The 71,142-nt window shown below is 54.2% G+C and overlaps 2 long non-coding RNA genes across 2 annotated transcripts; both read right to left on the bottom strand.

Annotated features, from left to right (window-relative positions):
* Nucleotides 1–29,297: 29,297 nt before the first annotated feature.
* LOC142299393 (uncharacterized) lies at nucleotides 29,298–56,932 on the bottom strand. The gene is made up of 3 exons (XR_012752654.1): nucleotides 56,881–56,932; nucleotides 30,464–30,588; nucleotides 29,298–29,373 (listed from the first exon to the last, which is right to left on the bottom strand). It is a non-coding gene; the product is annotated as an uncharacterized LOC142299393 (long non-coding RNA).
* A 1,124-nt stretch (nucleotides 56,933–58,056) lies between these two features.
* LOC142299404 (uncharacterized) lies at nucleotides 58,057–70,886 on the bottom strand. Its single transcript, XR_012752655.1, has 3 exons — nucleotides 70,795–70,886; nucleotides 70,278–70,369; nucleotides 58,057–58,138 (listed from the first exon to the last, which is right to left on the bottom strand). It is a non-coding gene; the product is annotated as an uncharacterized LOC142299404 (long non-coding RNA).
* Nucleotides 70,887–71,142: the final 256 nt, after the last annotated feature.

Genomic DNA, 71,142 nt, shown 5'->3' with positions numbered 1-71,142 from the left:
ATAGATTCGGAGCGCCCGCACCAAATCCAAAGTATGCAACGCTTTCTGAAAGCGATGAACAGGAGCCGGACAAAAGGAAGGCAATGAAATGTCTTGGTTAAGGTGGAAAGGAGACACCACCTTAGGGAGAAAGTCCGGAGACGGACGAAGAACCACCTTGTCTTGGTGAAAAACCAGAAAAGGTGACTCCGAAGAGAGCGCAGCCAAATCAGAGACTCTCCTGAGAGAAGTTATGGCCACCAGAAAGACCACTTTCTGTGAAAGTCGAGACAAAGGAACCTCCCGAAGAGGCTCAAAGGGGGGTTTTTGTAATGCCGTGAGGACCAGATTAAGGTCCCAGGGATCCAAAGGCCGCCGGTAAGGCGGAATGATGTGAGATGCGCCCTGCATGAAGGTGCGCACCTGGGCCAGTCGGGCGATACGCCGCTGGAACAATACCGACAGAGCCGAGACCTGTCCCTTGAGGGAATTGAGGGATAGTCCTAGCTGCAGACCGGACTGTAGAAAGGGCAGGATGGTCGGCAAGGAAAACGGCCAAGGAGCATGGCCGGAAGAGCGACACCAGGACAGGAAAATCTTCCAAGTCCTGTGGTAAATCCTGGCCGAGGAAGACTTCCGAGCCTGAGTCATAGTGGAGATGACCTAAGAAGGAATGCCTGAAGCCGTCAGGATCCAGGACTCAAGACCCACGCCGTCAATCTGAGAGCCGCAGAATTCTGGCGGAAAAACGGACCTTGAGAGAGAAGGTCTGGGCGGTCCGGGAGATGCCACGGCATTTCTACGGACAGACGGAGCAGGTCTGGGTACCAAGCTCGCCTGGGCCAGTCTGGAGCAATGATTATAACCCGACGGCCCTCCATTCTGATCTTGCGCAGGACTCTGGGCAAGAGAGCTAGAGGGGGGAACACGTAGGCCAGACGGAACTGGGACCAATCTTGAACCAGCGCGTCCGCTGCGAAGGCCTGAGGATCGTGGGAGCGAGCCACGTAAACCGGAACCTTGTTGTTGTGCCGGGATGCCATTAGATCCACTACCGGAGTGCCCCACTTGCGGCAGATTGACCGGAACACTGCCGGATGCAGGGCCCACTCGCCGCTGTCCACGGTTTGACGGCTGAGATAATCTGCCTCCCAGTTTTCTACGCCTGGGATGTGGACTGCGGATATGGTGGACTTGGAGTCCTCCGTCCACTGAAGGATGCGTTGAACCTCTAACATCGCCAGGCGGCTGCGAGTCCCGCCCTGGTGATTGATGTAGGCAACAGCTGTCGCGTTGTCCGACTGGACTCGAATGTGCTTGCCCGCCAACAGGTGGTGAAAGGCTACGAGAGCTAGAAGTACAGCCCTTATTTCCAGCACATTGATCGAGAGGGCTGATTCGGACGGAGTCCAAGTGCCCTGTGCTCGGTGGTGGAGAAATACTGCTCCCCAGCCGGAGAGACTGGCGTCCGTGGTGAGGATCACCCAGGACGGAGTCAGGAAGGAGCGTCCCTGAGACAGAGAGAGGGGCCGAAGCCACCACTGAAGAGAGCTCCTGGTCTGTGGCGACAGAGCCACTAGCCTGTGCAAGGAAGAGGTCCGCTTGTCCCAAAAGCGGAGAATGTCCAGCTGTAGGGGACGCAGATGGAACTGGGCAAAGGGAACCGCTTCCATTGACGCCACCATCTGACCCAGCACCTGCATGAGGTGCCTGATGGAATGACGGCGGGGCTTCAACAGAGAACGCACCGCCAGATGAAGGGACTGCTGTTTGACTAAGGGCAGCTTCACAAGTGCCGGCAGAGTCTCGAATTGCATCCCTAGGTACGTAAGTTCCTGGGTCGGGGTCAGAGTGGACTTGGGCAGATTGACAAGCCACCCGAATTGGACAAGCGTGGCGAGAGTGAGCGAGACACTCCGCTGACAGTCTGCACTGGAAGAAGCCTTGACTAGAAGGTCGTCCAGGTAGGGGATTACTGCCAACCCCTGGAGATGCAGAACCGCAACCACTGCTGCCATGACCTTGGTGAAAACACGAGGGGCCGTGGCTAACCCGAAGGGGAGAGCCACGAATTGGAAATGTTCCTCTCCGATTGCAAAGCGTAGCCAACGCTGGTGTGAAACTGCAATTGGCACATGCAGATAAGCATCTCTGATGTCGATGGATGCTAGAAAATCTCCTTGGGTCATTGAGGCAATGACCGATCGCAGAGATTCCATGCGAAAGTGCCGCACCTGAACATGCTTGTTGAGAAGCTTGAGATCCAGGATGGGCCGGAAGGAACCGTCCTTCTTGGGGAAGAGGTTTGAGTAGAAACCTCTGAACCGCTCCCGTGCGGGAACCGGAACAATTACTCCGTTGGCCTGCAAGGATGCCACGGCCTGAGAGAAGGCGGCGGCTTTGGAGCAGGGGGGAGTGGACATAAAAAATCTGTTTGGCGGGCTGGAAGAAAATTCTATCCTGTAGCCGTGGGAGATGATATCCCGCACCCACTGATCGGAGACGTGTTGAAACCACACGTCGCCAAAGTGGGAGAGCCTGCCACCGACCAAGGACGTTGCTGGCGCAGCCAGATAGTCAAGAGGAGGCTGCCTTAGTGGCAGCGGCTCCTCCGTTCTTCTGAGGACGCGGCTTCGCGCGCCAGCTGGGTTTTCGATCCTTGGCTGAGTTAGTGGACGAAGCTGAGGGCTTAGAGGATGACCAGTTAGAGGAACGAAAGGAACGAAACCTCGACTGGTTCCTGCCCTGGACAGGTTTCCTGGTTCTAGTTTGTGGCAAGGAAGTACTCTTCCCGCCAGTAGCTTCCTTAATAATTTCATCCAGTTGATCACCGAACAGCCGGGACCCAGCAAAGGGGAGCCCAGCAAGGTACTTCTTAGATGAAGCGTCTGCTTTCCACTCTCGAAGCCACAAGATCCTGCGGATCGCGAGGGAACTAGCGGAAGCCACCGCTGTGCGGTGAAAAGCCTCCAGAATGGCAGACATGGCATAGGATGAAAAAGCCGAAGCCTTGGAAGTTAAGGCAACCATCTCGGGTATAGAGTCCCTGGCGAGGGAATGTATCTCCGCCAGAGAGGCAGAAACTGCCTTAAGAGCCCACACTGCTGCAAAGGACGGGGAGAACGAGGCTCCTGCCACCTCATATACAGATTTGGCCAGAAGGTCAACCTGGCGGTCAGTGGGATCCTTAAGAGAGGTGCCATCGGCCACAGATACGACTGTCCGGGCTGAGATTCTAGACACCGGAGGGTCCACCTTTGGTGAGAGAGCCCACTCCTTGACCACTTCTGGTGGAAAGGGAAAACGGTCATCAGAACTACGCTTTGGGAAGCGTTTGTCAGGACAGGCCCTGGGCTTGGTAACAGTGGCCTGAAAACTGGACTGGTTAAAAAACATACTCCTTGCTCTCTTGGGTGAGGTAAACTGGTGTTTTTCTACCAGAGAGGCTTGTTCCTCTGACACTGGTGGATTGAGGTTCAGTACGGAGTTGATGGATGCAATCAAGTCACTAACATCCGCATCACCCTCAGATAAATCAATGGGGTACATAGAGGTAGCGTCTGAGCCCACAGTAAAAGTATCCTCCTCGCCCTGTAATTCAGCCCGTGAATCAGAGCCGTGGGACGAGGAAGGAGAAGAGTCCCTGCATCTCCGTTTAGGAGGACGGGGCCCTAAAACATGCTCTGTTAGCTCTGCAGAGCGAGTCGGAGCAGCAGAGGCACCCTGAGAAGGGGGCTGATGCATGGTCAGCAGAGTCCGGGACAGCTGTCCCATGGAGTCGGCAAAAGACTGGGAGATAGCACTGGAAAAAGATGCTACCCAAGCCGGGGGTTCAGCCACCGGGGCCGGAGCAGCCGGAGGAACCCCTGAGGAGGCTCCAGGCTGAGGCACCACTATGTTCGAGCAGGCATCACAATGTGGATATGTGCTCGGTTCAGGCAGAATGAGCTTACATGCAGTGCATATAGAGTAAAGCCTGGCAGCCTTGCTCCTAGTGAGAGACATGCTGCTGAGGTGGAGGCTCTGCAGTAAAGAGTACACTCCTTTAGAATGACCCCCTGAGAGTGTATAATAAAGCCCACAACCAGAGGTTGTGGCTTACCAGACCGGTTTTTGTGTGCCCTCCGGATTCCACCGCTCGAACCCCCAGTGTTTGCAGAAGTTGCAGCAGCCGGCGCCGATCAGTGAGTGAACGCTGAGAAAATGGCGCCAGAGTGAGGAGGGGGGGCGGGGTTTAGCCCAAGAGCAGGAACCGGAGGGCCAAGGAGAGATACAGGGGAGGGAAACATCTCCTCAGAGAGGAGTGTCCTCCCCTCTGCTGAACGGCCGGTGGGCGGCGTCGCACTGTTCCCCTGCAAGACTGACATGCAGGGGAACGAAAACGAAACTAGGCCGCAACTGAAGCCGGGGCCTAGATTTTTACATGCGGCCGACGAGCAGGCACCCTCGGCGCGGTTCTCAGGAAAAACCCAGAGAACCGGCCGGAAAACACAGCAGAGTTACAAAACATACTCCCCCCTCAATAAATGTACTCGGGACCCCAGAATAACGTCTCAATACTTAGCTTTTGAGACGCAGGGCCAGGTCCCTGGGGGGGGTAAACGCTCCGTCCGGCAGGAACCTGACAGGGCTGCGGATGGAGACCGGTCTCCTGCAAAGCAGAGAGAACCGTCCGTGATGGCTCCCACTTCAAGCCAGAGCCTCAGAGGATGGTGAAGGAGCGCGGCATGAGAAGGCTCCAGCCTTGTAAAGTCAACCTTAACAGCACCGCCGACACAGTGGGGTGAGAAGGGACATGCCGGGAGTCCAGACTGGACCCGCTTTTCTTCCAAATCTTTGAAATCAAAAATCTTAAAAATCAAAAATCAGAGGATGCATGTGTGTGATGTGACCTCCTGAACACAAAGCATTGAACTGGTTAGATTTGTCATCCAGGGGGTGTATATGCTCGGAGGGAGGAGCTACACGTTTGAGTGTAGTACTTTGTGTGTCCTCCGGAGGCAGAAGCTATACACCCATGGTCTGGGTCTCCCATAAGGAACGATGAAGAAAAGGAATTTACGGTAAGTAAACAAAATTCCCTTCTTCTTTGTCGCTCCATTGGGAGACCCAGACAATTGGGACGTCCAAAAGCAGTCCCTGGGTGGGTAAAAGAATACCTCAATAAAAAGAGCCGAACGGCCCTCCTCTTACAGGTGGGCAACCGCCGCCTGAAGGACTCGCCTACCTAGACTGGCGTCTGCCGAAGCATAGGTATGCACTTGATAGTGTTTTGTGAAAGTGTGCAGACTAGACCACGTCGCTGCCTGACACACCTGCTGAGCCGTAGCCCTGTGCCGCAATGCCCAGGACGCACCCACGGCTCTGGTAGAATGGGCTTTCAGCCCTGAAGGAAGCGGAAGCCCAGAAGAACGGTAGGCTTCAAGAATCGGTTCCTTGATCCACCGAGCCAAGGTTGACTTGGAAGCCTGCGAACCCTTACGCTGGCCAGCGACAAGGACAAAGAGCGCATCTGAACGACGCAGGGGCGCCGTGCGAGACACGTAGAGCCGGAGTGCTCTCACCAGATCCAAAGAGTGCAAATCCTTTTCACATTGGTGAATTGGATTAGGGCAAAATGAAGGTAAGGAGATATCCTGATTGAGATGAAAAGTAGATACCACCTTAGGGAGAAATTCCGGAACCGGACGCAGAACCACCTTATCCTGGTGAAACACCAGGAAGGGGGCTTTGCATGATAGCGCTGCAAGCTCAGACACTCTCCGGAGCGATGTAATTGCCACTAGAAAGGCCACCTTTTGCGAAAGACGTGATAAAGAGACATCCCGCAGCGGCTCGAAAGGTGGTTTCTGAAGAGCCGTTAGCACCCTGTTAAGACCCCAGGGTTCCAGCGGACGCTTGTAAGGTGGGAATATGTGGCAAACTCCCTGCAGGAACGTGCGGACCTGCGGAAGCCTGGCTAGACGCTTTTGAAAAAATACGGAGAGCGCCGATACTTGGCCCTTGAGAGAGCAGAGTGACAAACCCTTGTCCATTCCGGATTGGAGGAATGAAAGAAAAGTGGGTAAGGCAAACGGCCATTGAGAGAAACCGTTATCAGAGCACCAGGATAAGAAGATTTGCCAAGACCTGTAATAGATCTTGGCGGACGTTGGCTTCCTGGCTTGTCTCATGGTGGCAATGACATCCTGAGATAACCCTGAAGACGCTAGGAGCCAGGACTCAATGGCCACACAGTCAGGTTGAGGGCCACAGAATTCAGATGGAAAAATGGCCCTTGTGACAGCAAGTCTGGGCGGTCTGGAAGCGCCCACGGCTGACCCACCGTGAGATGCCACAGATCCGGGTACCACGACCGCCTCGGCCAGTCTGGAGCGACGAGAATGGCGCGACGGCAGTCGGACCTGATCTTGCGTAACACTCTGGGCAGCATCGCCAGAGGAGGAAACACATAAGGCAGTCGGAACTGCGACCAGTCCTGAACTAACGCGTCCGCCGCCAGAGCTCTGAGATCCTGAGACCGTGCCATGAATGCCGGGACTTTGTTGTTGTGCCGTGACGCCATGAGATCGACGTCCGGCGTTCCCCAGCGGCGACAGATCTCTCAAAACACTTCTGGGTGCAGAGACCATTCCCCCGCATCCATGCCCTGACGACTGAGAAAATCTACTTCCCAGTTTTCTACGCCCGGGATGTGAACTGCGGAGATGGTGGAGGCTGTGGCTTCCACCCACTGCAGAATCCGCCGGACTTCCTGGAAGGCTTGACGGCTGCGAGTGCCGCCTTGGTGGTTGATGTATGCGATGACAGTGGCGTTGCCCGACTGGATACGGATCTGCCTGCCCTCCAGCCACCGCTGAAAAGCCAATAGGGCTAGATACACTGCCCTTATTTCCAGAACATTGATCTGAAGGGAAGACTCTATCGGAGTCCAGGTTCTGTCCCATTTGCGGAGAATGTCCCATTGGAGCTGCCGTAGATGGAATTGCGCGAACGGCACTGCCTCCATCGCTGCCACCATCTTCCCCAGGAAGTGCATGAGGCGCCTTAATGGGTGTGACTGACTCCGAAGAAGTGATTGCACCCCTGCCTGCAGAGAAAGCTGTCTGTCTCGCGGTAGCTTGACTACCGCTTACTGTGTATGAAACTCCATCCCGAGGTAAGTCAGTGATTGGGTCGGTGTCAACTTGGATTTTGGGAAGTTGATGATCCACCCGAACTGCTGGAGAGTCGTCAGAGCGACTGTAAGGCTGTGTTGACACGCCACCCGAGAAGGGGCCCTGACTAGGAGATCGTCTAGGTAGGGAATCACCGAGTGGCCCTGAGAGTGTAGGACCGCCACGACGGATGCCATGACTTTGGTGAAAACCCGTGGGGCTGTCGCCAGGCCGAAAGGCAATGCCACGAACTGAAGGTGTTCGTCCCTGATGGCGAAACGCAAGAAGCGTTGATGTTCGGGTGCGATCGGCACGTGGAGATAAGCATCTTTGATGTCGATCGATGCTAGGAAGTCTCCTTGTGACATCGAGACGATGACCGAGCGGAGATATTCCATCCGAAAACGTCTGGTTCTCACATGTCTGTTGAGCAGTTTGAGGTCCAGAACGGGACGGAATGATCCGTCCTTTTTTGGCACCACGAACAAGTTGGAGTAAAAGCCGCGACCACGTTCCTGAAGGGGAACGGGGGTCACAACTCCTTCTGTCTTCAGAGCGTCCACCGCCTGAAAAAGTGCGTCGGCCTGAGCGGGGGGCGGAGAGGTTCTGAAGAAACGAGCCGCAGGACGGGAGCTGAACTCTATCCTGTAACCGAGAGACAGAATGTCTCTCACCCATCGGTCTTGAACATGTGACCACCAGGCGTCGCCAAAGCGGGAGAGCCTGCCACCGACCGAGGATGCGGTTAAGGGATGCCGAGAGTCATGAGGAGGCCGCCTTGGAGGCAGTGCCTCCTGCGGCCTTTTGAGGGCGTGACTTGGACCGCCACGCATAGGAGTTCCTCTGGCCTTTCTCCTGCCTGCTGGACGAAGAGGATTGGGGCTTGGCGGAGGGACGAAAGGACCGAAACCTCGATTGTATTTTCCGTTGTTGAGGTCTCTTAGGACTGGACTGAGGTAAGGAGGAGTCCTTTCCCTTGGATTCCTTAATAATCTCATCCAATCGTTCGCCAAACAAGCGTTCGCCAGAAAACGGCAAACCGGTTAAGAACCTCTTGGAGGCCGAGTCTGCCTTCCATTCGCGCAGCCACATGGCCCTGCGGACTGCCACAGAGTTAGCGGATGCCACAGCTGTACGGCTAGCCGAGTCTAGGACTGCGTTCATGGCGTAGGAAGAAAAAGCTGACGCTTGAGAAGTCAAAGACGCAACTTGCGGAGCAGAATTACGTGTGACAGAATTAATCTCAGTCAGACAAGCCGAGATAGCTTGGAGTGCCCACACGGCTGCAAAGGCCGGCGCAAAAGACGCGCCCGTGGCCTCAAAGATGGACTTCACCAGGAGCTCTATCTGCCTGTCAGTGGCATCCTTTAGCGATGAGCCATCTGCCACCGATACCACAGATCTAGCCGCCAATCTAGAGACTGGAGGATCCACCTTGGGACATTGAGCCCACCCCTTAACGACTTCAGCGGGGAAGGGGTAACGCGTGTCAGTGAGGCGCTTAGTAAAGCGCTTGTCCGGAACCGCTCTGGGCTTCTGGACAGCGTCTCTGAAGTTAGAGTGATCGAAGAACGCACTACGTGTACGTTTGGGGAACCGAAACTGGTGTTTCTCCTGCTGAGACGCCGACTCCTCCACAGTAGGAGGCGGGGGAGAGAGATCCAACACCTGGTTGATGGACGAGATAAGATCATTCACTAATGCGTCCCCCTCAGGTGTATCAAGGTTAAGGGCGACGTCAGGGTCAGAACCCTGAGCTGCGACGTCCGCCTCGTCCTCCAGAGAGTCCTCAAGCTGGGAACCCGAGCAGCGTGAAGAAGTCGGGGAAGATTCCCAGCGAGCCCGCTTAGCCTGTCTAGGACTGTGGTCCTGGCAGGAGTCCTCCCCGTGGGACCTAGGGCCCAACCTGGGAGCGCGCTGCGGCTCAGACCGAGAGGGGCCTGGAGGTGACGATCCAACAGGGGCCGGGGCCTGTGTAAGGACCGGTCTGGACTGCAAAGCTTCTAGCAGCTTGGCAGACCATTTGTCCATAGACTGAGCCATGGATTGTGAAAGTGACTCAGAAAGTTTCTCAGCAAAAGAGGAGAACTCTGTCCCTGGCGCCTGGACAGGGGGAGCAGGGGGGTCTACATGAGCCGAGGGGTCCACTAGTGACCGAGGCTCCGGCTGAGCAAGTGAAACAGGGGTCGAGCATTGCTCACAGTGAGGGTAGGTGGAACCCGCAGGTAACATAGCCCCACAAGAGGTACAGGCCGCAAAAAACCCCTGTGCCTTAACAGCTTTGCTCCTTGTGGACGACATGCTGTTGTCTCCTAGGAGAATGATCACTGAGGGTATGTGGGCAAAAAAAGAGAATTTTGTTTACTTACCGTAAATTCTTTTTCTTATAGTTCCGACATGGGAGACCCAGACCATGGGTGTATAGCTACTGCCTCCGGAGGACACACAAAGTACTACACTCAAAACGTGTAGCTCCTCCCTCCGGGCTATATACACCCCCTGGATGACAATCTAACCAGTTCAGTGCAAAAGCTGAAGGAGGACATCCACCCATAAGTAGAGATAGAGTAAGACTCGGAAAAACCGGAACTCTGTCTACAACAACAGCCCGTGAAAACACACGGAACAAAAACTGCCAACAGGCAACAGGGAGGGTGCTGGGTCTCCCATGTCGGAACTATAAGAAAAAGAATTTACGGTAAGTAAACAAAATTCTCTTTTTCTTCATCGTTCCTTCCATGGGAGACCCAGACCATGGGACGTTCCAAAGCAGTCCATGGGTGGGAAATAAACCAAACTGAGAAGTAGGCAAAACCTAACTTCACAAATGGGCGACAGCCGCCTGAAGGATGCGTCTGCCCAAGCTCGCATCTGCCGAAGCATGAGCATGCACTTGGTAGTGCTTCGAAAAAGTGTGCAGACTGGACCAAGTGGCAGCCTGACAACCTGCTGAGCCGTAGCCTGGTGCCTGAAAGCCCAGGAGGCACCGACAGCTCTGGTCGAGTGCGCCTTAATCCCCGGCGGGGGAGGCACCTGAGAACACTGGTAGGTATCGGCGATAGCCGACCTAATCCAACGAGCTAGGGTCGGTTTAGAAGCAGAGAGACCCTTGCGCTGACCCGTGGTTAGCACAAAAAGTGAGGTGCACCGCCGAAAAACGGCGGTGCGTGACACATAGATTCGGAGCGCCCGCACCATCCAAGGTGTGCAACGCCTTCTCAAAGCGATGCACAGGGGCCGGACAAAGAGAGGGAAATGAAATGTCCTGGTTAAGGTGGAAAGAAGACACCACCTTAGGGAGAAAGTCCGGAGTCGGACGAAGAACCACCTTGTCTTGGTAAAACACCAAAAAGGGGGATTCCGAAGAGAGCGCAGCCAAATCAGAAACTCTCCTGAGAGAAGTTATGGCTACTAGAAAAATAACTTTCTGTGAAAGTCTAAACAAGGGAACCTCCCTAAGAGGCTCAAAGGGGGGTTTCTGTAAGGCCGTGAGGACCAGATTAAGGTCCCAGGGATCCAAAGGCCGCCGGTAAGGAGGAATGATGTGAGCTGCGCCCTGCATGAAGGTGCGCACCTGAGCCAGTCGGGCGATACGCCGCTGGAATAATACCGACAGAGCCGACACCTGTCCTTTGAGGGAATTGAGGGACAGTCCTAGCTGTAGACCAGACTGTAGAAAAGACAGGATGGTCGGCAAGGAGAACGGCCAAGGAGCATGGTCGGAAGAGCGACACCAGGACAGGAAGATCCTCCAAGTCCTGTGATAAATCTTGGCCGAAGAAGACTTCCGAGCCTGAGTCATAGTGGAGATGACCTCAGAGGGAATACCTGAAGCCGTCAGGATCCAGGACTCAAGAGCCACGCCGTCAATCTGAGAGCCGCAGAATTCTGGCGGAAAAACGGACCTTGAGAGAGAAGGTCTGGGAGATGCCACGGCACCTCTACAGACAGGCGGAGCAGGTCTGGGTACCAAGCTCGCCTGGGCCAGTCCGGAGCAATGATTATGACCCGACGGCCCTCCATTCTGATCTTGCGCAGAACCCTGGGCAAGAGAGCTAGCGGGGGAAACACGTAAGCCAGACGGAACTGGGACCAATCCTGAACCAGCGCATCCGCTGCGAAGGCCTGAGGATCGTGGGAGCGAGCCACGTAAACCGGAACCTTGTTGTTGTGCCGGGATGCCATTAGATCCACTTCCGGAGTACCCCACTTGCGGCAGATTGACCTGAAGACTGCCGGGTGTAGGGCTCACTCACCGCTGTCCACGGTTTGACGGCTGAGATAATCGGCCTCCCAGTTTTCTACGCCTGGGATGTGGACTGCTAATATGGTGGACTTGGAGTCTTCCGTCCACTGGAGGATTCGTTGAACCTCCAACATCGCCAGGCGGCTGCGAGTTCCGCCCTGGTGATTGATGTAGGCAACCGTTGTCGCGTTGTCCGACTGGACTCGAATGTGCCTGCCCGCCAACAGGTGGTGCAAGGCTAGGAGAGCTAGAAACACAGCTCTGATCTCCAGCACATTGATCGGGAGGGCTGATTCGGACGGAGTCCAAGTGCCCTGTGCTCGGTGATGGAGAAAAACTGCTCCCCAACCGGAGAGGCTGGCATCTGTGGTGAGAATCACCCAGGACGGAGTCAGGAAGGAGCGTCCCTGTGACAGAGAGAGGGGCCGAAGCCACCACTGAAGAGAGCTCCTGGTCTGTGGCGACAGAGCCACTAGCTTGTGCAGGGAAGAGGTCCGCTTGTTCCAACAACGGAGAATGTCCAACTGCAGGGGACGCAGATGGAAATGTGCAAATGGAACCGCTTCCATTGACGCCACCATCTGACCCAGCACCTGCATGAGGTGTCTGATGGAATGACGGCGGTGCCTCAGCAGAGAGCGCACCGCTAGCTGAAGGGACTGCTGTTTGACCAAGGGCAACTTCACAAGTGCCGGCAGAGTCTCGAATTGCATCCCTAGGTACAGAAGCCCCTGGGTCGGGGTCAGAGTGGACTTGGACAGGTTGACAAGCCACCCGAACTGAACAAGCGTGGCGAGAGTGAGCGAGACACTCCGCTGGCAGTCTGTCCTGGATGAGGCCTTGACTAGAAGGTCGTCCAGGTAGGGGATTACTGCCAACCCCTGAAGGTGCAGGACCGCAACCACTGCTGTCATAACCTTGGTGAAAACACGCGGGGCCGTGGCTAACCCGAAGGGGAGAGCCACGAATTGGAAATGTTCCTCTCCGATTGCAAAGCGGAGCCAACGCTGGTGTGAAACCGCGATAGGCACGTGCAGATAGGCATCCCTGATGTCGATAGATGCCAGAAAATCTCCCTGGGTCATTGATGCAATGACCGATCTGAGAGACTCCATGCGAAAACGCCGCACCTGAACATGCTTGTTGAGAAGCTTGAGATCCAGGATGGGCCGGAAGGAACCGTCCTTCTTGGGGACTAGAAAGAGGTTGGAGTAGAAACCTCTGAACCGTTCCCGAGCGGGAACCGGAACAATAACACCGTTGGCCTGCAGGGATGCCACGGCCTGAGAGAAGGCGGCGGCCTTGGAGCAGGGGGGAGTTGACAGAAAAAATCTGTTTGGCGGGCTGGAGGAAAATTCTATCCTGTAGCCGTGGGAGATGATATCCCGCACCCACTGATCGGAGACGTGTTGAAACCACACGTCGCCAAAGCGGGAGAGCCTGCCACCGACCAAGGACGTTGCTGGCGCAGCCAGATAGTCAAGAAGGGGCTGCCTTAGTGGCAGCGGCTCCTCCGGACTTCTGAGGACGCGGCTTTGCGCGCCAGATGGGTTTACGATCCTTGGCTGCGGTAGTGGACGAGGCTGAGGGCTTAGAGGCTGACCAGTTAGAGGAACGAAAGGAACGGAACCTCGATTGGTTCCTGCCCTGGACAGGTCTCTTGGCTTTAGCTTGTGGCAAGGAAGTACTCTTCCCTCCAGTAGCTTCCTTAATTATTTCATCCAGTTGTTCACCAAACAGCCGGGACCCAGCAAAGGGGAGGCCCGCAAGGTACTTCTTAGAAGAAGCGTCTGCCTTCCACTCTCGAAGCCACAAAATCCTGCGGATCGCGAGAGAGTTAGCGGAGGCCACCGCCGTGCGGTGAGAAGCCTCCAGAATGGCAGACATGGCGTAGGATGAAAAAGACGAAGCCTGAGAAGTTAAGGCCTCCATCTCAGGCATAGAGTCCCTAGTGAGGGAATGTATCTCCGCCAGAGAGGCAGAGACTGCCTTAAGAGCCCACACTGCCGCAAAAGACGGGGAGAAGGAGGCTCCTGCCGCCTCATATACAGACTTGGCCAGAAGGTCAACCTGGCGGTCAGTGGGATCCTTAAGAGAGGTGCCATCAGCCACCGCTACGACTGTGCGGGCTGAGATTCTAGACACCGGAGGGTCTACCTTTGGGGACTGAGCCCACTCCTTCACCACATCTGGCGGAAAGGGAAAACGGTCATCAGAACTACGCTTTGGAAAGCGTTTGTCAGGACAGGCCCTGGGTTTGGTGACAGTGGCCTGAAAACTGGAGTGGTTAAAAAACGTACTCCGAGCCTTCTTAGGTGAGGCAAACTGATGTATCTCCACCAGAGAGGCTGGTTCCTCTGACACTGGTGGCGTGAGGTTCAGGACGGAGTTAATGGACGCAATCAAGTCACTAACATCCGCATCATGCTCAGACAAGGCAATGGGGTACCTAGAGCTAGCGTCTGAACCCACAGTAAAAGTATCCTCCTCGCCCTGCACCTCGGCCCGTGATCAGAGCCGTGGGACGAGGAAGGAGAAGGGTCCCTGCGTCTCCGTTTAGGAGGACGGGGCCCTAAAACATGCTCTGAGGGCTCTGCAGAGCTCGGAGCAACAGAGGCGGCCTGAGAAGGGGGCTGATTCATGGTCAGCAGTGTCCGGGACAGTTGTCCCATAGAGTCGGCAAAAGACTGGGAAATAGCTCTGGAAAAAGATGCTACCCAGGCCGGGGGATCAGTCACCGGGGCTGGAGCGGCCGGAGGAACCCCTAAGGAGGCTCCAGGCTGAGGGACCACCATGTTAGAGCAGGCATCACAATGTGGGTATGTGCTTGGCTCTGGCAGAATGTGCTTACAAGCAGTGCATATAGCGTACAGCTTTGCAGCCTTGCTCCTAGTGACAGACATGCTGCTGAGATGGAGGCTCTGCAGCTAGAATACACTCCTGTAGAATGCCCTGAGAGTGTATAATAAAAAGCCCACAACCAGAGGTTGTGGCTTACCAGACCGCTCTCTGTGTGCCCTCCGGATTCCACAGCTCAGACCCCCAGTGAAGCGTCATCCTTCCCCAAAAGCAGCAGCTGCAGCATCCAGCGCCAATCAGTGTAAGAACGCTGAGAAAATGGCGCTGGAAGGAGGAGGGGGGCGGGGAGAAGCCCAAGAGCGGGAAACCGGAGGGCCAAGGAGAGATACAGGGGAGGGAACATCTCCACAGAAAGGAGTGTCCTCCCCTTTGCTGGCCGGCCGGTGGGCGGCGCCACGCTATGCATGTGCATGAATGACATGCAGGGACGCCGAAACCGAAACTAGGCCCAAACTGAAGCCGGGGCCTAGATTTTGAACGTGCGGCCGACGAGCAGGCACCCCCGGCGCGGTTCTCCGGAAAAACACCGAGAACAGGCCGGAATTACAGTAAAAGACAAACAACATACTCTCCCCTCAATAAAAGTACCCGGGACCCCTGAAAAACGTCTCAATACTTAGCTTTTGAGACGCAGGGCCATGTCCCTGAGGGAAGGTGAAATGCTCCGTCCAGCAGGAACCTGACAGGGCTGCGGATGGAGACCGGTCTTCTGCACAGCAGAGAGGACCGTGATGGCTCCCACTTCAAACCAGAGCCTGAAAAGGATGTTGAAGGAGCGCGGCATGTGAAGGCTCCAGCCTTGCAAGGTCAACCTTAACAGCACCGCCGACACAGAGGGGTGTGAAGGGACATGCCGGGAGTCCAGACTGGACCCGCTTTTCTTCCATATCTTTAAAAATAAAATCTTAAAAATGAAAAATCAGAGAATGCATGTGTGTGTGTGACCTCCTGAAACACAAAGCATTGAACTGGTTAGATTGTCATGCAGGGGGTGTATATAGCCCGGAGGGAGGAGCTACACGTTTTGAGTGTAGTACTTTGTGTGTCCTCCGGAGGCAGTAGCTATACACCCATGGTCTGGGTCTCCCATGGAAGGAACGATGAAGAAACAGGGTATACAGCCCGACCGAACAGAAATATATATATAAATACGTATCTATTCCGGCACCCTAGGGGGGACCAGCACCGGGTGACCGGTGTGGCTTACCGACCGCTAACAAGCGGAGTGTGTGCCTCCAGATTCCCAGCTTTAGGTCCCCTGGAGCTGCAGAGCTATTCCTGAGAATCCTCCACCGGCAGAATGCCCAAAAAATGGCTGCCGGAGATCTCAGGGGAGGAGTGGAGCCGTGGGCGGCGCCAGTAAAGTGCGGGACTCTGGGTTCCCCACAATGATCAGTGAGGGGGGAGGAAACATGCAGGATGCTCCAGCCCTCACATCCGACGTCAGGTCGGCAGTCCCGCCCTTACCCCTGACAGGCAGGCCCGGGGGCGGGATTTTTGTGACTAGGCCGCGATGAAGCCGGGGACTAAATTTGAGACCGCGCCCGACAAGCAGGCACGGTCGGCGCGGAAGTTCGCCGGTCTTCTCAATTCAGCAGCTGCCGCAGCGTCCGGGAGGAAGGTGCGCTCCTGCATATTCCCCAATGGGGACACAGAGTACCTTAGTAGTTGCAGGGCCCGGTCCCTGAGGTTGAATAGACTCCGGACCGGCAGATTCCCACAGGGGCTGCGGAGGGAGCACGGTCCCAGCAAATGGCTGACCGTTCAGGATCCCACTTCTCCCAGAGCCGCTAAGGGATGGTGAAGGAGACGGCATGAGGCTCCGGCCTTTGTACCCGCAATGGGTACCTCAACCTTAACAACACCGCCGACGTAGTGGGGTGAGAAGGGAACATGCCGGGGGCCCCGTGGGGGCCCTCTTTTCTTCCAACCGACATAACTAATATGAGAATGCATGAGTGGATGTGTGCCTCCTTCCACACAAAGCATAAAACTGAGGAGCCCGTGATCCACGGGAGGGTGTATAGGCAGAGGGGAGGGGTTACACTTTTTAAAGTGTAATACTTTGTGTGGCCTCCGGAGGCAGAAGCTATACACCCCAATTGTCTGGGTCTCCCAATGGAGCGACAAAGAAAAGTCAATTTCTGGAAACTACTGAACTGAAGCAGAAGACATTCAATATTCTAATTTTTTTTTTCTGCTCCCCTTTTTCCGAGAGCCGTAACATTTTTATTTTTCTGTCAATCTTGCCATACGAGGGCTTGTTTTTTGTGGGACGAGTTGTACTTTTAAATGAAACCATAAGTTTTACCATACAGTGTACTGGAAAAGAAGGGAATTTTGTTTACTTACCGTAAATTCCTTTTCTTCTAGCTCCTATTGGGAGACCCAGACAATTGGGTGTATAGCTTCTGCCTCCGGAGGCCACACAAAGTATTACACTTTAAAAAGTGTAACCCCTCCCCTCTGCCTATACACCCTCCCGTGCATCACGGGCTCCTCAGTTTTGGTGCAAAAGCAGGAAGGAGGAAACTTATAAATTGGTCTAAGGTAAATTCAATCCGAAGGATGTTCGGAGAACTGAAAACCATGAACCAAAAGAACAATTTAACATGAACAACATGTGTACAGAAAAGAACAACCAGCCCGAAGGGCACAGGGGCGGGTGCTGGGTCTTCCAATAGGAGCTAGAAGAAAAGGAATGTACGGTAAGTAAACAAAATTCCCTTCTTCTTTGTCGCTCCATTGGGAGACCCAGACAATTGGGACATCCAAAAGCAGTCCCTGGGTGGGTAAAAGAATACCTCGATAAAAAGAGCCGAAAACGACCCCCTCTTACAGGTGGGCAACCGCCGCCTGAAGGACTCGCCTACCTAGACTGGCGTCTGCCGAAGCATAGGTATGCACCTGATAGTGTTTCGTGAAAGTGTGCAGACTAGACCAGGTAGCTGCCTGACACACCTGCTGAGCCGTAGCCCGGTGTCGCAATGCCCAGGACGCACCCACGGCGCTGGTAGAATGGGCTTTCAGCCCCAAAGGAAGCGGAAGCCCAGAAGAACGGTAGGCTTCAAGAATCGGTTACTTGATCCACCGAGCCAAGGTTGACTTGGAAGCCTGCGAACCCTTACGCTGGCCAACGACAAGGACAAAGAGCGCATCTGAACGGCGCAGGGGCGCCGTGCGAGACACGTAGAGCCGGAGTGCTCTCACTAGATCTAACAAGTGCAAATCCTTTTCACATTGGTGAACTGGATGACGGCAGAATGATGGTAAGGAGATATCCTGATTGAGATGAAAAGGGGATACCACCTTAGGGAGAAATTCCGGGACCGGACGCAGAACCACCTTATCCTGGTGAAAAACCAGGAAGGGGGCTTTGCATGACAGCGCTGCCAGCTCCGACACTCTACGGAGCGATGTAACTGCCACTAGAAATTCCACCTTCTGCGAAAGACGTGATAAAGAGACATCCCGCAGCGGCTCGAAAGGTGGTTTCTGAAGAGCCGTTAGCACCCTGTTAAGATCCCAGGGTTCCAGCGGACGCTTGTAAGGTGGGACTATGTGGCAAACTCCCTGCAGGAACGTGCGGACCTGCGGAAGCCTGGCTACACGCTTTTGAAAAGAAGGGAATTTTGTTACTTACCGTAAATTCCTTTTCTTCTAGCTCCAATTGGGAGACCCAGACGATTGGGTGTATAGCTACTGCCTCCGGAGGCCACACAAAGCATTACACTAAAAAGTGTAAGGCCCCTCCCCTTCTGGCTATACACCCCCCGTGGGATCACGGCTGCTCAGTTTTAGTGCTAAAGCAAGAAGGAGGAAAGCCAATAACAGGTTTAAACAAATTCAATCCGAAGTAACATCGGAGAACTGAAACCGTTCAACATGAACAACATGTGTACCCGAAAAAACCAAAAATCCCGAAGGAAACAGGGCGGGTGCTGGGTCTCCCAATTGGAGCTAGAAGAAAAGGAATTTACGGTAAGTAACAAAATTCCCTTCTTCTTCGGCGCTCCATTGGGAGACCCAGACGATTGGGACGTCCAAAAGCAGTCCCTGGGTGGGTAAAGTAATACCTCAAGTTAGAGCTGCAAAACAGCCCTCTCCTACGAGGAGGCAACCGCCGCCTGCAGGACTCTTCTACCTAGGCTGGCGTCCGCCGAAGCGTAGGTATGCACCTGATAATGTTTGGTGAAAGTGTGCAGACTCGACCAGGTAGCTGCCTGGCACACCTGTTGAGCCGTAGCCTGGTGTCGTAATGCCCAGGACGCACCCACGGCTCTGGTAGAATGGGCCTTCAGCCCTGATGGAACCGGAAGCCCAGCAGAACGGTAGGCTTCAAGAATCGGTTCCTTGATCCATCGAGCAGGGGTGGATTTGGAAGCCTGCGATCCTTTGCGCTTACCAGCGACAAGGACAAAGAGTGCATCCGAGCGGCGCAGGGGCGCCGTGCGGGAAATGTAGATTCTGAGTGCTCTCACGAGATCCAACAAATGCAAATCCTTTTCATACCTATGAACTGGATGAGGACAAAAGGAAGGTAAGGAGATATCCTGATTGAGATGAAAAGAGGATACCACTTTAGGGAGAAACTCCTGAATCGGGCGCAGCACTACCTTGTCCTGGTGAAAAACCAGGAAGGGAGCTTTGGATGACAGCGCTGCCAGCTCGGATACCCTCCGAAGAGACGTGACCGCTACCAGAAAGGCCACTTTCTGTGAGAGCCGAGAAAGTGAAACATCCTTCAGAGGCTCGAAGGGCGGCTTCTGGAGAGTAACTAGTACCCTGTTCAGATCCCATGGATCTAACGGCCGTTTGTACGGAGGGACGATGTGACAAACCCCCTGCAGGAACGTGCGTACCTGAGGAAGTCGTGCTAGACGCTTTTGAAAAAATACCGATAGCGCTGAGACTTGCCCTTTAAGGGAGCCGAGCGATAAGCCTTTTTCCAAACCAGATTGCAGGAAGGAAAGAAAAGTAGGCAATGCAAATGGCCAGGGGGACACTCCCTGTGCCGACCACCAGGATAAGAAAATCTTCCACGTTCTGTGGTAGATCTTAGCAGACGTGGGCTTCCTAGCCTGTCTCATGGTGGCCACGACCCCTTGAGATAATCCTGAAGATGCTAGTATCCAGGACTCAATGGCCACACAGTCAGGTTCAGGGCCGCAGAATTCAGATGGAAAAACGGCCCTTGTGACAGTAAGTCTGGCCGGTCTGGTAGCGCCCACGGTTGGCCGACCGTGAGATGCCACAGATCCGGATACCATGACCTTCTCGGCCAGTCTGGGGCGACGAGCAGGACGCGGCGGCAATCGGACCTGATCTTGCAAGAGTGCCAGAGGGGGAAACACATAGGGCAGTTGGAACTGCGACCAATCTTGCACTAAGGCGTCTGCCGCCAGAGCTCTGTGATCGCGAGACCGTGCCATGAAAGTTGGGACCTTGTTGTTGTGCCGGGACGCCATTAGGTCGACGTCCGGCCTTCCCCAGCGGCGACAGATTTCCTGAAACACGTCCGGGTGAAGGGACCATTCCCCTGCGTCCATACCCTGGCGACTGAGGAAGTCCGCTTCCCAGTTTTCTACGCCGGGGATGTGAACTGCGGATATGGTGGAGGCCGTGGCTTCCACCCACATCAGAATCCGCCGGACTTCCTGGAAGGCTTGCCGACTGCGTGTCCCGCCTTGGTGGTTGATGTATGCCACCGCTGTGGAGTTGTCCGACTGAATTCGGATCTGCTTTCCTTCCAGCCACTGCTGAAAGGCTTGTAGGGCAAGATACACTGCCCTGATTTCCAGAACATTGATCTGAAGGGTGGACTCCTGCTGAGTCCACGTACCCTGAGCCCTGTGGTGGAGAAAAACTGCTCCCCACCCTGACAGACTCGCGTCTGTCGTGACCACCGCCCAGGATGGGGGTAGGAAGGACCTTCCTTGTGATAATGAGGTGGGAAGAAGCCACCATTGAAGAGAGTCCTTGGCCGTCTGGGAAAGGGAGACTTTCCTGTCCAAGGACGTCGACTTCCCGTCCCATTGGCGGAGAATGTCCCATTGAAGTGGGCGCAGATGAAACTGCGCAAACGGGACTGCCTCCATTGCTGCCACCATCTTCCCCAGGAAGTGCATGAGGCGTCTTAAGGGGTGCGACTGGCCTTGAAGGAGAGAGTGCACCCCTGTCTGTAGTGAACGCTGCTTGTCCATCGGAAGCTTCACTGTCGCTGAGAGAGTATGAAACTCCATGCCAAGATATGTTAGTGATTGGGTCGGTGACAGATTTGACTTTGAAAAGTTGATGATCCACCCGAAAGTCTGGAGAGTCTCCAGCGCAACGTTCAGGCTGTGTTGGCATGCCTCTTGAGAGGGTGCCTTGACAAGTAGATCGTCCAAGTAAGGGATCACCGAGTGTCCCTGAGAGTGCAAGACTGCTACCACTGCTGCCATGACCTTGGTGAAAACCCGTGGGGCTGTCGCCAGACCAAATGGCAGGGCTACGAACTGAAGGTGTTCGTCTCCTATAACGAAGCGTAGAAAACGCTGGTGCTCTGGAGCAATCGGCACGTGGAGATAAGCATCTTTGATGTCTATTGATGCTAGGAAATCTCCTTGAGACATCGAGGCAATGACGGAGCGGAGGGATTCCATCCGGAACCGCCTGGTTTTCACGTGCTTGTTGAGCAGTTTTAGGTCCAGAACAGGACGGAAAGAGCCGTCCTTTTTTGGCACCACAAATAGATTGGAGTAAAAACCCTGACCTCTTTCCTGAAGAGGAACAGGGATCACCACTCCCTCTGCCCTTAGAGAGCACACCGCTTGCAGAAGAGCATCGGCTCGGTCGGGATGTGGGGAAGTTCTGAAGAACCGAGGCGGAGGACGAGAACTGAACTCTATCCGGTACCCGTGAGACAAAATGTCTGCTACCCACCGGTCTTTGACCTGTGGCAGCCAAATGCCGCAAAAGCGGGAGAGCCTGCCACCGACCGAGGATGCGGAGAGAGGAGGCCGAAAGTCATGAGGCAGCCGGCTTGGAAGTGGTTCCTCCGGCTGCTTTTTTTGGACGTGAGTGAGTCCGCCAGGAATCTGAGCTCCTCTGCTCCTTCTGAGTCCTTTTGGACGAGGAGAATTGGGTCCTGCCCGAACCTCGAAAGGACCGAAACCTCGACTGTCCCTTCCACTGCTGAGGTTTGCTTGATCTGGGCTGGGGTAAGGAAGAGTCCTTACCCTTGGACTGTTTAATGATTTCCGCCAATTGCTCACCAAACAGCCTGTCTTGAGATAATGGCAAACTGGTTAAGCATTTTTTGGAAGCAGAATCTGCTTTCCATTCCCTTAACCATAAGGCTCTGCGTAAAACCACCGAGTTGGCGGACGCCATTGACGTACGGCTGGTAGAGTCCAAGACCGCATTGATAGCGTAAGTCGCAAACGCAGACATTTGTGAGGTCAAGGACGTCACTTGCGGCACTGATGGACGTATGATCGAGTCCACCTGCGCCAGACCAGCTGAAATAGCTTGGAGTGCCCACACGGCTGCGAATGCTGGAGCAAACGACGCGCCGATAGCTTCATAGACAGATTTCAACCAAAGGTCCATCTGTCTGTCATTGGCATCTTTAAGTGAAGCCCCATCTTCCACTGCAACTATGGATCTAGCCGCAAGCCTGGAGATTGGGGGGTCCACCTTTGGACACTGGGTCCAGCGTTTGACCACGTCAGGGGGAAAGGGATAACGTGTATCCTTAAGACGTTTGGAGAAACGCTTATCTGGATAAGCATGGTGTTTCTGGACTGCTTCTCTGAAGTCCGCGTGGTCCAGAAAAGAGCTCAATTTACGTTTGGGATACCTAAAATGGAATTTCTCCTGCTGTGCTGCTGCCTCCTCCGCTGGAGGAGAAATATCCAGCAGTCTATTGATGGCCGCTATAAGATCATTCACCATGGCGTCACCATCAGGGGTATCCAGGTTTAGAGCGGTCTCAGGATTAGACTCCTGATCACCTAGTTCTGTCTCATCATACAGAGAATCCTCTCGCTGAGACCCTGACCAGCGTGATGACGCCGAGTGTCTCTCCCAGCGAGCTCGCTTAGGCTGCCTGGGACTGTCGTCCGAGTCAGAGCCTTCAGCCTGTGATGCCTGGGACCCCCTTGGAGCACGGATTAGTTCCAACTGAGGGGGACCGGGGAACATTGAATCAGCAGTGCCCATGGTCTGAGTGACCGGCCTGGACTGCAAGGTTTCTAGAATTTTTGTCATAGTCACAGACATCTTATCAGCAAAAAACTGCAAACTCTGTCCCCGTCACCGGGACAGGGTTCACAGGCGTCTCTGCCTGGGCCACTACTAGCATAGACTCCGGCTGACGAAGTGGCACAGGGACCGAACATTGCACACAATGGGGGTCAGTGGAACCTGCCGGTAGATCAGCCCCACATACGGTACAGGCAGCATATGAAGCCCGTGCCTTGGCACCCTTGCTTTTTGCGGATGACATGCTGTTGTCTCCTCAGAGCAATATAGGGGTATAAGCCAAGAAGCGACCGTACAGTGCAATATATATATATGTACAAACAAAAGTACACAAAAACAACACTGTGGCACTAGTGGGGTCAGCACTTAGGTGCTGCTTACCGCCCGCTTAATAGCGGGTGTGTGGTCGCCAGAATCCCCTGTCTGGGTCTCCCAGGGCTATGTCCGTTCTCCAGCTCAGACTGCGTGCAGGAATGGCTGCCGGCGTCCTGTGAAGAGGGGCGGGCCGTGGGCGTGTGCAGACAACGAGCGGGAAACTGGCGTCCCACTGTGCCCAGTGAGAGGGCTGGAGTATGTAAATAAGACTCCAGCCCTCGGCGCTGACTATTGTACAGCGTCTCTCCCCTTCCCTGACTGACAGGGCTGGGGGCGGGAACGAACGTAACTAGGCCGCAGAAGCCGGGGACTAGATTTATCAGCGCTGCCGTCGTAAAAGCACGGTCAGCGCGAAGTCCCCGGCGCACCACAAGTCTCAGCCGCGCCGCAGGGCGGCCGGCGCGGTAGTTCCCCACACATAAACTCACTCAGCTAAGCTGCAGTGAGTAAAACCCAGGCGCGCAGCGCTACTGTCCCCGGCGCACTAGAACACCCAGCAACGCTGGAGTGTGTCTGTGCCTGTCTGTACGGGGACACAGAGTACCTGAATGTTGCAGGGCCTTGTCCCTGACGGTACCCAGCTCCGTATCCAGCAGGATCTCCGGGTCTGTGGACGGAGCCCGGCCTCAGAGTCTGGAGGCCGGTAAGATCCCACTTCACCAGAGCCCTCAGGGGGATGGAGAAGGAAAACAGCATGTGGGCTCCAGCCTCCGTACCCGCAATGGGTACCTCAACCTTAACAAACACCGCCAACAAGAGTGGGGTGAGAAGGGAGCATGCTGGGGGCCCTTTAGTATGGGCCCTCTTTTCTTCCATCCGATATAGTCAGCAGCTACTGCTGACTAAACAGTGGAGCTATGCGTGGATGTCTGACCTCCTTCGCACAAAGCTTGAAAACTGAGCAGCCGTGATCCCACGGGGGGTGTATAGCCAGAAGGGGAGGGGCCTTACACTTTTTAGTGTAATGCTTTGTGTGGCCTCCGGAGGCAGTAGCTATACACCCAATCGTCTGGGTCTCCCAATGGAGCGCCGAAGAAAATACGGATAGCGCCGATACTTGTCCCTTGAGAGAGCCGAGAGACAAACCCTTGTCCATTCCGGATTGAAGGAATGAAAGAAAAGTGGGTAAGGCAAAGGGGCAGGGAGAAAAACCCTTATCAGAGCACCAGGATAAGAAGATCCTCCAAGACCTGTGATAGATCTTGGCGGACGTTGGTTTCCTGGCCTGTCTCATAGTGGCAATGACATCTTGAGATAACCCTGAGGCGCTAGGAGCCAGGACTCAATGGCCACACAGTCAAGTTGAGGGCCGCAGAATTCAGATGGAAAAACGGCCCTTGAGACAGCAAGTCTGGGCGGTCTGGGAGCACCCATGGTTGACCCACCGTGAGATGCCACAGATCCGGGTACCACGACCGCCTCGGCCAATCTGGGGCGACGAGAATGGCGCGACGACAGTCGGACCTGATCTTGCGCAGCACTCTGGGCAGCATCGCCAGAGGAGGAAATACATAGGGCAGTCGAAACTGCGACCAATCCTGAACTAATGCGTCCGCCGCCAGAGCTGTGATCTTGAGACCGGGCCATGAATGCCGGGACTTTGTTGTTGTGCCGTGACGCCATGAGATCGACGTCCGGCGTTCCCCAGCGGCGACAGATCTCTCGAAACACGTCTGGGTGAAGAGACCATTCCCCCGCGTCCATGCCCTGTCGGCTGAGAAAATCTGCTTCCCAGTTTTCTGCGCCCGGGATGTGAACTGCGGAGATGGTGGAAGCTGTGGCTTCCACCCACTGCAGAATTCGTCGGACTTCCTGGAAGGCTTGACGACTGCGAGTGCCGCCTTGGTGGTTGATGTATGCGACGGCAGTGGCGTTGTCCGACTGGATACGGATCTGCCTGCCCTCCAGCCACCGATGAAAAGCCAATAGGGCTAGATACACTGCCCTTATCTCCAGAATATTGATCTGAAGGGATGACTCTATCGGAGTCCAGGTTCCCTGAGCCCTGTGGTGGAGAAAAACCGCCCCCCACCCTGACAGGCTCGCGTCCGTCGTGACCACAGCCCAGGTGGGGGGTAGGAAGGATTTTCCCTGCGATAGAGAGTTGGGAAGGAGCCACCACTGAAATGACGTCTTGGTTGCAAGGGAAAGAGAGACTTTCCTGTCGAGTGAAGTCGACCTCCTGTCCCATTTGCGGAGAATGTCCCACTGGAGTGGCCACAGATGGAATTGCGCGAAGGGCACTGCCTCCATCGCTGCCACCATCTTCCCCAGGAAGTGCATGAGGCGCCTCAAGGGGTGTGACTGACCCCGAAGAAGAGATTGTACCCCTGCCTGCAGCGAAAGCTGCTTGTCCAGCGGTAGCATGACTACTGCTGACTGAGTATGAAACTCCATCCCAAGGTACGTCAGTGATTGGGTCGGTGTCAACTTGGATTTTGGGAAGTTGATGATCCACCCGAACTGCTGGAGAGTCGCCAGAGCGACGGAAAGGCTGTTTTGACACGCCACCTGAGAGGGTGCCCTGACCAGAAGATCGTCTAAGTAGGGAATCACCGAGTGGCCCTGAGAGTGTAGGACCGCCACAACAGATGCCATGACCTTGGTGAACACCCGTGGGGCTGTCGCCAGGCCGAAAGGCAATGCCACGAACTGAAGGTGTTTGTCCCCGATGGCGAAACGCAAAAAGCGTTGATGTTCGGGTGCGATCGGCACATGGAGATAAGCATCCTTGATGTCGATCGATGCTAGGAAGTCTCCTTGTGACATCGAAGCGATGACAGAGCGGAGAGACTCCATCCGAAACCGTCTGGTGCTCACATGTCTGTTGAGCAGTTTGAGGTCCAGAACGGGACGGAACGAGCCGTCCTTCTTTGGCACCACAAACAAGTTGGAGTAAAAGCCGCGACCATGTTCCTGGAGGGAAACAGGGATCACAACTCCTTCTGTCTTCAGAGCGTTCACCGCCTAAAAAAGTGCATCGGCTCGCTCGGGGGGCGGAGATGTTCTGAAGAAACGAGTCGGGGGACGAGAGCTGAACTCTATCCTGTAACTGTGAGACAGAATGTCTCTCACCCATCGGTCTTGAACATGTGGCCACCAGGCGTCGCAAAAGCGCGAGAGCCTGCCACCGACCGAGGATGCGGTTCGGGGATGCCGAGAGTCATGAGGAGGCTGCCTTGGAAGCAGTGCCTCCTGCGGCCTTTTGGGGGCGTGACTTGGACCGCCACGCATAGGAGTTCCTCTGGCCTTTCTCCGGCCTGCTGGACGAAGAGGATTGGGGCTTGGCGGAGGGACGAAAGGACCGAAACCTCGATTGTATTTTCCGTTGCTGAGGTCTCTTTGGTTTGGACTGGGGTAAGGAGGAGTCCTTTCCCTTGGATTCCTTAATAATCTCATCCAATCGTTCACCAAACAAGCGGTCGCCAGCAAACGGCAAACCGGTTAAGAACCTCTTGGAAGCCGAGTCTGCCTTCCATTCGCGCAGCCACATGGCCCTGCGGACTGCCACAGAGTTAGCGGATGCCACCGCTGTACGGCTAGCAGAGTCTAAAACTGCGTTCATGGCGTAGGAAGAAAAAGCTGACGCCTGAGAAGTCAAAGACGCAACCTGCGGAGCAGAATTACGTGTGACCGCATTAATCTCAGCCAGACAAGCTGAGATAGCTTGTAGTGCCCACACGGCTGCAAAGGCAGGGGCAAAAGACGCGCCCGTGGCTTCATAGATGGATTTTACCAGGAGCTCTATCTGCCTGTCAGTGGCATCTTTTAGCGATGATCCATCTGCAACCGATACCACAGATCTAGCCGCCAATCTAGAGACTGGGGGATCCACCTTGGGACATTGAGCCCAACCCTTAACCACGTCAGAGGGGAAGGGGTAACGTGTGTCAGTAAGGCGCTTAGTAAAGCGCTTGTCCGGAACCGCTCTGGGCTTCTGGACAGCATCTCTGAAGTTAGAGTGATCGAAAAACACACTCCGTGTACGTTTAGGGAACCGAAACTGGTGTTTCTCCTGCTGAGAAGTCGACTCCTCTACCGGTGGCGGCGGGGGAGAGATATCTAACACCTGGTTGATGGACGAGATAAGTAACTTAGCCGCACAAGAGGTACAGGTCGCAAAATAACCCTGTGCCTTGGCACCCTTGCTCCTTGTGGATGACATGCTGTTGTCTCCTAGGAGAGTGATCACTGAGGGTATATGGGAAGGGTATACAGCCCGACCGAACAGAAATATATGAATATATATATAGCATCTATTCCGGCACCCTAAGGGGACCAGCACCGGGTGACCGGTGTGGCTTACAGACTGCTAAAAAGCGGAGTGTGTGTCCTCCAGATTCCCTGCCTTAGGTCTCCCAGAGCTGTAGAGCTCTTTCCAGGAAATCCTCCAAAGGCAGAATGCCAAAGAAATGGCTGCCGGAGCTCTCAGGGGAGGAGTGGAGCCGTGGGCGGCGTTAGAAAAAAGTGCGGGAATCTGGAGTCCCCACAGTGATCAGTGAGGGGGGAGGAAACATACAGGATGCTCCGGCCCTCACAGCCGACGTCAGGCCGGCCGTCCCGCCCTTACCCCTGATAGACAGGCCCGGGGGCGGGAGTTTTGCTACTAGGCCGCAATTGAAGCCGGGGACTAAATTTAAGACCTCGGCCGACAAACAGGCGCGGTCGGCGCGGAAGTCCGCCGGCCGTCACAAATAAGCAGCTGCTGCAGCGTCCGGGATGAAGGCGCTCCATGCACATCCCCCATGGGGATACAGAGTACCTTAGTGATGCAGGGCCCGGTCCCTGAGGATAAATAAACTCCTGTCCGACAGATTCCCACAGGGGCTGCGGAGGGAGCACGGTCCCAGTGGATGGATGACCGCTCAGGATCCCACTTCTCCCAGAGCCGCTAAGGGATGGTGAAGGAGACGGCATGAGGCTCCGGCCTTTGTACCCGCAATGGGTACCTCAACCTTAACAGCACCGCCGACTTAGTGGGGTGAGAAGGGAACATGCCGGGGGCCCCGTGGGGGCCCACTTTTCTTCCAACCGATATAACTAATCTGAGAATTCATGAGTGGATGTGTGCCTCCTTCCACACAAAGCATAAAACTGAGGAGCCCGTGATGCACGGGAAGGTGTATAGGCAGAGGGGAGGGGTTACACTTTTTAAAGTGTAATACTTTGTGTGGCCTCCGGAGGCAGAAGCTATACACCCAATTGTCTGGGACTCCCAATGGAGCGACAAAGAAATAGTAAAAAAATCCCAAGTGTGGAAAAACCGCAAAAAAAGTGTGATCGCACAATAGTTTTTGGGAGGTTTTATTCACCGTGTTCACTATATGGTAAAACCGATGTGTTATTGTGATGCCTGAGGTCGGTGCTAGTTTGTAGACACCAAACATGTATAGGTTTACTTGTATCTAAGGGGTTAAAAAAAATCACAAGTTTGTCCAATAAAAGTGGCGCACGTTTTGCGCCATTTTCCGAAACCTGTAGCGTTCTCATTTTTCTGGATCTATGGCTCAGTGACGGCTTATTTTTTGCGTCTCGAGCTGACGTTTCTAATGGTACAATCTTTGCGCAGATGCTACGTTTTGATCGCCTGTTATTGCATTCTGCGCAAAACTTGCGGCAAACAAAAAACGTAATTTTGGCGTTTGGATTTTTTTGCCGCTACGCCGTTTACTGATCAGATTAATTGATTTTATATTTTGATAGATCGGGCATTTCTGAATGCGGCAATACCAAATATGTGTATATTTTTTATTTTTTTAACCCTTTTAACCCTAATGGGGCGAAAGGGGGGTGATTTGAACTTTTAGGTTTTTTTGTTTTTTATTTCTTTTTGAAAACTTTTTTTGTATTATTTTACTAGTCCCCCTAGGGGGCTATAGCGATCAGCAATCCGATCGCTCTGCCCTATCTGTAGATCTCAGCTACAGAGCTGAGAACTACAGATACGCTGCTTTACTCTCCGTGCTGGCATTATGCCGGCACTGAGAGGAAGTGACTCATGTTAGCTACAGGTGTCATCACATGACCCTGTGCTACCATGGCAACCACCGAAAGTCACATGATCACGCACGTGACTTCCGGTGGGGTCGGCAGTAAGTAAAAGCAATGGCCGCACGCATATAAATCTCGCTGCCAGACTTTGGCAGCGAGACGTAAGGGGTTAAATGTTCCGGGTGGAATGCGATTCCACTCGGAACATGCAGGCACACATGTCAGCTGTTGAAAACAGCTGATATGTGCGCGGATCGCCGCGACCTGCCCACGGCAGGGGGGCGGGGACTATCCTCACACGCTACATGACGGGTAGATCCGTCAAGGGTCATGAAGGGGTTAAAAAAACAAACAAACACATGATGAAGGAACAAAGCAGCTTCACCGAGGGTGACGAAAGACAACGGGCACAAGGATCATCACTCACGTGTATGAGGACAGGCTGCTGTCGCACGTCGTCTTCACCCCGTAGTTGTCCTCATTGAAGTTGAACATCTTGTTAGGATTCCAACCATTACACTGCGAGAGAGGAAGGAACAGGGGTCAGATTTACTGAATCTGATGGCTCTCCTCAAATACTCTGTGCTGCAGAGAACAACCCATGGGGGCCCCGTGCGTCAGGGGCCACCCCTGCTCCCCGCGCCACCCACGGAGGGGCCCCGTTCGTCAAGGGCCACCCCCGCTCCCAAGCTCTGACACTTGGGGGTCCCAATGGGTTATCTCGGCATATGGAGCACTTACTTATGCTGCAGAGAATAACCCATGGGGGCACCTTGCGTCAAGGGCCTTCCCCGCGCCACCCACGGAGGGGCCCCGTTCGTCAAGGGCCACCCCCGCTCCCAAGCTCTGACACTTGGGGGTCCCAATGGGTTATCTCGGCATATGGAGCACTTACTTATGCTGCAGAGAATAACCCATGGGGGCACCTTGCGTCAAGGGCCTTCCCCGCGCCACCCACGGAGGGGCCCCGTTCGTCAAGGGCCACCCCCGCTCCCAAGCTCTGACACTTGGGGGTCCCAATGGGTTATCTCGGCATATGGAGCACTTACTTATGCTGCAGAGAATAACCCATGGGGGCACCTTGCGTCAAGGGCCTTCCCCGCGCCACCCACGGAGGGGCCCCGTTCGTCAAGGGCCACCCCCGCTCCCAAGCTCTGACACTTGGGCGTCCCAATGGGTTATCTCGGCATATGGAGCACTTACTTATGCTGCAGAGAATAACCCATGGGGGCACCTTGCGTCAAGGGCCTTCCCCGCGCCACCCACGGAGGGGCCCCGTTCGTCAAGGGCCACCCCCGCTCCCAAGCTCTGACACTTGGGGGTCCCAATGGCTTATCTCGGCATATGGAGCACTTAGTTATGCTGCAGAGAATAACCCATGGGGGCACCTTGCGTCAAGGGCCTTCCCAGCGCCACCCACGGAGGGGCCCCGTTTGTCAAGGGCCACTCCCGCTCCCCGTGCCACCCACGGAGGGGCCCCGTTCGTCAAGGGCCACCCCCGCTCCCCGCGCCACCCACGGAGGGGCCCCGTTCGTCAAGGGCCACCCCCGCTCCCAAGCTCTGACACTCGGGGGTCCCGATGGGTTGTTTCGGCTTATGGAGCACTTACCATATCAGAGTCCAGGTCATAGTCGACGCTGCTGCTTTCTCCTCCGTCCCAGCGCATCAGCACCTTGTCATTGTGGTCCCCGTGCACCTTGGAGTTCATGGCGATGGGTGAATCCGTGAACTTATCTGCAACGGACAACAAAGGGAAGAAAGTCAATTTCTGGAAACTACTGAACTGAAGCAGAAGACATTCAATATTCTAATAAAAATTTAATTTAGCCCCTTCAGGACCCGGGCGTTTTCCATTTTTGCGTTTTTTTTTTTTCTGCTCCCCTTCTTCCGAGAGCCGTAACATTTTTATTTTTCTGTCAATCTTGCCATACGAGGGCTTGTTTTTTGTGGGACGAGTTGTACTTTTAAATGAAACCATAAGTTTTACCATACAGTGTACTGGAAAAATAGTAAAAAAATCCCAAGTGTGGAAAAACCGCAAAGAAGGGAATTTTGTTTACTTACCGTAAATTCCTTTTCTTCTAGCTCCTATTGGGAGACCCAGACAATTGGGGTGTATAGCTTCTGCCTCCGGAGGCCACACAAAGTATTACACTTTAAAAAGTGTAACCCCTCCCCTCTGCCTATACACCCTCCCGTGCATCACGGGCTCCTCAGTTTTGGTGCAAAAGCAGGAAGGAGGAAACTTATAAATTGGTCTAAGGTAAATTCAATCCGAAGGATGTTCAGAGAACTGAAAACCATGAACCAAAGGAACAATTCAACATGAACAACATGTGTACACAACAGAACAACAGCCCGAAGGGAACAGGGGCGGGTGCTGGGTCTCCCAATAGGAGCTAGAAGAAAAGGAATTTACGGTAAGTAAACAAAATTCCCTTCTTCTTTGTCGCTCCATTGGGAGACCCAGACAATTGGGACGTCCAAAAGCAGTCCCTGGGTGGGTAAAAGAATACCTCGATAAAAAGAGCCGAAAACGGCCCCCTCTTACAGGTGGGCAACCGCCGCCTGAAGGACTCGCCTACCTAGGCTGGCATCTGCCGAAGCATAGGTATGCACCTGATAGTGTTTCGTGAAAGTGTGCAGGCTCGACCAGGTAGCCGCCTGACACACCTGCTGAGCCGTAGCCTGGTGCCGCAATGCCCAGGACGCACCCACGGCTCTGGTAGAATGGGCTTTCAGCCCTGAAGGAACCGGAAGCCCAGAAGAACGGTAGGCTTCAAGAATCGGTTCCTTGATCCACCGAGCCAAGGTTGACTTGGACGCCTGCGACCCTTTACGCTGGCCAGCGACAAGGACAAAGAGCGCATCTGAACGGCGCAGGGGCGCCGTGCGAGACACATAGAGCCAGAGTGCTCTCACTAGATCTAACAAGTGCAAATCCTTTTCACATTGGTGAACTGGATGAAGGCAAAGAAGGGAATTTTGTTTACTTACCGTAAATTCCTTTTCTTCTAGCTCCAATTGGGAGACCCAGACAATTGGGTGTATAGCTACTGCCTCCGGAGGCCGCACAAAGTACTACACTTAAAAGTGTAAGGCCCCTCCCCTTCTGGCTATACACCCCCCCGTGGGAGCACGGGTCCCTCAGTTTTAGTGCAAAAGCAAGAAGGAGGAAAGCCAATAACTGTTTCAAAAACAAATTCAATCCGATAAACAATATCGGAGAACGTAACTTATCAACATGAACAACATGTGCACCCGAAAAACAAATACCCTAAGAAAAAACAGGGCGGGTGCTGGGTCTCCCAATTGGAGCTAGAAGAAAAGGAATTTACGGTAAGTAAACAAAATTCCCTTCTTCTTTTTCGCTCCTAATTGGGAGACCCAGACAATTGGGACGTCCAAAAGCAGTCCCTGGGTGGGTAAAAGAATACCTCGTGATCGGGCTGTCAGGCAGCCCTTTCTTACAGGTGGGCCACCGCCGCCTGCAGGACTTGTCTACCTAGGCTGGCATCCGCCGAAGCGTAGGTATGCACCTGATAATGCTTGGTAAAAGTGTGCAGACTCGACCAGGTAGCCGCCTGGCACACCTGCTGAGCCGTAGCCTGATGCCGTAATGCCCAGGACGCACCCACGGCTCTGGTAGAATGGGCCTTCAGTCCAGAAGGAGTCGGAAGCCCAGCAGAACGGTAGGCGTGAAGAATTGGTTCCTTGATCCACCGCGCAAGGGTGGATTTGGAAGCTTGCGACCCTTTATGCTGACCAGCGACCAGGATAAAGAGTGCATCCGAACGGCGCAGAGGCGCCGTGCGGGAAATGTAGATCCTGAGTGCTCTCACCAGGTCCAACAGATGCAAACCCTTTTCAAATTGGTGAACTGGATGCGGACACAAAGATGGTAAAGTGATATCCTGATTGAGATGAAAGGAAGATACCACCTTGGGAAGAAACTCTGGAATTGGACGCATTACTACCTTGTCTTGGTGAAACACCAGGAAGGGAGATTTGCAAGATAACGCCGCCAGCTCTGACACTCTCCGAAGAGACGTGACCGCCACCAGAAAAGCCACTTTCTGTGAAAGCCGAGAAAAGGAAATCTCCTTCATAGGCTCGAAAGGTGGCTTCTGGAGAGCAATTAGAACCCTGTTCAGATCCCAGGGTTCCAATGGCCGCTTGTAAGGGGGAACGATATGACAAACCCCTTGCAGGAACGTGCGTACCTTAGGAAGTCGCGTCAGGCGCTTCTGAAAGAATACGGATAGCGCAGAGACTTGTCCTTTAAGGGAGCTAAGCGACAAACCTTTTTCCAACCCAGACTGCAGGAAGGAAAGAAAAATAGGCAATGCAAATGGCCAGGGAGAAACCCCCTGAGCAGAGCACCAAGATAAGAATATCTTCCACGTTCTGTGGTAGATCTTGGCGGAGGATGGTTTCCTAGCCTATCTCATGGTGGCAACAACATCATGAGATAAACCTGAGGTCCCTAGGATCCAGGACTCAATGGCCACACAGTCAGGTTCAGGGCCGCAGAATTCAGATGGAAAAACGGCCCTTGAGACAGCAAGTCTGGACGGCCTGGTAGCGCCCACGGTTGTTCTACCGTGAGATGCCACAGATCCGGGTACCACGACCTCCTTGGCCAGTCTGGAGCGACGAGAATGGCGCAACGGCAGTCGGACCTGATTTTGCGGAGCACTCTGGGCAACAATGCCAGAGGTGGGAACACATAAGGTAGTCGGAACTGCGACCAATCCTGAACTAAGGCGTCTGCCGCCAGAGCTCGGTGATCGTGAGACCGTGCCATGAAAACCGGGACCTTGTTGTTGTGCCGTGACGCCATCAGGTCGACGTCCGGCATCCCCCAGCGGCGACAGATCTCCTGAAACACGTCCGGGTGAAGGGACCATTCCCCTGCGTCCATGCCCTGGCGACTGAGAAAGTCTGCTTCCCAGTTTTCCACGCCTGGGATGTGAACTGCGGATATGGTGGATGCTGTGTTTTCCACCCACGTCAGAATCCGCCGGACTTCTTGAAAGGCTTGTCGACTGCGTGTTCCCCCTTGGTGGTTGATGTACGCCACCGCTGTGGAATTGTCCGACTGAATCCGGATCTGCTTGCCCTCCAGCCACTGTTGGAAGGCTCGCAGAGCAAGATAGACTGCTCTGATTTCCAGAACATTGATCTGAAGGGTGGACTCTCTCTGAGTCCACGTACCCTGAGCCCTGTGGTGAAGAAACACTGCTCCCCACCCTGATAGGCTCGCATCTGTCGTGACCACCGCCCAAGATGGGGGTAGGAACGACTTTCCTTTTGACAATGAGGTGGGAAGAAGCCACCATCGGAGAGAGTCCTTGGTTGCCTGAGAGAGGGAGACATCCCTGTCGAGGGACGTCGACTTCCCGTCCCATTGGCGGAGAATGTCCCAATGTAGAGGGCGCAGATGAAACTGCGCGAAAGGGACTGCTTCCATTGCTGCCACCATCTTCCCTAGGAAATGCATGAGGCGCCTCAAGGAGTGGGACTGGTTCTGCAGGAGAGATTGCACCCCTGTCTGCAGAGAGCACTGCTTGTCCAGTGGAAGCTTCACTATCGCTGAGAGAGTATGAAACTCCATGCCAAGATATGTTAGTGATTGGGTCGGGGTTAGATTTGACTTTGAAAAGTTGATAATCCACCCGAAACTCTGGAGAGTCTTCAGTGCCACGTTCAGGCTGTGTTGGCATGCCTCTTGAGAGGGTGCCTTTATAAGTAGATCGTCCAAATACGGGATCACGGAGTGACCCTGCGAGTGCAGGACAGCTACTACTGCTGCCATGACCTTGGTGAAGACCCGAGGGGCTGTTGCCAGCCCGAAAGGTAACGCTACGAACTGCAGGTGTTCGCTTTCTATAACGAAGCGTAGAAAACGCTGATGCTCTGGCGCAATCGGCACGTGAAGATAAGCATCTTTGATGTCTATTGATGCTAAGAAATCTCCTTGAGACATTGAGGTTATGACGGAGCGTAGAGATTCCATCCGGAACCTCCTGGTTTTTACGTGTTTGTTGAGCAACTTTAGATCCAGGACGGGCCGAAAGGACCCGTCCTTCTTTGGCACCACAAACAGATTGGAGTAAAAACCGTGACCTTGTTCCTGAAGAGGAACGGAAGTCACCACTCCTTCCGCCTTTAGAGCGGCCACCACCTGCAGCAGAGCATCGGCTCGGTCGGGCGGTGGGGAAGTTCTGAAGAAGCGAGTTGGAGGACGAGAGCTGAACTCTATCCTGTACCCGTGAGACAGAATGTCCCTCACCCAACGGTCTTTGACCTGTGACAGCCAAATGTCGCCAAAGCGGGAGAGCCTGCCACCGACCGAGGATGCGGAGAGAGGAGGCTGAAAGTCATGAGGAAGCCGTCTTGGTAACGGTTCTTCCTGCTGTCTTTTTTGGGCGTGACTGAGTCCGCCAAGAATCTGAGCCTCTCTGATCCTTTTGAGTCCTTTTGGACGAGGAGAATTGGGACCTGCCTGAGCCTCGAAAGGACCGAAAACCAGACTGACCTCTCCTTTGTTGGGGCTTGTTTTGTCTGTGTTGAGGTAAGGATGAGTCCTTACCCTTGGAGTGTTTAATGATTTCATCCAAACGCTCCCCAAACAATCGGTCACGAGAAAAAGGCAAACTGGTTAAGCACTTCTTGGAAGCAGAATCTGCCTTCCATTCTCTCAACCACAGGGCTCTGCGCAAAACCACGGAGTTGGCTGACGCCACCGCCGTACGGCTCGTAGAGTCCAGGACAGCATTAATCGCGTAAGACGCGAATGCAGACATTTGAGAGGTCAATGGTGCCACCTGCGGGGCAGATGTACGTGTGACCGAGTCGACTTGTATAAGCCCAGCTGAAATAGCTTGGAGTGCCCATACGGCTGCGAAAGCTGGCGCCAACGACGCTCCAATAGCTTCATAGATGGATTTCAGCCAGAGCTCCATCTGCCTGTCAGTGGCATCTTTAAGTGCCGCTCCATCTTCTACTGCAACTAAAGATCTAGCTGCAAGCCTGGAGATTGGAGGGTCCACCTTGGGACACTGGGTCCAACCCTTGACCACGTCAGGGGGAAAAGGATAGCGTGTATCTTTAAGCCGTTTAGAAAACCGCTTCTCAGGATAAGCGTGGTGTTTCTGGATTGCATCTCTAAAGTCAGAGTGGTCCAGAAAAGTGCTTAATTTACGCTTGGGATATCTGAAATGGAATTTCTCCTGCTGTGAAGCTGCCTCCTCCGCAGGAGGAGCTGGCGGAGAAATATCTAACATCCTATTGATGGACGCTATAAGATCATTCACTATGGCGTCACCATCCGGTGTATCCAGATTGAGAGCGGTCCCAGGATCAGAATCTTGATCAGTTACATCCGCCTCATCACCCATAGATTCGTCCCGCTGGGATCCTGACCAGTGAGACGAAGTTGAGGGCCCCTCATAACGAGCCCGCTTAGGTTGTCTGGGACTGTCGTCCGAGTTAGAATCGTCACCCTGGGGTGCATGTGACACCCCCGGAGCTTGGAAGTGTTCCAGCTGAGGGGGACCAGGGAGCAATGATGCCACAGTGTCCATGGTCTGAGTTACTGGTCTAGACTGCAATGTTTCAAGAATCTTTGACATGGTCATAGACAATCTGTCAGCAAAAGCTGCAAACTCCGTTCCTGTCACCTGGACAGCATTCACAGGTGGTACACCCTGGGTCACGTCCAGCAGAGGCCCCGGCTGTGCAAGTTGCACAGGGGCCGAGCACTGCACACAATGGGGGTCAGTGGAACCTGCCGGTAGAGCAGCCCCACATGCGGTACAGGCAGCATATAATGTCTGTGCCTTGGCATCCTTGCGTTTTGCGGACGACATGCTGTTGCCTCCTTGTAATCTAGGAGGGTATATAGCCGAGATCGCCAGCGACCGTACAGTACAAAGTATTTGCAAACACAAAATACTCAGTATACAAACGGCACAAGTGGGGGTGAGCCCTTGAGGCTGCTTACCGCCCGCTGAACAGCGGGTATGAGGCCGTAGAATCCCGTGTCTGGGTCTCCCCGTCTCCCCTCTGCAGCTCAGCGTGCAGGCAGGAATGGCTGCCGGCGTTCTGTGAAGAGGGGCGGACCGTGGGCGTGCCACAAACAAAGTGCGGGAAACTGCGTCCTACTGTGCCTGGTGTGAGGGCTGGAGTATGTAAAAAAGACTCCAGCCCTCAGCGCTGATGCTCTGTACAGCGTCCCGCCCTCCTCCTGACTGGCAGGTGCGGAGGCGGGAACGAACGAACTAGGCCGCAAAAGCCGGGGACTGTAGTAATAAGCGCGGCCGTGATATATGCACGGTCAGCGCGGAAGTCCCCGGCGCACCACAAGTCCCAGCCGCGTCGCAGTCCCAGCGGCCGGCGCGACCGTTCTCCCTGAGTCTACCCACTCAGCTAAGCTGAAGTGAGGAAATGGCACAAGCGCAGCAGCGCTGTTGTCCCCGGCGCACTAACACACCCAGCAATGCTGCGGTGTGCGCGCGTATGCACGGGGACACAGAGTACCTTGACGGAGCAGGGCCATGTCCCTGACGATACTCAGCTCCATATCCAGCGGCTTCTCCAGGGGCTGCGGATGGAGCACGGTCTCAGTGCCTGGAGACCGGTAAAATCCCACTTCGACCAGAGCCCTAATGGGGATGGGGAAGGAATCAGCATGTGGGCTCCAGCCTCCGTACCCGCAATGGGTATCTCAACCTTAACAAGCACCACCGACAGAAAGTGGGGTGAGAAGGGAGCATGCTGGGGGCCCTGTATGGGCCCTCTTTTCTTCCAGCCGACATAGTCAGCAGCTGCTGCTGACTAAACAGTGGAGCTATGCGTGCGTGTCTGACCTCCTTCGCACAAAGCAAAAACTAAAACTGAGGGACCCGTGCTCCCACGGGGGGGTGTATAGCCAGAAGGGGAGGGGCCTTACACTTTTAAGTGTAGTACTTTGTGCGGCCTCCGGAGGCAGTAGCTATACACCCAATTGTCTGGGTCTCCCAATTAGGAGCGAAAAAGAAATGAAGGTAAGGAGATATCCTGATTGAGATGAAAAGGGGATACCACCTTAGGGAGGAATTCCGGGACCGGACGCAGAACCACCTTATCCTGGTGAAAAACCAGGAAGGGGGCTTTGCATGACAACGCTGCTAGCTCCGACACTCTACGGAGCGATGTAACCGCCACTAGAAAAGCCACCTTCTGCGAAAGACGTGATAGAGAGACATCCCGCAGCGGCTCGAAAGGTGGTTTCTGAAGAGCCCTTAGCACTCTGTTAAGATCCCAAGGTTCCAGCGGCCGCTTGTAAGGTGGGACTATGTGGCAAACTCCCTGCAGGAACGTGCGGACCTGCGGAAGTCTGGCTAGACGCTTTTGAAAAAACACGGAAAGCGCCGAAACTTGTCCCTTGAGAGAGCCGAGAGACAAACCCTTGTCCATTCCGGATTGAAGGAAGGAAAGAAAGGTGGGTAAGGCAAATGGCCAGGGGGTAAAACCCTTATCAGAGCACCAGGATAAGAAGATCCTCCAAGCCCTGTGATAGATCTTGGCGGACGTTGGTTTCCTGGCCTGTCTCATAGTGGCAATGACATCTTGAGATAACCCTGAGGACGCTAGGATCCAGGACTCAATGGCCACACAGTCAGGTTGAGGGCCGCAGAATTCAGATGGAAAAATGGCCCTTGAGACAGCAAGTCTGGTCGGTCTGGGAGTGCCCACGGTTGACCCACCGTGAGGTGCCACAGATCCGGGTACCACGACCTCCTCGGCCAGTCTGGAGCGACGAGGATGGCGCGGCGGCAGTCGGACCTGATCTTGCGTAACACTCTGGGCAGCATTGCCAGAGGAGGAAACACATAAGGTAGTCGAAACTGCGACCAATCCTGAACAAATGCGTCCGCCGCCAGAGCTCTGTGATCTTGAGACCGTGCCATGAATGCCGGGACTTTGTTGTTGTGCCGAGACGCCATGAGATCGACGTCCGGCGTTCCCCAGCGGCAACAGATCTCTTGAAACACGTCCGGGTGAAGAGACCATTCCCCTGCGTCCATGCCCTGGCGACTGAGGAAGTCTGCTTCCCAGTTTTCTACGCCCGGGATGTGAACTGCGGAGATGGTGGATGCTGTGGCCTCCGCCCACAGCAGAATCCGCCGAACTTCCTGGAAGGCTTGACGGCTGCGCGTGCCGCCCTGATGGTTGATGTACGCGACCGCCGTGGCGTTGTCCGACTGTATGCGGATCTGCCTGCCCTCCAGCCACCGATGAAACGCCTTCAGGGCTAGATACACTGCCCTTATCTCCAGAACATTGATCTGAAGGGAGGACTCTGTCGGAGTCCAGGTTCCCTGAGCCCTGTGGTGGAGAAAAACCGCTCCCCACCCTGAGAGACTCGCATCCGTCGTGACCACAGGACAGGATGGGGGCAGGAAGGATTTTCCCTTCGACAGAGAAGTGGGAAGAAGCCACCACTGAAGAGAGGTTTTGGCTGCCAGGGAAAGAGAGACGTTCCTGTCCAGGGACGTCGACCTCCTGTCCCATTTGCGGAGAATGTCCCATTGGAGTGGACGCAGATGAAACTGCGCAAAGGGGACTGCCTCCATTGCTGCCACCATCTTCCCCAGGAAGTGCATGAGGCGCCTCAAGGGGTGTGACTGGGCCCGAAGAAGAGAGTGCACCCCTGTCTGCAGCGAACGCTGTTTGTCCAGCGGTAGCTTGACTATCGCTGAGAGAGTATGAAACTCCATCCCGAGGTAAGTCAGTGATTGGGTCGGTGTCAGTTTTGACTTTGGGAAATTGATGATCCACCCGAATCTCTGGAGAGTCTCCAGAGCCACGGTCAGGCTGTGTTGACATGCCACCCGGGAGGGTGCTTTGACTAGGAGATCGTCCAAGTAAGGGATCACCGAGTGTCCTTGAGAGTGTAGGACCGCCACAACGGATGCCATGACCTTGGTGAAGACCCGTGGGGCTGTCGCCAGGCCGAACGGCAGTGCCACAAACTGAAGGTGTTCGTCCCCGATGGCGAAACGCAGGAAGCGTTGATGCTCTGGTGCGATCGGCACATGGAGATAAGCATCCCTGATGTCGATTGATGCTAAGAAGTCTCCTTGGGACATCGAAGCGATGACCGAGCGGAGAGATTCCATGCGAAACCGTCTGGTTCTCACATGTCTGTTGAGCAGTTTGAGGTCCAGAACGGGACGGAATGATCCGTCCTTTTTTGGCACCACGAACAAGTTGGAGTAAAACCCGCGACCACGTTCCTGAAGGGGAACGGGGATCACAACTCCTTCTGTCTTCAGAGTGTTCACCGCCTGAACAAGTGCCTCGGCTCGCTCGGGGGGCGGAGATGTTCTGAAGAAACGAGTCGGGGGACGAGAGCAGAACTCTATCCTGTAACCGTGAGACAGAATGTCTCTCACCCATCGGTCTTGGACATTTGGCCACCAGGCGTCGCAAAAGCGGGAGAGCCTGCCACCGACCGAGGATGCGGTTTGGGGAGGCCGAAAGTCATGAGGAGGCCGCCTTGGAGACTGTGCCTCCGGCGGCCTTTGGAGGACGTGACTTAGACCGCCATGAATAAGAGTTCTTCTGGCCCTTCTGTGGCCTGTTGGACGAGGAAGGTTGGGACCTGGCTGAGGGCCGAAAGGACCGAAACCTCGATTGAATTTTCCGTTGCTGAGGTCTGTTTGGCTTGGACTGGGGTAAGGACGAGTCCTTTCCCTTGGATTGCTTAATAATTTCATCCAATCGCTCGCCAAACAATCGGTCGCCGGAAAATGGCAAACCGGTTAAGAACTTCTTGGAAGCAGAGTCTGCCTTCCATTCGCGTAGCCACATGGCCCTGCGGACTGCCACCGAATTGGCGGATGCTACCGCTGTACGGCTAGCAGAGTCCAGGACGGCATTCATGGCGTAGGATGAAAATACCGACGCCTGAGAAGTCAAAGACGCAACTTGCGGAGCAGAGGTACGTGTGACCGCATTAATCTCAGACAGACAAGCTGAGATAGCTTGGAGTGCCCACACGGCTGCGAAGGCCGGGGCAAAAGGCGCGCCTGTGGCTTCATAGATGAATTTCATCAGGAGCTCTATCTGCCTGTCAGTGGCATCCTTGAGCGATGAACCATCTGCCACTGATACTACGGATCTAGCCGCCAGTCTAGAGACTGGCGGATCCACCTTGGGACATTGAGCCCAACCCTTAACTACGTCAGAGGGGAAGGGGTAACGTGTGTCATTAAGGCGCTTAGTAAAGCGCTTGTTCGGAAATGCTCTGTGCTTCTGGACAGCCTCTCTGAAGTTAGAGTGATCGAAAAACGCACTCCGTGTACGTTTGGGAAACCTAAACTGGTGCTTTTCCTGCTGCGAATCCGACTCCTCTATAAGTGGAGTTGGGGGAGAGAGATCTAGCACCTGGTTGATGGACGCTATAAGGTCATTTACTATGGCGTCCCCTTCAGGTGTATCAAGATTGAGAGCAACGTCCGGTTCAGAGCCCTGAGCTGCGACATCCGCTTCATCCTCCAGAGAGTCATCAAGCTGAGACCCCAAACAGCGTGATGAAGTCGGGGAAGATTCCCAGCGAGCCGGCTTAGCCGGTCTGGGACTGCGGTCCGTGCCGGAGTCCTCCCCGTGAGACCTAGGTGCCACCCCAGGATCACGCTGCGGCGCAGCCCAAGAGGGGCCTGGGGGCGATGATCCTACAGTGCCCGGGGCCTGTGTAAGGACCGGTCTGGACTGCAAGGCTTCTAGTATCTTAGCAGACCATCTGTCCATAGACTGAGCCATGGATTGTGAAAGCGACTCAGAGAGTTTCTCAGCAAAAGAGGAGAACTCTGTCCCTGGCACCTGGACAGGGGGAGCAGGGGGGTCTACATGAGCCGAGGGTCTCACCAGTGCCCGAGGCTCCGGCTGAGCGAGTGCAACAGGGGCCGAGCATTGCTCACAGTGAGGGTAGGTGGAACCTGCAGGTAACATAGCCGCACAAGAGGTACAGGTAGCAAAATAACCCAGTGTCTTGGCACCCTTGCTCCTTGTGACCGACATGCTGTTGTCTCCAAGGAGAGTGATCACTGAGGGTATATAGCCAAAAGCAAAAACAATGCGGCCGAACAGAGAAAATGTATACAGATATATATATAAATATATACACTTCGGCACCCTAGGGGGACCAGCACCGGGTGACCGGTGTGGCTTACCGACCGCCCAAAGCGGTTGTGTGTCCACCAGATTCCCTGCCTTGGGCCTCCCAGAGCTGCAGAGCTCGTTCCTGAAATCCTCCACCGGCAGAATGATTGTAAAAATGGCTGCCGGAGCTCTCAGGGGAGGAGGGGGCCGTGGGCGGCGACTAATAAAGTGCGGGAATCTGGTGCCCCACAGTGATCAGTGAGGGGGGAGGAGGACACCTAAGTATGCTCCAGCCCTCACTGTCGACGTCAGGTCGACCGTCCCGCCCTTACCCCTGACTGGCAGGCCCGGGGGCGGGAGTTATGGTACTAGGCCGCATGAAGCCGGGGACTAAATTTAATACCGCGGCCGACAAACAGGCCCGGTCGGCACGGTAGTCCCGGCCGTCATAAAAAATACAGCAGCCGCTGCAGTGTCTGTGACACGAGCGCTCCATACACCGTCCCCAAGGGGACACAGAGTACCTTTTGGATGCAGGGCCTGTCCCTGATGATATTAAGTCTCCTGTCTGGCAGATTCCCACAGGGGCTGCGGAGGGAGCCCGGTCCCAGTGCATGGATGACCGGTTAGGATCCCACTTCTCCCAGAGCCTCTAAGGGATGGGGAAGGAAAACGGCATGTGGCTCCAGCCTCTGTACCTGCAATGGGTACCTCAACCTTAACAGCACCGCCGACTTAGTAGGGTGAGAAGGGAGCATGCCGGGGGCCCTGGGGCCCTCTTTTCTTCCATCCGATACAATCAGCAGCTGCTGCTGACTAAAATGTGGAGCTTGAGTGAATGTGTGCCTCCTTCAACACAAAGCACAAAACTGAGGAGCCCGTGATGCACGGGAGGGTGTATAGGCAGAGGGGAGGGGTTACACTTTTTAAAGTGTAATACTTTGTGTGGCCTCCGGAGGCAGAAGCTATACACCCCAATTGTCTGGGTCTCCCAATGGAGCGACAAAGAATAAAGTGTGATCGCACAATAGTTTTTGGGAGGTTTTATTCACCGTGTTCACTATATGGTAAAACTGATGTGTTATTGTGATGCCTGAGGTCGGTGCGAGTTTGTAGACAGCAAACATGTATAGGTTTACTTGTATCTAAGGGGTTAAAAAAAAATCACAGGTTTGTCCAATAAAAGTGGCGCACGTTTTGCACCATTTTCCGAAACCTGTAGCGTTCTCATTTTTCTGGATCTATGGCTCAGTGACGGCTTATTTTTTGCGTCTCGAGCTGACGTTTCTAATGGTACAATCTTTGCGCAGATGCTACGTTTTGATCGCCTGTTATTGCATTCTGCGCGAAACTTGCGGCAAACAAAAAACGTAAATTTGGCGTTTGGATTTTTTTGCCGCTACGCCGTTTACTGATCAGATTAATTGATTTTATATTTTGATAGATCGGGCATTTCTGAACGCGGCAATACCAAATATGTGTATATTTTTTATTTTTTTAACCCTTTTAACCCTAATGGGGCGAAGAAGGGAATTTTGTTTACTTACCGTAAATTCCTTTTCTTCTAGCTCCAATTGGGAGACCCAGACAATTGGGTGTATAGCTACTGCCTCCGGAGGCCACACAAAGTATTACACTCAAAAGTGTAAGGCCCCTCCCCTTCTGGCTATACACCCCCAGTGGGATCACTGGCTCACCAGTTTAGTGCAAAAGCAAGAAGGAGGAAAGCCAATAACTGGTTTAAAGACCAATTCAATCCGAAGAAACATCGGAGAACTGCAACCATTCACATGAACAACATGTGTACCGAAAAAAACCCTAAGAAAACAGGGCGGGCGCTGGGTCTCCCAATTGGAGCTAGAAGAAAAGGAATTTACGGTAAGTAAACAAAATTCCCTTCTTCTTTGTCGCTCCATTGGGAGACCCAGACAATTGGGACGTCCAAAAGCAGTCCCTGGGTGGGTAAAAGAATACCTCGTGGTAGGGCCGTCAAACAGCCCTTTCGTACAGGTGGGCAACCGCCGCCTGAAGGACTTGTCTACCTAGGCTGGCGTCTGCCGAAGCGTAGGTATGCACCTGATAAGCTTGGTAAAAGTGTGCAGACTCGACCAGGTAGGTACCTGGCACACCTGCTGAGCCGTAGCCTGGTGCCGTAATGCCCAGGACGCACCCACGGCTCTGGTAGAATGGGCATTCAGCCCTGAGGGAACCGGGAGCCTAGCAGCACGGTAGGTTTCAAGAATTGGTTCCTTGATCCACCGAGTCAGGGTGGATTTGGAAGCTTGCGACCCTTTACGCTGACCAGCGACAAGGACAAAGAGTGCATCCGGGCGGCACAGGAGCGCCGTGCGGGAATGTAGATCCTGAGTGCTCTCACCAGATCCAACAGATGCAAATCCTTTTCAAATTGATGGACTGGATGAGGACACAAAGAAGGTAAGGTGATATCTTGATTGAGATGAAAGTGGGATACCACCTTAGGGAGAAAGTCCGGAATCGGACGCCGAACCCCCTTGTCCTGGTGAAGACCAGGAATGGAGATTTGCATGACAGCGCTGCTAGCTCGGACACTCTCTGAAGAGACGTGACCGCTACTAGAAAGGCCACTTTCTGTGAAAGACGGAAAAGGGAAACAACTTTCAAAGGCTCGAAAGGCGGCTTCAAGAGAGTCATTAGAACCTTGTTCAGACTCCAGAGCTCTAATGGCCGCTTGTACGGAGTGATGAGAAGACAAACTCCCTGCAGGAACGTGCATACCTGCGGAAGTCGGCTAGGCGTTTCTGAAAAAATACAGATAGCGCTGAGACTTGTCCTTCAAGGGAGCTGAGCGACCAACCATTTTCCAACCAAGATTGTAGGAAGGAAGGAAAAATAGGCGACGCAAATGGCCAGGGAGAAACTCCTTGAGCAGAGCACCAAGATAAGAATATCTTCCACGATCTGTGGTAGATCTTGGCGGACGTTGGCTTCTTGGCCTGCGTCATGGTGACAACCACTCCTGAGATAATCCTGACGACGCTATGATCCAGGACTCAATGGCTACACCGTCATGTTCAGGGCCGCAGAGTTCAGATGGAAAAAAGGGGCCCTTGAAACAGCAAGTCTGGTCGGTCTGGTAGTGCCCACGGTTGGCCTACCGTGAGGTACCACAGATCCGGGAACCCCAACCTCCTCGGCCAATCTGGAGCGACGAGGATGGCGCGGCGACAGTCGGACTTGATCTTGCGCAGCACTCTGGGCAACCATGCCAGAGGTGGGACACATAAGGTAGCCGGCACTGCGACCAATGTTGAACTGAGGCGTCCGCCGCCAGAGCTCGATGATCGTGAGACTGTGCTATGAAGCCGGAACAAAGTTGTTGTGCCGTGACGCCATTATGTCGACGTCCGGCATCCCGCAGCGGCGACAGATCTCCTGAAACCCGTCCGGGTGAAGACACCATTCCCCTGCGTCCATACCCTGGCGACTGAGGAAGTCTGCTTCCTAGTTTACCACGCCTGGGATGTGAACTGCGGATATGGTGGATGCTGCGTGTTCTTCCGTGGTGGTTGATGTATGCCACCGCTGTGGAGATATCCGACTGAATTCGGATGTGCTTGCTTTTCAGCCACTGCTGGAAGGCTTGTAGGACAAGATACACTGCTCTGATTTCCAGAACATTGATCTGAAGGGTGGACTCTTGCTGAATCCACGTACCTTGAGCCCTGTGGCAGAGAAAAAACTGCTCCCCACTCTGATAGACTCGTGCCTGTCGTAACTACCGCCCAGGATGGGGGTAGGAAGGACCTTTTTTCTGACCATGAGGTGGGAAGAAGCCACCACCGTAGAGATTCTTTGGCCGCCTGAGAAGGGAGACGTCTCTGTCGCTGGGCGTCGACTTCCCGTCTCATTGGCGGAGAATGTCCCATTGTAGTGGACGCAGATGAAACTGCGCGAAAGGGACTGCCGCCATTGCTACCATCTTACGTGAGAAGTGCATGAGGCGTCTCAAAGTGTGCGACTGATCCTAAGGAGAGATTGCAGCCTTGTCTGTAGTGAACGCTGTTTGTCTAGCGGAAGCTTCACTATCGCTGAGAGAGTATGAAACTCCATGCCTAGATATGTTAGTGATTGGCCCGGGGTCGGATCTGACTTTGAAAAGTTGATGATCCACCCGAAACTCTGGAGAGTCTCCAGCGCAACGTTCGGCTGTGTTGGCATGTTCCTTAAGAGGGTGCCTTGACAAGTAGATCTCCCAAACACGGGATCACAGAGTGACCTTGAGATTGCAGGACTGGTACTACTGCTGCCATGACCTTAGCGAAGACCCGTGGGGCTATCGCCAGCCGGAAGGCAGAGTTACGAACTGAAGGTGTTCGCGTCTTATAACAAAGCGTAGAAACGCTGGAGCTCTGGATCAATCGGCACGTGGGGATAAGCATCCTTGACGTCTATCGATGTTAGGAAATTTCCTTGAAACATTGAGGCGATGACGGAGCGGGGGATTACGTCCGGAACCGCCTGGTGTTCACGAGCTGGTTGAGCCGTGTTAGATCCAGAACGGGACGGAAATACTCGTCCTTTCTTGGCATCGCAAATAATTCGGAGTAAAAACCGTGACCTTGTTCCTGAAGAGGAACGGGGGTCACCACTCGTTGTGCCTTTAGAGTGCCCACCGCCTGCAGAAGAGCATCGGCTCGGTCGGGAGGTGGAGAAGTTCTGAAGAATTGAGTTGGAGGACGAGAACTGAACTCTATCCTGTACCCGTGAGACAGAATGTCTCTCACCCAACGGTCTTTGACCTGTGCAGCTAAATATCGCCAAGGCGGGAGAGCCTGCTACCGACCGAGGATGCGGAGAGAGGAGGCCGCAAGTCATGAGGAAGCCTCTTGGAAGCGGGTTTTCAGGCTGTCTTTTTTGGGCGTGACTGAGCCCGCCAAGAAACTGAGCTCCTCTGATCCTTTTGAGTCCTCTTTGGACGAGGAGAAATGGGACCTGCCCGAGCCTTGAAAAGACCGAAAACCCCGACTGTCCCTTGGTATGTTGGGGTTTGTTTTGTCTGGGCTGAGGTAAGGAAGAATCCTTACTCTTGAACTGTTTAATGATTACATCTCACGCACACTAAACAGTCGGTCAGCAGAACAAGGCAAACTGGTTAAGCCCTTTTTTGGAAGCAGAATCTGCCTTCCATTCAGTTAACACCCAGGCCCTGCGTAAAACCACGGAGTTAGCGGACGCCACTGCCGTACGGGTCGTAGAGTCTAGGACCGCATTAACCGCATAAGACGCAAATGCAGACATTTGAGCGGTTAAGGATGACACTTGCGGAACAGATGTACGTGTGACCGTGTCCATCTGTGTAAGACAAGCTGAAGTAGCTTGGAGTGCCTCTACGGCTGCGAATGCTGGAGCTAACAGCGCGCCGATAGCCTCATAGATGGATTTCGACCAGAGATCCCTCTGTCTGTCAGTGGCATCTTTAAGTGCAGCCCCATCTTCCACTGCAACTATGGATCTAGCTGCAAGCTGGAGATTGGAGGATGCCCCTTGGGACACTGGGTCCAGCCATTGCCCACGTCAGGGGGTAGGGATAACGTGTATCCTCAGCCGTTTGGAGAAGCGCTTAACTGGATAAGCGTGGTGTTCCTGGACTGCCTGTGTAAAGTCAGGGTGGTCAAGGAAAGTATTTAATTTACGCTTGGGATACGTGAATGGAATTTCTCCTGCTATGAAGCTGACTCTTCCACTGGAGGAGCTGGGGGAGAAATAACTAACATTCTATTGATGGACGCTATGAGATTATTGACTATGGCGTCACCATCAGGTGTATCCAGATTGAGAGCGGTCTCAGGATTAGATCTTGAGCAGCTACCTCCGCCACATCACACAGAGAGTCCGCTTGCTGGGACCGACTAGTGTGATGAAGTCGAGGGCCGCTCATAGTGAGCCTCTCAGGCTGTCTGGGACTGTCGTCCGTGTCAGAGCCGTCACTCTGGGAAGCACATGACACCCTCGGAGCTCAAAGTTGTTCCCACTGAGGGGGACCATGGATAATGAATGAACAGTGGCCATGGATTTGAGAGACTTGTCTGGACTGCAAGGCTTCTAGTATCATAGCCATAGTCTCAGAAAATCTGTCAGTAAATACTGCAGACTCCGTCCCCATGTCCTGGACGATTAGCAGAGACTCCGTTGCATACAATGGGGGTCTATGTACCCTGCCGGCCATATAGCCGTACATGCTGTACCGGCTGCATAGAAAACATGTGCTTCTGCACCTCTGTTTTACTCAGACAATATGCTGTTTTCTTCGGCGCTCCATTGGGAGACCCAGACGATTGGGTGTATAGCACTGCCTCCGGAGGCCACACAAAGCATTACACTAAAAAGTGTAAGGCCCCTCCCCTTCTGGCTATACACCCCCAGTGGGATCACTGGCTCACGAGTTTTCTGCTTTGTGCGAAGGAGGTCAGACATCCACGCATAGCTCCACTGTTTAGTCAGCAGTAGCTGCTGACTCTATCGGATGGAAGAAAAGAGGGCCCATATAGGGCCCCCAGCATGCTCCCTTCTCACCCCACTTGCGGTTTGTAAGGTTGAGGTACCCATTGCGGGTACGGAGGCTGGAGCCCACATGCTGCTTTCCTTCCCCATCCCCCTGAGGGGCTCTGTGGAAGTGGGATCTTACCGGCCCCCAAACCCTGAGGCCGAGCTCCATCCACAGACCCAGAGACCCTGCTGGAGGAGCTGAGTACAGTCAGGGACAAGGCCCTGCAACGTTCAGGTACTCTGTGTCCCCGCACAGACAGGCCACGCACACTCCAGGCTTGCTGGGTGTGCTAGTGCGCCGGGGGCACTAGCGCTGCGCGCTCGGTTAGAGTCACTGCAGCTTAGCTGAGTGATTTTATGTCTTGGGAACTACCGCGCCGGCCGCTCCGGGAGCGGCGGCGCCGCTGGGACTTGTAGTGCGCCGGGGACTCGCGCTGCCCGCGCTTTTACGGCGGCAGCGCTCATAAATCTAGTCCCCGGCTTTTGCGGCCTAGCTCTGCTTCGTTCCCGCCCCCACCCTGTCAATCAGGGAAAGGGAGAGACGCTGTTCTATAGCCAGCGCCGAGGGCTGGAGTCTTATTTACATACTCCAGCCCTCTCACTGGGCACAGTGGGGACGCAAGTTTCCCGCTCTTGGTGTCAACACGCCCAGGGCCCGCCCCTCTCCACAGGACGCCGGCAGCCATTCCTGCATGCAGTCTGGCTGGAGAACGGACACAGGCTCTGGGGGACTCAGACAAGGGACTCTGGCGACCACACACCCGCGTTTATGCGGGCGGTAAGCTGCACATAAGTGCTGGCCCCACTAGTGCCACAGTGTTATTTGGTGCATTTATATTGCACTGTACAGTCGCTTCTTGGCTTATACCCTACATTGCTCTGAGGAGACAACAACATGTCATCCGCAAAACGCAAGGGTGCCAAGGCACAGGCGGTATGCACTGCTTGTGCAGCATGTGGGGCTAATCTACCGGCAGGTTCCAATGACCCCCATTGTGTGCAATGTTCAATCCCTGTGCCACTTCGGCAGCCAGAGTCTATGGTAGTAGTGGCCCAGGCAGAGACGCCTGTGAACCCTGCCCCGGTGACGGGGACAGAATTTGCAGTTTTTGCTGATAAGATGTCTGTGACTATGACAAAAATCCTGGACACCTTGCAGTCCAGGCCAGTTTCTCAGACCATGGACACTGCTGTGTCTATGCTCCCCGGTCCCCCTCAGTTGGAACTAATCCGTACTTCAAGGGGGTCCCAGGCATCACAGGCTGCAGACTCTGACTCGGATGACAGTCCCAGGCAGCCTAAGCGGGCTCGCTGGGAAAGACCCTCGCCGTCATCACACTGGTCAGGGTCTCAGCGAGACGAGGCTCTGTATGAGGAGACAGAGGTGGGTGATCAGGAGTCTAATCCTGACACCGCTCTCAATCTAGATACCCCTGATGGTGACGCTATGGTAAATGACCTTATAGCGGCCATCAATAGACTGTTGGATATTTCTCCCCCAGCCCCTTCAGCAGAGGAGGCAGCTGCACAGCAGGAGAAGTTCCATTTCCGGTATCCTAAGCGTAAATTGAGTACTTTTCTGGACCACTCTGACTTCAGAGAATCAGTCCAGAAACATCATGCTTATCCAGATAAGCGTTTCTCCAAACGTCTTAAGGATACACGTTATCCCTTTCCCCCTGACGTGGTCAAACGCTGGACCCAGTGTCCAAAGGTGGACCCCCCAATCTCCAGGCTTGCGGCTAGATCCATAGTTGCAGTGGAAGATGGGGCTTCACTTAAAGATGCCAATGACAGACAGATGGACCTTTGGTTAAAGTCTGTCTATGAAGCTATCGGCGCGTCGTTTGCTCCAGCATTCGCGGCCGTGTGGGCACTCCAAGCTATTTCAGCTGGCCTGGCACAGGTGGACTCTATCATACGTCCAGCAGTGCCGCGAGTAGCGTCCCTAACCTCGCAAATGTCTGCGATTGCGACTTACGCTATCAACGCTGTCCTGGACTCTACGAGCCGTACCTCAATGGCGTCTGCCAACTCTGTGGTTTTGCGCAGAGCCTTGTGGTTAAAGGAATGGAAAGCAGATTCTGCTTCCAAGAAATGTTTAACCAGCTTGCCACTATCTGGAGACAGACTGTTTGGTGAGCAATTCCCTCAACAGAGGAAGTGGCAGTCGAGGTTTCGGTCCTTTCGAGGCTCCAGCAAGACCCAATTCTCCTCGTCCAAAGGGACTCAGAAGGAGCAAAGGAGCTCAGATTCCTGGCGGGCTCATTCACGCCCCAAGAAAGCAACCGGAGGAACCGCTTCCAAGGCGGCTGCCTCATGACTTTCGGCCTCATCCCTCCGCATCCTCGGTCGGTGGCAGGCTCTCCCGCTTTTGCGACATTTAGCTGCCACAGGTCAAAGACCGGTGGGTAGCAGACATTTTGTCTCACGGGTACAGGATAGAATTCAGTTCTCATCCTCCGCCTCGGTTCTTCAGAACCTCCCCACATCCCGACCGAGCAAATGCCCTTCTGCAGGCGGTGTGCTCACTAAGAGCAGAAGGAGTGGTGATCCCTGTTCCTCTGCAGGAACAAGGACAAGGTTTTTACTCCAATCTCTTCGTGGTTCCAAAAAAGGACGGCTCGTTCCGTCCTGTTCTGGACCTAAAGCTGCTCAACAAGCATGTGAACGCCAGGCGGTTCCGGATGGAATCCCTCCGCTCCGTCATTGCCTCAATGTCTCAAGGAGATTTCCTTGCATCAATAGACATCAAAGATGCTTATCTCCACGTGCCGATTGCTACAGAGCACCAACGTTTTTTACGTTTCGTGATAGGAGACGACCATCTCCAGTTCGTAGCTCTGCCATTTGGTCTGGCGACAGCCCCACGGGTTTTCACCAAGGTCATGGCGGCAGTGGTAGCAGTCTTGCATTCTCAGGGACATTCGGTGATTCCTTACTTAGACGATCTACTTGTCAAAGCACCCTCTCAAGAGGCATGCCAACACAGCCTGAATGTTGCGCTGGAGACTCTCCAGACTTTCGGGTGGATCATCAACTTTTTAAAGTCAAACCTGGCACCGACTCAATCACTAACGTATCTTGGCATGGAGTTTCATACTCTCTCAGCGATAGTGAAGCTTCCGCTGGACAAGCAGCGGTCACTACAGACAGGGGTGCAGTCTCTCCTTCAGGGTCAGTCGCACCCCTTAAGGCGCCTCATGCACTTCCTAGGGAAGATGGTGGCAGCAATGGAGGCAGTCCCGTTTGCGCAGTTTCATCTGCGCCCACTTCAATGGGACATTCTCCGCCAATGGGACGGGAAGACAACTTCCCTAGACAGGACAGTCTCCCTTTCTCAGATGACCAAGGACTCTCTGCAATGGTGGCTTCTTCCCACCTCATTATCACAGGGAAGATCATTCCTGCCCCCTTCCTGGGCAGTGGTCACGACAGACGCGAGTCTGTCAGGGTGGGGAGCAGTTTTTCTCCACCACCGGGCTCAAGGGACGTGGACTCAGCAGGAGTCCACCCTTCAGATCAATGTTCTGGAAATCAGGGCAGTGTATCTTGCCCTATTAGCCTTCCAGCAGTGGCTGGAAGGAAAGCAGATCCGAATTCAGTCGGACAACTCCACAGCGGTGGCATACATCAACCACCAAGGAGGGACACGCAGTCGGCAAGCCTTCCAGGAAGTCAGGCGGATTCTGATGTGGGTGGAGGAAAGAGCATCCACCATATCCGCAGTTCACATCCCGGGCGTAGAAAACTGGGAAGCAGACTTCCTCAGTCGCCAGGGCATGGACGCAGGGGAATGGTCCCTTCACCCGGACGTGTTTCAGGAAATCTGCCGCCGCTGGGGGGTGCCGGACGTCGACCTAATGGCGTCTCCGCACAACAACAAGGTCCCGACCTTCATAGCGCGGTCTCGCGATCAAAGAGCTCTAGCGGCAGACGCCTTAGTGCAAGATTGGTCGCAGTTCCGGCTCCCTTATGTGTTTTCACCTCTGGCACTCTTGCCCAGAGTGTTACGCAAGATCAGATCCGATTGCGGCCGCGTCATACTCGTCGCCCCAGACTGGCCGAGGAGGTCGTGGTACCCGGATCTGTGGCATCTCACGGTCGGCCAACCGTGGGCACTACCAGACCGACCAGACTTACTGTCCCAAGGGCCGTTTTTCCATCGGAATTCTGTGGCCCTGAACCTGACTGTGTGGCCATTGAGTCCTGGATCCTAGCGTCTTCAGGATTATCCCAAGGGGTCGTTGCCACCATGAGACAGGCTAGGAAGCCCACGTCTGCTAAGATCTACCACAGAACGTGGAAGATATTCTTATCCTGGTGCTCTGCACAAGGAGTATCCCCCTGGCCATTCGCGTTACCTGTCTTTCTTTCCTTCCTGCAATCTGGGTTGGAAAAGGGCTTGTCGCTCGGCTCCCTTAAAGGGCAAGTCTCGGCACTATCCGTGTTTTTTCAGAAGCGTCTAGCGCGACTTTCTAAGGTGCGCACGTTCCTGCAGGGGGTGTGTCATATCGTACCTCCGTACAGGAGGCCGTTAGATCCGTGGGATCTAAACAAGGTCCTTGTTGCTCTCCAGAAGCCGCCTTTCGAGCCCCTGAGGGATGTGTCACTTTCTCGACTCTCACAGAAAGTGGCATTTCTGGTAGCGGTCACGTCTCTTCGGAGAGTGTCTGAACTAGCAGCGCTGTCATCCAAAGCTCCTTTCCTGGTGTTCCACCAGGACAAGGTAGTGCTGCGACCCATTCAGGAGTTTCTCCCTAAGGTGGTATCCTCTTTTCACCTTAATCAGGATATCTCCTTGCCTTCCTTTTATCCGCATGCAGTTCATCGGTATGAAAAGGATCTACATTTGTTGGATCTGGTGAGAGCACTCAGAATCTACATTTCCCGCACGGCGCCCCTGCGCCGCTCGGATGCACTCTTTGTCCTTGTCGCTGGTAAGCGCAAAGGGTCGCAGGCTTCAAAAGCCACCCTGGCTCGATGGATCAAAGAACCAATTCTTGAAGCCTACCGTTCTGCTGGGCTTCCGGTTCCATCAGGGCTGAAGGCCCATTCTGCCAGAGCCGTGGGTGCGTCCTGGGCATTACGACACCAGGCTACGGCTCAACAGGTGTGCCAGGCAGCTACCTGGTCGAGTCTGCACACTTTCACCAAACATTATCAGGTGCATACCTATGCTTCGGCGGACGCCAGCCTAGGTAGAAGAGTCCTGCAGGCGGCAGTTGCCTCCCCGTAGGGGAGGGCTGTCTTTGCAGCTCTAACATGAGGTATTTCTTTACCCACCCAGGGACAGCTTTTGGACGTCCCAATCGTCTGGGTCTCCCAATGGAGCGCCGAAGAAGAAGGGAATTTTGTTACTTACCGTAAATTCCTTTTCTTCTAGCTCCTATTGGGAGACCCAGCACCCGCCCTGTCGTCCTTCGGGATTTTTGGTTGTTTTTCGGGTACACATGTTGTTCATGTTGAATGGTTTTCAGTTCTCCGAGGTTACTTCGGAGTGAATTTGTTTAAACCAGTTATTGGCTTTCCTCCTTCTTGCTTTTGCACTAAAACTGGTGAGCCAGTGATCCCACTGGGGGTGTATAGCCAGAAGGGGAGGGGCCTTACACTTTTTAGTGTAATGCTTTGTGTGGCCTCCGGAGGCAGTGCTATACACCCAATCGTCTGGGTCTCCCAATAGGAGCTAGAAGAAAAGGAATTTACGGTAAGTAACAAAATTCCCTTCATCTCCTCCGCACAATCAAGGAGGGTATATACAAAAATGCAGCTAAACAGTGCAATGCATAGTGAATAAGCATATATGTATATGTGCACTTTGGCACTAGTGGAGTCAGCCCCACAGGTGCTGCTTAACGCCTGGTCACAGCGGTTGTGTGACTATCCGAATCCCTGCTAGGGATTCCTAAACTTGTCTCTTCTGTCGCTACAGAAAACACTGACAAGAATGGCCGCCGGCGTCCTGTGCAGAGGAAGAAGCCGTGGGCGTGCCTGAGAAAATGCGGGAATCCGGCTTCACAGTGCACGCAGTGAGAGGGGTGGGGTATGCAAAGCATACTCCAGCTCTCAGCGCTGCCGGTTTCACAGTGCACACAGTGAGAGGGATGGAGTATGCAAAGCATACTCCAGCTCTCAGCGCTGCCGTGCTGTGCAGCGTCACGCCCCTACCCTGACTGGCAGGTCTGTGGGCGGAAACAAAGTGAGCATAGGCCGCGCAAGCCGGGGACTCGAGTGATAAGCGCGGCCGGCATATAAGCCTTGGTCGGCGCGGAAGTCCCCGGCGCACCACAAGTCCCAGCCGCGCCCGAAATAAAAATGGCAACGGCGGTTAGCGCGGTAGTCCCCTAATACACTAACACACCCAGCAAGCTGTAGTGTGCGATGGCACTAGTGCGGGCAGCGCCGCCGTCCCTGGCGCACTAACACACCCAGCAATGCTGCCGTGTGTCCGTGCGCGGTCCCCACAGGGACACAGAGTACCTCAACGTAGCAGGGCCATGTCCCTGAGGATACTCCGCTCCATGTCCAGCAGATTCCCAGGAGCTGTGGATGGAGCACGGCCTCAGTACCTGGAGACCGATAAGATCCCACTTCACCCAGAGCCCTAAGGGGATGGGGAAGGAAAGCAGCATGTGGGCTCCAGCCTCCGTACCCACAATGGGTACCTCAACCTTAACAAACACCTCCGACAAAAGTGGGGTGAGAAGGGAGCATGCTGGGGGCCCTAGTATGGGCCCTCTTTTCTTCCATCCGACATAGTCAGCAGCTGCTGCTGACTAAACAGTGGAGCTATGCGTGGATGTCTGACCTCCTTCGCACAAAGCACAAAACTGGTGAGCCAGTGATCCCACTGGGGGTGTATAGCCAGAAGGGGAGGGGCCTTACACTTTTGAGTGTAATACTTTGTGTGGCCTCCGGAGGCAGTAGCTATACACCCAATTGTCTGGGTCTCCCAATGGAGCGACAAAGAAAATTTAATTTAGCCCCTTCAGCCCCCGGGCGTTTTCCATTTTTGCGGGGTTTTTTTCTGCTCCGCTTCTTCCGAGAGCCGTAACATTTTTATTTTTCTGTCAATCTTGCCATACGAGGGCTTGTTTTTTGTGGGACGAGTTGTACTTTTAAATGAAACCATAAGTTTTACCATACAGTGTACTGGAAAAATAGTAAAAAAATCCCAAGTGTGGAAAAACCACAAAAAAAGTGTGATCGCACAATAGTTTTTGGGAGGTTTTATTCACCGTGTTCACTATATGCTAAAACTGATGTGTTATTGTGATGCCTGAGGTCGGTGCGAGTTTGTAGACACCAAACATGTATAGGTTTACTTGTATCTAAGGGGTTAAAAAAAATCACAAGTTTGTCCAATAAAAGTGGCGCACGTTTTGCGCCATTTTCCGAAACCTGTAGCGTTCTCATTTTTCTGGATCTATGGCTCAGTGACGGCTTATTTTTTGCGTCTCGAGCTGACGTTTCTAATGGTACAATCTTTGCGCAGATGCTACGTTTTGATCGCCTGTTATTGCATTCTGCGCGAAACTTGCGGCAAACAAAAAACGTAATTTTGGTGTTTGGATTTTTTTTGCCGCTACGCCGTTTACTGATCAGATTAATTGATTTTATATTTTGATAGATCGGGCATTTCTGAACGCGGCAATACCAAATATGTGTATATTTTTTATTTTTTTAACCCTTTTAACCCTAATGGGGCGAAAGGGGGGTGATTTGAACTTTTAGGTTTTTTTGTTTTTTATTTCTTTTTGAAAACTTTTTTTGTATTATTTTACTAGTCCCCCTAGGGGGCTATAGCGATCAGCAATCCGATCGCTCTGCCCAATCTGTAGATCTCAGCTACAGAGCTGAGAACTACAGATACGCTGCTTTACTCTCCGTGCTGGCATTATGCCGGCACTGAGAGGAAGTGACTCATGTTAGCTACAGGTGTCATCACATGACCCTGTGCTACCATGGCAACCACCGAAATGCACATGATCACGCACGTGACTTCCGGTGGGGTCGGCAGTAAGTAAAAGCAATGGCCGCACGCATATAAATCTCGCTGCCAGACTTTGGCAGCGAGACGTAAGGGGTTAAATGTTCCGGGTGGAATGCGATTCCACTCGGAACATGCAGGCACACATGTCAGCTGTTGAAAACAGCTGATATGTGCGCGGATCGCCGCGACCTGCCCACGGCAGGGGGGGCGGGGACTATCCTCACACGCTACATGACGGGTAGATCCGTCAAGGGTCATGAAGGGGTTAAAAAAACAAACAAACACATGATGAAGGAACAAAGCAGCTTCACCGAGGGTGACGAAAGACAACAGGCACAAGGATCATCACTCACGTGTATGAGGACAGGCTGCAGTCGCACGTCGTCTTCACCCCGTAGTTGTCCTCATTGAAGTTGAACATCTTGTTAGGATTCCAACCATTACACTGCGAGAGAGGAAGGAACAGGGGTCAGATTTACTGAATCTGATGGCTCTCCTCAAATACTCTGTGCTGCAGAGAACAACCCATGGGGGCCCCGTGCGTCAGGGGCCACCCCTGCTCCCCGCGCCACCCACGGAGGGGCCCCGTTCGTCAAGGGCCACCCCCGCTCCCAAGCTCTGACACTTGGGGGTCCCAATGGGTTATCTCGGCATATGGAGCACTTACTTATGCTGCAGAGAATAACCCATGGGGGCACCTTGCGTCAAGGGCCTTCCCCGCGCCACCCACGGAGGGGCCCCGTTCGTCAAGGGCCACCCCCGCTCCCAAGCTCTGACACTTGGGGGTCCCAATGGGTTATCTCGGCATATGGAGCACTTACTTATGCTGCAGAGAATAACCCATGGGGGCACCTTGCGTCAAGGGCCTTCCCCGCGCCACCCACGGAGGGGCCCCGTTCGTCAAGGGCCACCCCCGCTCCCAAGCTCTGACACTTGGGGGTCCCAATGGGTTATCTCGGCATATGGAGCACTTACTTATGCTGCAGAGAATAACCCATGGGGGCACCTTGCGTCAAGGGCCTTCCCCGCGCCACCCACGGAGGGGCCCCGTTCGTCAAGGGCCACCCCCGCTCCCAAGCTCTGACACTTGGGGGTCCCAATGGCTTATCTCGGCATATGGAGCACTTACTTATGCTGCAGAGAATAACCCATGGGGGCACCTTGCGTCAAGGGCCTTCCCCGCGCCACCCACGGAGGGGCCCCGTTCGTCAAGGGCCACCCCCGCTCCCAAGCTCTGACACTTGGGGGTCCCAATGGGTTATCTCGGCATATGGAGCACTTACTTATGCTGCAGAGAATAACCCATGGGGGCACCTTGCGTCAAGGGCCTTCCCCGCGCCACCCACGGAGGGGCCCCGTTCGTCAAGGGCCACCCCCGCTCCCCGCGCCACCCACGGAGGGGCCCCGTTCGTCAAGGGCCACCCCCGCTCCCAAGCTCTGACACTCGGGGGTCCCGATGGGTTGTTTCGGCTTGTGGAGCACTTACCATATCAGAGTCCAGGTCATAGTCGACGCTGCTGCTTTCTCCTCCGTCCCAGCGCATCAGCACCTTGTCATTGTGGTCCCCGTGCACCTTGGAGTTCATGGCGATGGGTGAATCCGTAAACTTATCTGCAACGGACAACAAAGGGAAGAAAGTCAATTTCTGGAAACTACTGAACTGAAGCAGAAGACATTCAATATTCTAATAAAAGAAGGGAATTTTGTTTACTTACCGTAAATTCCTTTTCTTCTAGCTCTAATTGGGAGACCCAGACAATTGGGTTGTATAGGCTATGCCTCCGGAGGCCGCACAAAGTACTACACTTAAAAGTGTTAAGCCCCTCCCCTTCTGCCTATACACCCCCCGTGCTCCCACGGGCTCCTCAGTTTTGGTGCACTGAAACCATTCAACATGAACAACATGTGTACACAAAAAAACAGGGGCGGGTGCTGGGTCTCCCAATTAGAGCTAGAAGAAAAGGAATTTACGGTAAGTAAACAAAATTCCCTTCTTCTTTGTCGCTCTATTGGGAGACCCAGACAATTGGGACGTCCAAAGAAGGGAATTTTGTTACTTACCGTAAATTCCTTTTCTTCTAGCTCCTATTGGGAGACCCAGACGATTGGGTGTATAGCACTGCCTCCGGAGGCCACACAAAGCATTACACTAAAAAGTGTAAGGCCCCTCCCCTTCTGGCTATACACCCCCAGGGATCACTGGCTCACCAGTTTTAGTGCAAAAGCAAGAAGGAGGAAAGCCAATAACTGGTTTAAACAAATTCACTCCGAAGTAACCTCGGAGAACTGAAAACCATTCAACATGAACAACATGTGTACCCGAAAAACAACCAAAAATCCCGAAGGACAACAGGGCGGGTGCTGGGTCTCCCAATAGGAGCTAGAAGAAAAGGAATTTACGGTAAGTAACAAAATTCCCTTCTTCTTCGGCGCTCCATTGGGAGACCCAGACGATTGGGACGTCCAAAAGCTGTCCCTGGGTGGGTAAAGAAATACCTCATGTTAGAGCTGCAAAGACAGCCCTCCCCTACGGGGAGGCAACTGCCGCCTGCAGGACTCTTCTACCTAGGCTGGCGTCCGCCGAAGCATAGGTATGCACCTGATAATGTTTGGTGAAAGTGTGCAGACTCGACCAGGTAGCTGCCTGGCACACCTGTTGAGCCGTAGCCTGGTGACGCAATGCCCAGGACGCACCCACGGCTCTGGTAGAATGGGCCTTCAGCCCTGATGGAACCGGAAGCCCAGCAGAACGGTAGGCCTCAAGAATTGGTTCTTTGATCCATCGAGCCAGGGTGGCCTTAGAAGCCTGCGACCCCTTGCGCTTACCAGCGACAAGGACAAAGAGTGCATCCGAACGGCGCAGGGGCGCCGTGCGGGAAATGTAGATTCTGAGTGCTCGCACCAGATCTAACAAATGTAAATCCTTCTCATACCGATGAACTGCATGAGGACAAAAAGAAGGCAAAGAGATATCCTGATTAAGATGAAAAGAGGATACCACCTTCGGGAGAAACTCCTGAATGGGGCGCAGCACTACCTTGTCCTGGTGGAAGACCAGGAAGGGAGCCTTGGATGACAGCGCTGCTAGCTCAGACACTCTCCGAAGAGATGTGATCGCTACCAGAAAAGCCACTTTCTGTGACAGTCTAGAAAGTGAAACCTCCCTCAGAGGCTCGAAGGGCGGCTTCTGGAGGGAAACTAGCACCCTGTTCAGGTCCCATGGATCTAACGGTCGCTTGTACGGGGGTACGATATGACAAACCCCCTGCAGGAACGTGCGCACCTTAGAGAGTCGTGCTAGACGCTTCTGAAAAAAAAACGGATAGCGCCGAGACTTGCCCCTTAAGGGAGCCGAGCGACAAACCTTTTTCTAACCCAGATTGCAGGAAAGAAAGAAAGGTAGGCAATGCAAATGGCCAGGGAGACACTCCCTGAGCAGAGCACCAGGATAAGAATATCCTCCACGTTCTGTGGTAGATCTTAGCGGACGTGGGCTTCCTAGCCTGTCTCATGGTGGCAACGACCCTTTGGGATAATCCTGAAGATGCTAGGATCCAGGACTCAATGGCCACACAGTCAGGTTCAGGGCCGCGGAATTCCGATGGAAAAACGGCCCTTGGGACAGTAAGTCTGGTCGGTCTGGTAGTGCCCACGGTTGGCCGACCGTGAGACGCCACAGATCCGGATACCACGCCCTCCTTGGCCAGTCTGGGGCGACGAGTATGACGCGGCTGCAGTCGGATCTGATCTTGCGTAGCACCCTGGGCAAGAGTGCCAGCGGTGGAAACACATAAGGGAGCCGGAACTGCGACCAAGCTTGCACTAAGGCGTCTGCCGCCAGAGCTCTGTGATCGCGAGACCGTGCCATGAAGGTTGGGACCTTGTTGTTGTGCCGGGACGCCATTAGGTCGACGTCCGGCCTTCCCCAGCGGCGACAGATTTCCTGAAACACTTCCGGGTGCAGGGACCATTCCCCTGCGTCCATGCCCTGGCGACTGAGGAAGTCTGCTTCCCAGTTTTCTACGCCGGGGATGTGAACTGCGGATATGGTGGAGGCCGTGGCTTCCACCCACATCAGAATCCGCCGGACTTCCTGGAAGGCTTGCCGACTGCGAGTCCCCCCTTGGTGGTTGATGTATGCCACCGCTGTGGAGTTGTCCGACTGAATTCGGATCTGCTTTCCTTCCAGCCACTGCTGGAAGGCTAGTAGGGCAAGATACACTGCTCTGATCTCCAGAACATTGATCGGAAGGGTGGACTCCTGCTGAGTCCACGTACCCTGAGCCCTGTGGTGGAGAAAAACTGCTCCCCACCCTGACAGACTCGCGTCTGTCGTGACCACCGCCCAGGACGGTGGTAGGAAGGATCTTCCCTGTGATAATGAGGTGGGAAGAAGCCACCACTGCAGAGAGTCCTTGGCCGTCTGGGAAAGGGAGACTTTCCTGTCCAGGGATGTTGACTTCCCGTCCCATTGGCGGAGAATGTCCCATTGAAGCGGGCGCAGATGAAACTGCGCAAACGGAACCGCCTCCATTGCCGCCACCATCTTCCCGAGGAAGTGCATGAGGCGTCTTAAGGAGTGCGACTGACTTTGAAGGAGAGCCTGCACCCCAGTCTGTAGTGACCTCTGCTTGTCCAGCGGAAGCTTCACTATCGCTGAGAGAGTATGAAACTCCATGCCAAGATACGTTAGCGATTGGGTCGGTGACAGATTTGACTTTGAGAAGTTGATGATCCACCCGAACGTCTGGAGAGTCTCCAGTGCAACATTCAGGCTGAGTTGGCATGCCTCCTGAGAGGGTGCCTTGACAAGTAGATCGTCCAAGTAAGGGATCACAGAGTGTCCCTGAGAGTGCAAGACTGCTACCACTGCCGCCATGACCTTGGTGAACACCCGTGGGGCTGTCGCCAGACCAAATGGCAGAGCTACGAACTGAAGATGGTCGTCTCCTATCACGAAGCGTAGAAAACGTTGGTGCTCTGTAGCAATCGGCACGTGGAGATAAGCATCTTTGATGTCTATTGATGCTAGGAAATCTCCTTGAGACATTGAGGCAATGACTGAGCGGAGGGATTACATCCGGAACCGCCTGGCGTTCACATGCTTGTTGAGCAGTTTTAGGTCCAGAACAGGACGGAATGAGCCGTCCTTTTTTGGCACCACAAAGAGATTGGAGTAAAAACCTTGTCCTTGTTCCTGAAGAGGAACAGGGACCACCACTCCTTCTGCTCTTAGAGAGTTCACCGCCTGCAGAAGGGCATCTGCTCGGTCGGGATGTGGGGAAGTTCTGAAGAACCGAGGCGGAGGACGAGAACTGAACTCTATCCTGTACCCGTGAGACAAAATGTCTGTTACCCACCGGTCTTTGACCTGTGGCAGCCAAATGTCGCAAAAGCGGGAGAGCCTGCCACCGACCGAGGATGCGGAGGGAGGCGGCCGAAAGTCATGAGGCAGCCGCCTTGGAAGCGGTACCTCCGGTTGCTTTCTTGGGGCGTGAGTGAGCCCGCCAGGAATCAGAGCTCCTTTGCTCTTTCTGAGTCCCTTTGGACGAGGAGAATTGGGGCTTGCCCGAGCCTCGAAAGGACCGAAACTTTGACTGCCACTTCCTCTGTTGAGGTTTGCTTGATCTGGGCTGGGGTAAGGAAGAGTCCTTACCTTTTGACTGTTTAATGATTTCCGCCAATTGCTCACCAAACAGTCTGTCTCCAGATAATGGCAAGCTGGTTAAACATTTTTTAGAAGCAGAATCTGCTTTCCATTCCTTTAACCACAAGGCTCTGCGCAAAACTACAGAGTTGGCGGAAGCCATTGCGGTACGGCTCGTAGAGTCCAGTACCGCATTAATAGCGTAGGTCGCAAACGCAGTCATTTGCGTAGTTAAGGACGCCACTTGCGGCACTGCTGGACGTATGAAAGAGTCCACCTGAGCCAAACCAGCTGAAATAGCTTGGAGCGCCCACACGGCCGCGAATGCTGGAGCAAACGACGCGCCAATAGCTTCATAGACAGATTTCAACCAAAGGTCCATCTGTCTGTCATTGGCATCTTTAAGTGAAGCCCCATCCTCCACTGCAACTATGGATCTAGCTGCAAGCCTGGATATTGGAGGGTCCACTTTTGGACACTGGGTCCAGCGTTTGACCACGTCAGGGGGAAAGGGATAACGTGTATCCTTAAGACGTTTGGAAAAACGCTTGTCCGGATAAGCATGGTGTTTCTGGATTGACGCTCTGAAGTCAGAGTGGTCCAGAAAGGTGCTCAATTTACGCTTGGGATACAGGAAATGGAATTTCTCTTGCTGGGCAGCTGCCTCCTCTGCTGAAGGGGCTGGGGGAGAAATATCCAACAGCCTATTGATGGCCGCTATAAGGTCATTTACCATGGCGTCACCATCTGGCGTATCCAAATTGAGTGCGGTGTCAGGACTAGACTCCTGATCACCCACCTCTGTCTCATCATATAGAGACCCTTCTCGCTGAGACCCTGACCCGCGTGATGACGTGGAGGGTCTCTCCCAGCGAGCTCGCTTAGGCGGCCTGGGACTGTCATCGGAGTCAGAGCCCTCAGCCTGTGATGCCTGGGACCCCCTTGAAGTACGGATTAGTTCCAACTGAGGGGGACCGGGGAACATAGGCACAGCAGTGTCCATGGTCTGAGCAACTGGCCTGGACTGCAAGGTCTCCAGGATTTTTGTCATAGTCACAGACATTTTATCAGCAAAGACTGCAAATTCTGTCCCCGTCACCGGGGCAGGGTTCACAGGCGTCTCTGCCTGGGCTACTACCACCATAGGCTCTGGCTGACGAAGTGCCACTGGGACTGAACATTGCACACAATGAGAGTCGTTGGAGCCTGCTGGTAGATTAGCTATACATGCTATACAAGCAGTGTATACAGGCCGTGCCTTGGCACCCTTGCGTTTTGTGGATGACATGTTGTTGTCTTCCCAGAGCAATATAGGGTATACAGCCAAGAAGCGACCGTACAGTGCAGTATATATATATATATATATATATCTGGTACAGGAAAAAGTACACCAATACACACTGTGGCACTAGAGGGGCCAGCACTAAAGTGCTGCTTACCGAACGCTAAACGCGGGTGTGTGGTCGCCAGAAATCCCTAGTCTTGGGTCTCCCAGAGCCTGTGTCCGTCCTCCAGCCAGACTGCATGCAGGAATGGCTGCCGGCGTCCTGTGGAGGGGGGGGCGGGCCCTGGGCGTGCCAGACCAAAAGCGGGAAACCTGCGTCCCACTGTGCCAAGTGAGAGGGCTGGAGCATGTAAATAAAGCTCCAGCCCTCGGCGCTGAGTAAACGTACAGCGTCTCTCCCCTTCCCTGATTGACAGGGAGGGGGCGGGAACGAAGCGGAGCTAGGCCGCAAAAGCCGGGGACTAAATTTATAAGCGCCGCCGCCGTAAAAGCGCGGTCGGCGCTAAGTCCCCGGCGCACTACAAGTCCCAGCCGCGCCGCCGCTCCGAGAGTGGCCGGCGCGGTAGTTCCCAGCACATGAAGTCACACAGCTAAGCTGCTGTGACTCAAACCCCAGCGTACAGCGCTACTGTCCCCGGCGCACTAACACACCCAGCAAGTCTGGTGTGTGCGTGCCCGCCTGTACGGGGACACAGAGTACCTGAAAGTTGCAGGGCCTTGTCCCTGAATGGTACACAGCTCCGTATCCATCAGGTTCACTGGGTCTGTGGATGGAGCCCAGCCTCAGGGCTTGGGGGCCGGTAAGATCCCACTTCCACAGAGCCCCTCAGGGGGATGGGGAAGGAAAGCAGCATGTGGGCTCCAGCCTCCGTACCCGCAATGGGTACCTCAACCTTACAAACCACAAGTGGGGTAAGAAGGGAGCATGCTGGGGGCCGTATATGGGCCCTCTTTTCTTCCATCCGACATAGTCAGCAGCTACTGCTGACTAAACAGTGGAGCTATGCGTGGATGTCTGACCTCCTTCGCACAAAGCAGAAAAACTGGTGAGCCAGTGATCCCACTGGGGGTGTATAGCCAGAAGGGGAGGGGCCTTACACTTTTTAGTGTAATGCTTTGTGTGGCCTCCGGAGGCAGTGCTATACACCCAATCGTCTGGGTCTCCCAATGGAGCGCCGAAGAAAGCAGTCCCTGGGTGGGTAAAATAATACCTCGTAAGAGAGCCGTAAAACGGCCTCTTCCTACAGGTGGGCAACCGCCGCCTGAAGGACTCGTCTACCTAGGCTGGCATCCGCCGAAGCATAGGTATGCACTTGATAGTGCTTCGTGAAAGTGTGCAGACTCGACCAGGTAGCCGCCTGACACACCTGCTGAGCCGTAGCCTGGTGCCTCAAAGCCCAGGACGCGCCCACGGCTCTGGTAGAATGGGCCTTCAGCCCTGAGGGAACCGGAAGCCCAGCCGAACGGTAAGCTTCGATAATTGGCTCCTTGATCCACCGAGCCAGGGTTGATTTGGAAGCCTGTGACCCTTTACGCTGGCCAGCGACAAGGACAAAGAGTGCATCCGAGCGGCGCAGGGGCGCCGTACGAGAAATGTAGATTCTGAGTGCTCTCACCAGATCTAACAAGTGCAAATCCTTTTCACATTGGTGAACTGGATGAGGACAAAAAGAAGGTAAGGAGATATCCTGATTGAGATGAAAGGGGGATACCACCTTAGGGAGAAATTCCGGAACCGGACGTAGAACCACCTTGTCCTGGTGAAACACCAGGAAAGGGGTTTTGCATGAAAGCGCTGCTAGCTCAGACACTCTCCGAAGTGACTGCTACTAGAAAAACCACTTTCTGCGAAAGGCGTGAGAGAGGAATATCCCTCATTGGCTCGAATGGTGGTTTCTGAAGAACCATCAGCACCCTGTTCAGATCCCAGGGTTCTAACGGACGCTTATAAGGAGGGACTATGTGACAAACCCCCTGCAGGAGCGTGCGTACCTGTGGAAGTCTGGCTAGGCGCTTCTGAAAAAACACAGAGAGCGCTGAGACTTGTCCCTTAAGGGAGCCGAGCGACAAACCCTTTTCCAATCCAGATTGAAGGAAGGAAAGAAAAGTGGGCAAGGCAAATGGCCAGGGAGTAAAACCCTGATCAGAGCACCAGGATAAGAATATCCTCCACGTCCTGTGGTAGATCTTGGCGGACGTTGGTTTCCTGGCCTGTCTCATAGTGGCAATGACCTCTTGAGATAACCCTGAAGACGCTAGGATCCAGGACTCAATGGCCACACAGTCAGGTTGAGGGCCGCAGAATTCAGATGGAAAAACGGCCCTTGAGACAGCAAGTCTGGTCGGTCTGGTAGTGCCCACGGTTGGCCCACCGTGAGATGCCACAGATCCGGGTACCACGACCTCCTCGGCCAGTCTGGAGCGACGAGGATGGCGCGGCGGCAGTCGGACCTAATCTTGCTTAACACTCTGGGCAGCAGTGCCAGAGGAGGAAACACATAAGGCAGTTGAAACTGCGACCAATCCTGAACTAATGCGTCTCCCGCCAGAGCTCTGTGATCTTGAGACCGTGCCATGAATGCCGGGACCTTGTTGTTGTGCCGGGACGCCATTAGGTCGACGTCCGGCATCCCCCAGCGGCAACAGATCTCCTGAAACACGTCCGGGTGAAGGGACCATTCCCCTGCGTCCATGCCCTGGCGACTGAGAAAGTCTGCTTCCCAGTTTTCTACGCCCGGGATGTGAACTGCGGATATGGTGGAGGCTGTGGCTTCCACCCACAGCAGAATCCGCCGGACTTACTGGAGGGCTTGCCGACTGCGTGTTCCGCCTTGGTGGTTGATGTATGCCACCGCGGTGGAGTTGTCCGACTGAATTCGGATCTGCTTGCCTTCCAGCCACGGCTGGAACGCCTTTAGGGCAAGATACACTGCCCTTATCTCCAGAACATTGATCTGAAGGGAGGACTCTGGCTGAGTCCAGGTACCCTGAGCCCTGTGGTGGAGAAAGACCGCTCCCCACCCTGACAGACTCGCGTCCGTCGTGACCACTGCCCAGGATGGGGGTAGGAAGGATTTCCCCTTCGACAATGAAGTGGGAAGAAGCCACCACCGAAGGGAGGCTTTGGCTGCCTGAGAAAGGGAGACGTTCCTGTCGAGGGACGTCGACTTCCTGTCCCATTTGCGGAGAATGTCCCATTGAAGTGGACGCAGATGACACTGCGCAAAAGGAACTGCCTCCATTGCTGCCACCATCTTCCCTAGGAAGTGCATGAGGCGCCTCAAGGGGTGTGACTGGCGTTGAAGGAGAGATTGCACCCCTGTCTGTAGTGAACGCTGTTTGTCCAGCGGAAGCTTCACTATCGCTGAGAGAGTATGAAACTCCATGCCAAGATATGTCAGTGATTGGGCCGGTGTCAGATTTGACTTTGGGAAATTGATGATCCACCCGAATCTCTGGAGAGTCTCCAGAGCAATGTTCAGGCTGTGTTGGCATGCCACTCGAGAGGGTGCCTTGACAAGCAGATCGTCTAAGTAAGGGATCACCGAGTGTCCCTGAGAGTGTAGGACTGCTACCACTGTTGCCATGACCTTGGTGAAAACCCGTGGGGCTGTCGCCAGGCCGAAAGGCAGTGCCACGAACTGAAGGTGTTCGTCCCCTATGGCGAAACGCAGGAAGCGCTGATGCTCTGGTGCAATCGGTACGTGGAGATAAGCATCTTTGATGTCGATTGATGCTAGGAAATCTCCTTGGGACATTGAGGCGATGACGGAGCGGAGCGATTCCATCCGGAACCGCCTGGTTTTTACGTGTTTGTTGAGCAGTTTTAGGTCCAGAACAGGACGAAAAGATCCGTCCTTTTTTGGCACCACAAACAAGTTGGAGTAAAAACCGTGACCCTGTTGCTGAAGAGGAACAGGGATCACCACTCCTTCTGCCTTCAGAGTGCTCACCGCCTGAAGAAGAGCATCGGCTCGCTCGGGGGGCGGAGATGTTCTGAAGAATCGAGTCAGAGGACGAGAGCTGAACTCTATCCTGTAACCGTGAGACAGAATGTCTCTCACCCAACGGTCTTGTACCTGTGGCAGCCAGGCGTCGCAAAAGCGGGAGAGCCTGCCACCGACCGAGGATGCGGTTTGAAGAGGCCGAAAGTCATGAGGAGGCCGCTTTGGGAGCGGTTCCTCCGGCGGTCTTTTTAGGACGTGACTTAGACTGCCATGAATCGGAGTTCCTCTGACCCTTCTGTGGCCTGTTGGACGAGGAGAATTGAGACCTGCCCGCGGGCCGAAAGGACCGAAACCTCGATTGTACCTTCCGTTGTTGAGGTCTGTTTGGTTTGGACTGGGGTAAGGATGAGTCCTTTCCCTTGGATTGTTTAATGATTTCATCCAATCGCTCACCAAACAGGCGGTCGCCAGAAAATGGCAAACCGGTTAAGAACTTTTTGGAAGCAGAGTCTGCCTTCCATTCACGTAGCCACATGGCCCTGCGGACTGCCACCGAATTGGCGGATGCTACCGCCGTACGGCTCGCAGAGTCCAAGATAGTATTAATGGCGTAGGATGCAAACGCCGACGCCTGAGAGGTTAAGGACACCACCTGCGGAGCAGAGGCACGTGTGACTGCATTAATCTGCGAGTGACAAGCTGAGATAGCTTGGAGTGCCCATACGGCTGCGAATGCCGGAGCAAAGGACGCGCCGATAGCTTCATAGATGGATTTCAACCAGAGCTCCATCTGTCTGTCAGTGGCATCTTTGAGTGAAGCCCCATCTTCCACTGCAACTATGGATCTAGCCGCCAGTCTGGAGACTGGAGGATCCACCTTGGGACACTGAGCCCAACCCTTGACAACGTCAGGGGGGAAGGGATAACGTGTGTCCTTAAGGCGCTTAGAAAAGCACTTATCTGGACAAGCTCGGTGTTTCTGGACTGCCTCTCTGAAGTCGGAGTGATCCAGAAACGTACTTATTGTACGCTTGGGAAACCTAAAACGGAATTTCTCCTGCTGAGAAGCTGACTCCTCAATTGGAGGAGCTGGGGGAGAAAGATCCAACACCTGATTGATGGACGCTATAAGGTCATTCACTATGGCGTCTCCTTCAGGTGTATCTAGGTTGAGAGCGGCCTCAGGATCAGAATCCTGATCTGCCACCTCCGCTTCATCCTCTAGAGAGTCCTCCTGCTGAGACCCTGAGCAGTGTGATGAAGTCGAGGGAAGCTCCCAGCGAGCCCGCTTAGGCGGTCTGGGACTGCGGTCCGTGTCGGAGACCTCACCTTGGGACCTATGAGTCACCCCAGGAGCACTTTGCTGCTCCAACTGAGGGGGGCCTGGGGTCAATGATTCAACAGTGCCCGGGGCCTGTGTTACCGGTCTGGACTGCAAGGCTTCTAGTATCTTAGCAGACCATTTATCCATAGACTCAGAAAGTTTGTCAGCGAATACTGCAAACTTAGTCCCTGTCACCTGGACAGTGGTAGCAGGTGGTTCCACCTGGGCCACCAGTGGCAGGGGCTCTGGCTGAGTAAGTGCCACAGGGGCCGAGCATTGCACACAATGAGGGTAGGTGGAACCTGCCGGTAGCATAGCCGCACATGAGGTACAGGTTGCAAAGTAAGCCTGTGCTTTGGCACCCTTGCTTTTTGCGGACGACATGCTGTTGTCTCCTCTGAGTACAATCCGGGAGGGTATATAGCCAAAAACCAACAGTGCGACCGTACAGATTAAATGTATAGCATATAAGCATATATATATATATACACTTCGGCACCCAGGGGGGCCAGCACCTAGTAACAGGTGCGGCTTACCGACCGCCCAAAGCGGTTGTGTGACCACCAGATTCCCTGCCTGGGCCTCCCAGAGCCGTGTTGTCTCTCCTCTCCAGCTTCAGAAGTACTGACAGGAATGGCTGCCGGCGTTCTGTGAGGAGGAGGGGGCCGTGGGCGTGCCCTAGAAAGTGCGGGAATCTGGTGCCCCACGGTGCTCAGTGAGGGGGGAGGAGGATACAAAGTATGCTCCAGCCCTCAGCGCTGACGTCCAGTGCAGCGTCCCGCCCTTTCCCTGACTGGCAGGCCCGGGGGCGGGAGTATGCGGTACTAGGCCGCAGAAGCCGGGGACTAAAGTTATAAGCGCGGCCGGCAAACAAGCGCGGCCAGCGCGGTAGTCCCGGCGCACTAACACACCCAGCAGTGCTGCAGCGTGTATAACACAAGCGCTCCATGCGCCGTCCCCAAGGGGACACAGAGTACCTCACAGTAGCAGGGCCTTGTCCCTGACGATACCCGGCTCCTGTCCAGCAGATTCCCCAGGGGCTGCGGAGGGAGCACGGTCCCAGTGCCTGGAGACCGATTAGGATCCCACTTCACCCAGAGCCCTTAAGGGATGGGGAAGGAAAACAGCATGTGGCTCCTGCCTATGTACCCGCAATGGGTACCTCAACCTTAACAGCACCGCCGACCAGAGTGGGGTGAGAAGGGAGCATGCCGGGGGCCCTGTTATGGGCCCTCTTTTCTTCCATCCGATATAGTCAGCAGCTGCTGCTGACTAAATTGTGGAGCTATGCGTGCATGTGTGCCTCCTTCGCACAAAGCATAAAAACTGAGGAGCCCGTGATGCACGGGGGGGTGTATAGGCAGAAGGGGAAAGGCTTTACACTTTTAAGTGTAATACTTTGTGTGGCCTCCGGAGGCAGAAGCTATACACCCAATTGTCTGGGTCTCCCAATGGAGCGACAAAGAAAAAAACAAACACATGATGAAGGAACAAAGCAGCTTCACCGAGGGTGACGAAAGACACCGGGCACAAGGATCATCACTCACGTGTATGAGGACAGGCTGCAGTCGCACGTCGTCTTCACCCCGTAGTTGTCCTCATTGAAGTTGAACATCTTGTTAGGATTCCAACCATTACACTGCGAGAGAGGAAGGAACAGGGGTCAGATTTACTGAATCTGATGGCTCTCCTCAAATACTCTGTGCTGCAGAGAACAACCCATGGGGGCCCCGTGCGTCAGGGGCCACCCCTGCTCCCCGCGCCACCCACGGAGGGGCCCCGTTCGTCAAGGGCCACCCCCGCTCCCAAGCTCTGACACTTGGGGGTCCCAATGGGTTATCTCGGCATATGGAGCACTTACTTATGCTGCAGAGAATAACCCATGGGGGCACCTTGCGTCAAGGGCCTTCCCCGCGCCACCCACGGAGGGGCCCCGTTCGTCAAGGGCCACCCCCGCTCCCCGCGCCACCCACGGAGGGGCCCCGTTCGTCAAGGGCCACCCCCGCTCCCAAGCTCTGACACTCGGGGGTCCCGATGGGTTGTTTCGGCTTATGGAGCACTTACCATATCAGAGTCCAGGTCATAGTCGACGCTGCTGCTTTCTCCTCCGTCCCAGCGCATCAGCACCTTGTCATTGTGGTCCCCGTGCACCTTGGAGTTCATGGCGATGGGTGAATCCGTGAACTTATCTGCAACGGACAACAAAGGGAAGAAAGTCAATTTCTGGAAACTACTGAACTGAAGCAGAAGACATTCAATATTCTAATAAAAATTTAATTTAGCCCCTTCAGCCCCCGGGCGTTTTCCATTTTTGCGGGGTTTTTTTCTGCTCCTCTTCTTCCGAGAGCCGTAACATTTTTATTTTTCTGTCAATCTTGCCATACGAGGGCTTGTTTTTTGTGGGACGAGTTG

The sequence above is a fragment of the Anomaloglossus baeobatrachus genome, chromosome 1 (assembly GCF_048569485.1).
Source record: "Anomaloglossus baeobatrachus isolate aAnoBae1 chromosome 1, aAnoBae1.hap1, whole genome shotgun sequence".
NCBI classification, from domain to species: domain Eukaryota; kingdom Metazoa; phylum Chordata; class Amphibia; order Anura; family Aromobatidae; genus Anomaloglossus; species Anomaloglossus baeobatrachus.
The sequence above is the reverse complement of the archived record's forward strand: the minus strand, read 5'-3'. Positions and strand labels throughout refer to the sequence as shown.